This window comes from Molossus molossus, unplaced genomic scaffold, assembly GCF_014108415.1.
Source record: "Molossus molossus isolate mMolMol1 unplaced genomic scaffold, mMolMol1.p scaffold_m16_p_13, whole genome shotgun sequence".
Taxonomy (NCBI): domain Eukaryota; kingdom Metazoa; phylum Chordata; class Mammalia; order Chiroptera; family Molossidae; genus Molossus; species Molossus molossus.
In genome coordinates, this window is record NW_023425348.1 from 87,552,223 (window position 1) to 87,622,504 (window position 70,282).

General features: G+C 53.9%; 2 protein-coding genes across 3 annotated transcripts; one reads left to right on the forward strand and one right to left on the reverse strand.

Moving 5' to 3' along the window:
• Nucleotides 1–3,773: 3,773 nt before the first annotated feature.
• Nucleotides 3,774–33,002, forward strand: CD5 (CD5 molecule). The gene is made up of 11 exons (XM_036260098.1): nucleotides 3,774–3,890; nucleotides 13,479–13,517; nucleotides 25,816–26,118; nucleotides 26,528–26,578; nucleotides 26,800–27,132; nucleotides 28,696–28,983; nucleotides 29,642–29,767; nucleotides 30,464–30,517; nucleotides 31,415–31,537; nucleotides 32,047–32,138; nucleotides 32,520–33,002. Exons 1-10 carry the CDS (start codon nucleotides 3,839–3,841, stop codon nucleotides 32,133–32,135), a joined length of 1,458 nt encoding a protein of 485 aa, XP_036115991.1. The 5' UTR covers nucleotides 3,774–3,838; the 3' UTR covers nucleotides 32,136–32,138; nucleotides 32,520–33,002.
• Nucleotides 33,003–35,510: 2,508 nt separating this feature from the next.
• On the reverse strand, nucleotides 35,511–58,849 carry VPS37C (VPS37C subunit of ESCRT-I). Of its 2 annotated transcripts, none has more exons than XM_036260151.1 (5): nucleotides 58,769–58,849; nucleotides 42,079–42,177; nucleotides 39,272–39,443; nucleotides 38,509–38,591; nucleotides 35,511–37,681 (listed from the first exon to the last, which is right to left on the reverse strand). In XM_036260151.1, exons 2-5 carry the CDS (start codon nucleotides 42,169–42,171, stop codon nucleotides 36,959–36,961), a joined length of 1,071 nt encoding a protein of 356 aa, XP_036116044.1. In that variant the 5' UTR covers nucleotides 42,172–42,177; nucleotides 58,769–58,849; the 3' UTR covers nucleotides 35,511–36,958. The 2 variants fall into 2 exon arrangements, with proteins under 2 accessions (XP_036116044.1, XP_036116043.1); XM_036260150.1 differs by lacking the exon at nucleotides 58,769–58,849 and adding an exon at nucleotides 42,385–42,499.
• Between the last annotated feature and the right edge of the window lie 11,433 nt (nucleotides 58,850–70,282).

A 70,282-nucleotide genomic window follows, 5' to 3' on the forward strand; every position in this document is an offset into this window, starting at 1 on the left:
TATAGAAGAAAATAATCAGACTCAGAAAAGGGAAATGACTTGCCCAAGGTCATTCACCTAGTCAGAATGGAAAGCCAGCTTCTGGACCCCGAACCCTATCCTCCCCACCCTGAAATGACCATCATAACACAGTTATAGTTATGGCTATGGCTATGGTAATAGCTAAGGTGCCTGGAGCCCTTGCTATCAGCCAGGACTGTGCTGTGCTCTTTGCACCGGCTACTCTTGTCTGTGCATCTTCTAACCAACACAGATCACAGATGAGGAATCTAAGTATCTAGTGTGAGTCATTTACTCAAGATTTCACTGCAGGGGCGTGAGGCCAGTTGTCTGGGCTCCGGGGAGGGCTGGGACAGTGTGGGGAGGACAGGCCCTCCAGGGAGGCCCCACGCCGGCCCGGGACTCGGCAACAGTGCACACACAGCCTCTGTACAGAGCCAGCGCCCCGCCCAGCGCCTCCTCCAGTGCTCTGCCCTCTGCCCGGCCCCAAAGCCCTGGCACCTGATACTTTCTCATTCAAGACAAAGAATCAAACCCTCCAGAAGAGAGAAATCCCCCCACCCGCCTCCCATGCTTCAGTGTGGCTTGGAGGGCCAGGCGGGGGTCCTACAGGAGAACTGGCCTCAGGGTCATCCAACCCCCTATTTTACAGACAAGTCAGCTGAGGCCCTGAGAGGCCACACGGCCATTTGGGGCAAAGATGGGACTCCAATGCAGGTGCCCACCTGGGCCAGCACCCCTCCACTACACCCACTGGCCCCTCTGCTGCCCATCGAGGTCCAGAACCCCGTTCTTATGTCCCTCCTTCCCCCTCCCAGCCCCCCTCAGTGATCTGATCGAGCAGGAGCAAAGCTGGGGAGGGGATGCACTTTCTGAGCTGGAGTGGAGGTGGTGGTGCTGCAAAACCCGCCCCCTCAGTGGGCCCGTCCAGGCTGCCACGCACAGGTTTCCAGGGTGCAGGTCACTGTCACTCACACACACTTGCAGGCTCTTCCAGCCAACTCAGCAGAGGCACCACCTCTGGCCACCAGGCTGTGCCCGGGTCTACTGTGCACCAGTCACATTTCAGGGTGTCCTTCCTCTCCTCCCGCCACCGTCTCTCCCTCCCAACCCTCAGCTCCTCCCCCGTCCCCACTCAACCCTGTGGCCCCTTTGCCCATGCAGAGAGGGCAAATCCTGGGGGCTCTGGAAGAGTCAGGGAGCCCAGAGGAACTGGAGCAGCCCTGGGCTGTCCGACTGACAGACGCACACACACTCCGTGGTTACCTGGTGTGGCCAGGGCAGCAGGCAGGCGCCTCTCCAGCGGAGGCCCAGGAGGTACTGACTCCCGGCCCTGGGGGCTGCTAACCCCTGCCCTGACCCCACCTTCGGCCTCCCCCCGGGCCAGGCAGCCTGGAAAACCCAGCCCCGCTCAGCTGACTTCCTCTCGTGTCATGGAAAGTGAGGGTGATGAGAACAGGAAACTCCCACCAGGGGTCTGGGATCTGAGTGGGTCAGTGGGCCTGGAGGGGAAGAGAGGGGTGACTAGTGGAGGGGTGGGCTGCAGGGAGGGCGGGAGGGGCTCCAGGAGGCGGGAGTCTGGGGGCAGGGCTGCGTGTGAGGTGGTAAGGTTTGGGGAGTGCCAGGCCCCTTTCACTGGGATGAGGGCTAGAACCCAGAAAACAGCCTCCCCCAGGCCCTGAGCTGCTTTCCATTTTCCAAGAACAAACAAATAGCAAAGATTAGAAACCATAACCTTGCCTGCGACGGAGACTCTGAGATTAAATAAAAAGCAAAGTTCTTTGCTTGTGCTCTTTGCTGGGTGGGTGGAGGGTTGGGAGGTGGGGAGTTGGGGCTCAAATCTGAGTTCCGGCCTCCAGTGGCCACGTGTGGTCCTTTGTGTGGTCCCTCCTGAGCCTCAGGGTCCTCATCTGTGACCCGAGAAACTCCGCCCACTTCCATGATGGTTGGGCAGATGAAAGAGGCCACGCCCCTGCTCACTCAGGTGCTCAATAAAATCCGCTCTCCCTTTCCAAGGGCAGTTATGTAAACTGAGACAATAAAAACGGCCACGAAGGATCATACGCAGAGCTAGGGTGACCAATAACACCGAGTCTTAGGAGAAAAATGATACAGAGGGTCCTTGGCATGTAAGCTGGGCGGGACCATTCATCTGTGTCCCTGGTGCTTGGCAGGGACAAAGATGTGTTGAGCGAATGAAAGAACAGATGAATGGATTCTGGGATTTCCAGCGTCGCAGGACAGGAAGGATGTGAGCGCAGGGCACCTCTGAGGAGGGATGAGGCAACCCCGAAGCCTGCATGAGGTGGTGGGTGTCGCCCCCAATCACTCCATTGTGAGGTCCTTATTCCTCGATCCCAGGCCTCAATTCTTCCGTCTGAGGAACCGGTCCAAGCGCCCGAAACCCTCTAGGCCTCGTGTAGCAGAGACTGCCCAGTGTTGGATGCTGGGGGCTGCGCAGATGTCCTCAGGCAGCTGCTGAAACCACCTGACAGGCCTGAGAAAGGAGAGCCCCCGCCCCGAAGGACCTGGAGCTGCGGGGGGAGGGGAGGCAGGGGAGGGCCGGCTGGAAGACCGGCTCAGACCCTCACCCTCGCCACCTCCCACTGAGCTCTGGTGTACCCATGCCCCCGCCCGCCCAGATGGGAGAGGCCTGAGTCTGGGCCTCTGTCTCCCCGTCCAGGGTGTGCTCAGGTCCTGGAGACTGAAGGCCTTGCCCGTCCCAGGCCCCCATCTACCCTACAGAAATCCAGCCACCCTGCCCCTGCTCGGCAGGCCAGAGGTTGATTAGAGCTCCTCCGGGAGCAATATCAGCAGAGATCTCACAGCAACACACAGATCACACACACACTCACTCACACACACACTGACATGGGGATCACATACACTGACACGGGGATCACATACACTGACATGGGGATCACACACACTCACTCACACACACACACTCACACACACTGACACGGGGATCACACACACACTGACACAGGGATCTCTCACACACACACACACTGACACAGGGATCTCACACACACACACACACACTGACACGGGAATCACACACACACACACACACACACTGACACGGGATCTCACACACACACACTGACACGGGGATCACACAAACACACACTGACACAGGGATCTCACACACACACACACACTGACACAGGGATCTCACACACACACACTGACACGGGGATCACACAAACACACACTGACACAGGGATCTCACACACACACACTGACACGGGGATCACACAAACACACACACACACTGACGCAAGCCCAGTGTTCCTGAAGGAGCCCTCTCCTGTGCTTGCTGGTGAAATACCACCTGTGGGGCTATGCCTCACTCCTAGAGGGGAGATGGAGGGTGTCATTTGGGGTTTCATCACAGTCTGCAGCAAGAACTGGTGTCGTGCCCCCATTCCCGCCTCTCACCACCCAGTGCAGCTCGGCACCATCTGGGTGGGACCCCTGCCGAGGGGCTTGTCCCTGCCTCTTGGTCCCCTCGGCCTGCTCTCAGTGGGGCCAGGCCGCCTCCCTCCCAGGAGCCTGCCCCAGTGTGGCACAGTCGGGCTCTGCCCAGCCCTGGGCACCTCGGGCAGGAAGCTGGCAGAGGCCGGCACCGCCATTCGAACTGGGACAGGTGGTTTCACCAGGAGGAAGTTGACAGTTCAACTTCAAACACAGTGACGCGGGCCCTGCACTGCCGCTCGCAGTACCACCCCTGCGACGCCCGCCCGCCCCTCCGCCGTGAGAGGGAGACACGGGGGCCAGACAGCCTCACCCACGGGTGCTGAGCTTGCCAAGGCAGGAGGAGGAGGCTGTGCCCATGGAGTCTCAGCAACTGCCGCTGGCTGCCCTCTGCCTGCTGGGGGTGCTGGGTGAGTACCCCTCCTGGGGCATCTGCTGGGGTACCTGGGCTTGGGGGACAGTTCTTCCATTGGTCTGACTCTAAGGCTCCCATGTCACCTCCCTGAAGTATCATGCAGGACTGGGGCCACCAGGATCCCTGTCTGGGCCGCCAGCCCTTACTTTGCTCTTGGCCTAGCTGGTCCCACCCTCTGTGTCCCAACTCTGTTCTCTCGCCCTACGGGGGCCTCGCGTACCCTTCGGGTGGCATGGGATCCGTGCCAGATCACATGCTCAGCCTAGAAGTCACGTCGTTCAGCCCCGCCTGAGGTAGGCTTCCCTCTGCAGCTCCCCCTGCCCCCTGAGGGTCCAGCCTTTACTTGGGTGACTCTCAGGACAGGAGAACCTGGGCAGTTCTGATGATGCTCTGGGCAGAGTGGCTGAGGCAGGGTGGGGACCATCTCTGAGAACATAGCCAAGCAGATGCCAGAGACACATACCTTAGCTCCTGGTCCCTCTGGTTCTGTTCTCCGTGGGGCCCCAGCCAGGCTGGGAGCTCAACCCTGGGTCTCCCCCAGGCAGGAGCAGGGGCTTCAGAACCCACCCCTGTCCCCGTGGGCCACTGTGGAAACAACCTGGGCCCTTCTGTTTGCTGGGGGAGATGGTGGGAGCTGGGGGTCCTCCATCCCCGAGGACTTGGGACATTAGCTCCGGACCAGAGCCCTGTTGCTGGGGCAGAACCGACTCTGGCCAGCGGGGAGGATCCCGGGCAACGGGCGGCGGGAATGTTCGCGCTGCGGCCTGAGCCTGGGCTCTGAGCCTGGTCGTGTGTACCTAGGAGAGGTCCTCAGGCCTCCAGGCCGCCAGCTCCCCATTTACAAAATGCACGGGGGTGAACTAGGTGCGATCTGACTTCTCAAGGGCTTGGAAGGTGTGGTGGGCACAAAGGTGCTGGGCTCCACGGCGGGAACGGGAACAGAAAGGGGCCCGCAGCTGCCCGGTTTGGAAGGAAAGGTCTGAGGAGACGTTCCTGCTGAGCAGGGACCCTCAGGGCTCCCTGGAGAAGCTGGTGTGCAGGTGTGAACAGGCGTGTGAATGTGTGCACAAGCAGGTATGTGTGTTTGTGTGTATGTGCGTGTTTTCATGGGCCAGACATGCCTCCTGAGGTCGCCTTACCATCCCCTGAGCATGTGACGGTGGTACATGTGCACACACATTCTCGTGGCTGCGCTGACAGGGACCCGCAAGGGTACAAATGTCGTCTGTGCCCAGGGCCGAGGCCCAGCGATGGACTCCTGGCTGCCTCCCAGGAGCTGCTCCGGCTTCCTTGGCCCTGAGGGGTCCTAGGACCAGGCCCTTAAATTCCCACCTACCCTTCACCTGTGGCCTTTGACCTCAACGGAGCAGGGGCCTGCCAAGCTCCCAGCTGGGAATGGGGTTGGGGGTCCTGCCCCATGGGTCTCCCACCTGAATCCCATTGTGGGGTGAGGCTCCTGCAGGACCACACAGGTCCAGGGCCCAAAGGAGCCCACAGTTAGGAAGACTCGGAGGCAATGCCTTCACCCTGAGTACCATGGGAGCACGTGGTTCCCAGTGTGCGTGCACACGTGTGTGTGTGTGTATGTGTGTCTGTGTCTGTGTGTGTGTCTGTGTCTGTGTGTGTGTCTGTGTCTGTGTGTCTGTGTGTGTATGTGTATGTGTGTGTGTCTGTGTCTGTGTGTGTGTCTGTGTGTGTGTCTGTGTGTCTGTGTCTGTGTGTGTGTCTGTGTCTGTGTGTCTGTGTCTGTGTGTGTGTCTGTGTCTGTGTGTGTGTCTGTGTCTGTGTATGTGTGTGTGTCTGTGTGTGTCTGTGTGTGTGTCTGTGTCTGTGTGTGTGTCTGTGTGTGTGTCTGTGTCTGTGTGTGTCTGTGTATGTGTGTGTGTCTGTGTGTGTGTCTGTGTGTGTCTGTGTGTGTGTCTGTGTATGTGTGTGTCTGTGTGTGTGTCTGTGTGTGTCTGTGTGTGTGTCTGTGTATGTGTATGTGTGTGTCTGTGTGTGTGTCTGTGTGTGTGTCTGTGTCTGTGTGTCTGTGTGTCTGTGTGTGTATGTACTGGTGGATCATAACCATTCCTGTTGCTCAGTGGGTCATAGCTTAGATGCCTTCAAAACCATTTTCTTCTGTAAGCTCCACAATAGCCTATGAAGTAGGTGGGCCCATTGTCCCCATTTCACAGCGGAGAAAACTGAGGCCCAGAAAAGCCAAGTGCAAGCCCAGGGCGAAGCAGCTATGAGCAGCAGAGTCAACAACGACCCCAGCCCAGCACTGCTGCTCACGGAGGCCCTTCCGGACCCCTAGCTAAGCGCAAAGGCCCGCGGAGCCACCCCCATGCGGGGAAATGGCCGCAGGACACAGCCGCCACCAGCAGATTTTCAGGCGCCAAGGTCCAGGGCTGGAGCGGGGGGGAGGGGCAGACAGCACAGGCACCTGCCAGCCATTCCGGGGAGACGCTGCAGCCTCCTGGCTGGCCTTCTGGGCCACGCCCGTGACGTAGGGCCTTTGGGACATGAAGATGCGTGTAGCATGGCTGGGGTGACAGTGGCCGTGGCTTCCCACAGCAGCTCCCCTCCAGGGCTGCCCTTAGCCCCAACCTGGCTGGGCTCACCCGCTGGGGGTGGGATGGGGCGGCGGCCCTGACCGCTGCATGCCCGGCCGGCCCAGCCACCAGGACTCCAGAAGCCAGCACTAGGCTCTGGGGAGGCATAGACTCCGGCTCTAAGTCCTGTCTGCCACTTGCCAGCAGGGTGACCTTGGACCTGTCTGTAAGCTACAGTTTTCTCCTCTGCAAAATGGGAATAGAACAGTACCTGCCTTGTCAGGTTCATAAGGATTCAACGAATCAATACAACTAGAGTGTTGGTAAGAATGCCGGCATATGGTAGAGTAAGTGCTCAAGAAGCATTAATAATAATCATTACTATTGTGAATATTATTATTGCTGCTATCAGAGTCAGAAAGAAACAAGGTAAGGCAGGACTTGGTGGGGAGGGGTCTCTCCAGACGCTGGCCTAGCCATCAATCTCGCTGTTCCCCAACCCTCTTGCACAGGCTATTCACTCATTCACTCACCTACAAGTATTTATTGAGCATCTACTATGTGTCCGGCTCTGTGTGAAGCCCTGGGGATGCAGCAGTGAACAGCACAGGAAGCCCTCCCTCTGCACCAGGCTACCAGAGGAGACCATTCCAGAACGCAAGTAAACGAGCACCCGAAATGTTGACAAATATCGTGACAAGTGCAATCAAGGGAACAGCAACTGTTGAGACCAGGGACGAGTTCACTGAGGGGCAGTGCCCGGCCTAAGGTCTGGGCACGCACACTGAGGAGGGGAGCAGGGGCTGCGGCGCGAGCAGGCTGCCCAGCCTGGCTCGAGGTACAAAGGATCAGGCCCCAGCAGTCCCGGTGAGGAGCGAGGAGACCAGGGCTGGCACTGGCCCTTCGGGTCTCTCTGTCCAGCTCCGACCGTTCAGAGGGGTTTTCTCCATAGCGACCAGCGAGGGACTTCAACTCCCCCTGACAAAACTGATTGAATACCTACTGTGTGAGTGTGTGTGTGTGCACGCGCACGCGCGTGTGGGTGCATGTGAGAGCATGTGTGTATCTGTGATGTATGTGTTGTGTGTTCAGTGTGTTTTGTGTCCCTTTGTGAAGGCCTGTACAGCTCGGAGCAGCACACGTCTCGGTCTAATTTCTTCGTGGCCACTCACAAGAGACAAGAACACCTCCTAAGTCTCAGCCTTCTCATCTAGGAAATGGGGCCAACCACTGCCTGCCTCAAAGGGTCCTTGTCATTAAATCCGATTTGTTCGTTCTTTCATTCCGACAACAAGTATGTACTGAGCGCCCACTATGAGCCAGGCACGGCTCAGGCACTGGGACACTGCAGGGAACCAGGAAACCCTGCCCTGGTGCGTCCAGCACTGTAGTTGGGGTGCGAGGGGGAGACAGACACGAGCCGGGGTAGGCCGCGATTGCGTGGGTGCTGAGCCGTGCGTGTGGGTCGGGGGGTCGGGAGCTCTAGGGGCCGGGCTGGACCTGGAGGGTGCATGGGCCTCGTGAGAAGATAACGGCTGAGAAAATACTGGGGGGGGGGGGTGCCATGCCGGCCTGGAGGACTCTGGCAGAGGGGCCGCCAGCACCCGGCTGTGGGCCTCCCAGAGGACGGGGGCTTTTTCTCCACTGAACTGAGCAGAGGAGAATGTGTGTGCACGTCCTTAGGGGAACAGTAACCCACCGCTCCACGCCCGTATGTTGAACCCGGGGCCAGCTGCTTTGGGAATTCAGAATTTTCAGACTGCGGAGAGTAAGCCCTGCATGGGCTGTGTGCTCACCTCCCAGTGAGACCACTTCTGCACTGAAGCAGGAATTCACGCTCAGGGGCCCCTGAAGGCCACAGTTCCCTCCAGGCCAATGTATTAGGGAGATTTGGGTTTGGATTTTGAATTGCAGATGAGGGATTGTGGTCACTTCCTCTATACCTAATGCTGTCAGCAGTACCATCATCATGGTTATGTACCCTGGGCTCCCAGGGCTCCTACAGGCACCCCAATACTCCCTTCTCTTCTCAGCCTCGGTTTCCCTCTCTGTACCACGGGCAAGCAGGCTCTGGGGTCTCCCCTTGGTAGACTCCCATGGGGCCCTGTCAAGGGACGGAGATGGGTTTTCTGCCCTGACTCGACCACCAGTGAGCTGTGTGGCCTTGGGCAAGTCACTCAGCCTCTCTGAACCTCGGTTTCCTGATCTTAAAATGAGGGTGAGCCTGGTTCCTTCGACACAGGGATGTGGGTGGAAAGAACGAGTCCCCGAGTGTGACACTTCTGGGGTACGTGACGCTCTGAACAAAATGGAGGGCTTGTCACTGTGACAGTGGAGCATGTGTGAGGCATGAAACAGGCAGATTAAATTAGAGGCACAGCCTCCAGGCAGAGAGCGATACGCTGGGTGACGAAGGTCACTCTGCCCCCCGCCAGCTCGCCGTCCGCTCCTCAGCGCAGGCCCTGGGGGGCGCGATTCAGGGCCCGAGTCGGCTGAGCCCTCCATGGGCTCCCGTCCACGGGCTGTCCTGGCCGGAGCCCAGTGTGATTCTCACCCCAAACCCATCGCTCCATCTGGGGCTCGGCCAGGGAAACCGAACCTGGGCCCTTGTGGTCTTTGCTTCCCTAAAGCCCTGAAACATGCAGGTGAGACACGGCTCCCTGATCATGTCTGTCCAGGAAAAGGGGGCTTCTCACCTTTCGAGGTGGCCTCTCATGGGGGGGGAGACCCAGAATGCTCCAAAAAGCCATCAGACCTCGGGAGTTAGCTGTAAATCGATGAGAAGTTCCTGGACTAGTGGGGGAAAGCGTTGTTTATGGAAAAATGGACCATCTGACTTCAAACCACACCAAACCAGGCTGCTGGTTCCCTTGCATGGGCGACAGTGTGAGAGCCCTCTTATGCGGCTGGCGGGTCTTCCACGGTGAACTCTCGGCCGCCCGGGGTCTGCAAGGGGTCAGAGTTCAGTCAATGTTCATCACCACCCTTGTCATCGTCGGTAATGTCTCGGCCCTTCCCGGGACCCCGGCGCCCGCTGGACCCTCAGCAGGCCACGCCCTGCGCTCCGTGTCCGGTGTGTAGGGGCTGTGGGCGCAGGTGTCCGGGGTCCAGGCAGGGCAGTGAGCCAAAGGCGGGCCAGCCTGGGCTCTGTACATCCTGGCACTGCTGAGGCCTGCAAAGTGGAACCCACCCTGCAGGGCTGCAAATGGTCACCTGTAATTCCAAACCCAAACATCGGTACATTTCCGGCAAACACAATCCGTGCGAATCCCGGCCTGAGGGGATGGGAGGCTATTTGTAATCCTAACGCATCCCCCTTCGGAGAAGACGCGTCCATTTCGCCGCAAAGACCGTCCTGTGTTTGAAGCTGTGGCTCTCCAGGCGCAGGGTGGCAGGAGGCTGCCCCAGGGACCGTGGCAAACCAGAAGGCCAGGCCACTGCCCAGGGCTGGCGGTGACCCGGCCCCGTGTGGCCAGAACAACCTATTTTCCAAAAGCATCTGGATCTCGGGAATTTTTTTTTTATAAAACAAAACAAAAGAAAACATTTTTAAAGTTCCACCACCACCCCGCATTGTTTCACTGTGCAAGGCAAAGCAAACTCATCCCCGGCCTCACATGGCCTGCGGGTGCCCCAGGGAGAACCAGTGGGGGTGCCGGGGTCTGTGAGCCGCCCGCGTGTCTCCGAGCCGCTCTCGGGAATGGGTCTCCTCGCCGAGGCCTCGTGGGAGCGGGCAGGGGCAGATGGGCCGAAGCTCTGTGACTGTAGAACTCAGAGAGGGCCCGGGACGCTGGCTTTCTGACCTGGGCTTGGCCTGCACGCGGTCAGTCCGAGCCTTACAGTTCTGGCTTCAGGAAGGGCCGTTGGAGCATCCTCATCCCAGCTCCAGCGGCTGGGGCGTCGCTGTGGGTGGCGGGTTAGGAAAGGGCATGATGCTCCGTGCCTCGTGTCCCTCGTGGTCTCAAGGGTCTCTAGGCTCCTGTCCACAGATTCTGCCACCAAGAGCCTCGGACCTCGGGCTGCTGGCAGGGCCGGTGGGGTAAGTTGTGGCAGGGAGAGGCTCAGAGGACCCCTGAGCAGTCTACCAGGGAAGGAGGGTTTGGTCTGACCCCTGTGCAAAGTAGCTAAAGTCAGCTCTGGACAATCAAAACCTGACCGTCTCCCTGGACAGATGAAAGAATAAAGCACCCAGGACACCTCTGCGTCGGGCACGCGTCGCACCATCCACCTCTGCCCACCCCCTGCCAGCTGCGGAGACGCCTCAGGAACTAAGGATTCCAGACCCTAGAGGTTTGAACCGAGAGGAAGGTGAAGGACCGTCGAAGCTAACTTCCTCGTTTTAAAGATGAGGAAACCGAGCCCAGAGAGGTCGAGTGACTTGCCAAGATCACACAGCAAGTTCACAGGAAAGTCTTCCCATGGCGTGTTTCACAGGATGAACAGAATCAGAGGCTCGTTCCCTCTCTGCAGGTTTGCGCACCAGGAACACGCAGGAACTGGGGAGACGGGCCAGGGCGGCGGCCCCCCTCCGAAGGAGGGGGCGGGAGGCAGCTGGGCCCACCAAGCGCACGTTCGGTTCGGTTCCTGCCAGCCCGGCCCCAGTTCCAACCCAGCACTCGCCAGCTGCTTGGGCTGGTCGATCTCTCTGTTTCCTCATCTATAAAATGGGGTCAGGATAACAGTACCGACGGCACAGAGCTGTAGTGAAGCCTGAGAGGTTACAGCAGGAAATGCCTGGGAAAGGGGCCCACGACAGGGTGATGCTGCTGCTGGAGGAACCAGGCGGGAAGCGCTGCTCAGCTGCGGACAGACGGGCGGACAGACGGGCAGACAGACGGGCAGACAGACGGACACCCAGAGGGACGCGAACCCTAGACTGCACAGACGCCTCTTCTCATCAGAGCAGAGTTTTTTTAGAATTTTCCTTGGTGGTCTGGCTTGTCCAGTCTTTCCCAAGAGCACTCTGTGAGCAAGGCCTGGCTGATCGGTGAGATCTGCCAGCACGGTCAGGCCCAGGGGCTTCAGGGTCTGGGGGCTCAGGCACCTCAAGGTCAGGGAGGGTCTGGCTCGTGTCCATCTCTGATCCCCAAAGCCGGCACGCTGGAGGCACAACTGGGCAGCAGAGAGAAGAGAGCGTGGGTCCGGGAGGCAGGCCGATGGTCCCAGCGCGGCCCCCGTTGCCGGCAGCGTCACCGGGATGGGCACTGCCCTCTCCCGACCTCCACCCCACGAACATCCTCGACTCACATCGAGGCCGTGTGGGGCAGTAACAAGGACACGCACAAGGAACGACTCAGTGCCGGGTACGCAGGAGGTGCTCAGTAACGGCAGCTGCTGTCAATAATGCCTGTTGACCGAGAGGACTTTGGGAATGCAAGGGTCCCGAGTGGAAAGGGAGTGTGAGCCCTACCACCTGGCCCTCCGCGGGCCCTGACGGGGATTCCTCGCGCTGGGAAAGCTCCCGCAGTCCCCTCACCTGCCCCGGCCCGGGCTGTCCTCTACATAGATCACCTCCACCCACACTGCAGAGCTGGCCCGTCTTGTTCCCATGCTGTGGTGAGGACACCGAGACTCACGGGGCCTAAGAGACCCCCAGGGCCCGCGGGCAGAAAGTGGGGGAGCTGGTACTCAGACCCGGAGAAACCCGCACAGCACCAAACACTGGGTCTTTGTGTCCCCTTTCCCTGGAACTGCCATTTCAAGCTGCCTCAGCCCTCATGGCTTATCCAAAGAAATGACTCCCTGAAGGTGGACAGCCCCATTCACCACTGGGAGCTGGGGCCAGAGGAGTGTGGGAGTGAGCGATCGGGGCGAGGGCGAGGGCGAGGGCCTCCTGCCACCTCTCACCTCGTTAGCTTGGGCACCTCCACCAGGTCCTCCCGCAGCTGCCCTGCCCGCTGCGATAGATTGGATGATTGACAGCTGGTCCACCCCCGCCCCACCTGGGCCAGAGCTCTGGCCACTCCCCCTGCGTGAGACACACCGATGACTCCCAGGGCAGCCATGAAAGGCTGTCGTCAAGACGGAGGAAACATCACAGGGCCAGGACGACTTCCTTACAGGGACTCTTGGCCGAAGGCTGACCACAGACCCCAGTGGAGAAGTCAGCCCAGGAGTCACACAGACGGCAGTCAGTACCCCGTTCCACAGTGATAATGCTGGGTGGCGAACCTGGAGGGTGGGCTCTGAGGACACAGGGGCGTGCCACCCCATGCCCCCCATCCCATCCCACCGCCACCCTGATCAAACCTGCAGCCCAACCACAGGTCAGCTAGCCACGGGCTCTGCTGAGAGACCGCCCCCCCTCGGTAGGGCTGGGAAGAGGCGCATTCCTATTGGCTGGGCCCAGGCCGGAGCTGCACCCGGTTCCCACAGACCAGGTTCAGGGGGGCTGTGGTCTTGGCTCCCTTGCCTGCTGGCTGCACCACCTTTGGCAAGTCCCTTTCGGTTGAGGTCTGAGCCTCTGGAACCAGGAGCCGAGAAAGATAAACTGCTGTCATTCTCGCCGTGCCTTGGGAATAGCAGACAGCAGAACCTTGTCTAGAGGCATGAGCTGGCGCATCTCCTGGTTCTCAGAATCACGGAGTTCAAACATGTTTGATTGAAAGCAACATACGGGACATTTTCACTTTGCAATCTACGGCACAAAAAGTGATCCATGTCCTCACAAGGCCCGGTGCATTCTGATGCCCCCATTCCACTCCATTTCATCTTTTTCAGTCGATGTTTGCTTGTTACTACAAAGGGAAAGCAGGAGGAAGTTTGGGGGTGATGAGACCGTTGTAGGCAATGCGATTGTGATGGTGCTTCCACCAACGTACAGATGTGTTAACGCTCAGAACTGTGCACTAAGGACAAATCCATTTCCCTGCATGTCCATTTCAACAGCAAAGTTTTGGAACAAGAAGGAAGTGGTGGTTGTCACCCCTGTACTGATTTCGTGGCCCGCCTAGGGTACGACAGGTAGCACTAGGCCGCTGCTCGGCCTGTGGGTGCAGGGAGCGCGGGAGACCTCACTTCCTCACCTTGCTCTCTCCTTTCCACAGTCACTTCCTGCCTTGGATCGTCCAACTGGGAGGACACAGGTAAGGAAGAGCCTGGGGGGGGGGGAGGACTGTGATTCTATCAGGCTGTAGGGGGTCCTGCCAATTAAGAAATCAGCACTGCCCTGGCCAGTTTGGCTCAGCGGTTGGCGTGTTGGCCCACAGACCAAAGAGTCATGGGTTCGATTGCAGTCAAGGGCATGTACCTCAGTTGCAGTTCAGTCCCCAGCCCTGGTCGGGATCATGTGGGAGGCAACCAATCGATGTGTCTTTCTCACATCGATGTTTCTCTCTCCCTCTCTCTCTCCTCCACTCTATCTGAGGATAAATTGAAAAATATCCTCAGGTGAGGATTTTTTTAAAATTAGAAATCAGCACCTCTACCAGGATGAACCCCACCCCAGACAGAGAGAGCCCCACCACCCACCACACATACACACACACACACATACACACTTAACATGCCCACCTATACATGGATGTTCTCCATGGTCATAAAGCATCACACACATGCTAGTTCTGATGATAATTATCATTATTATGACTCGCCGTGCACACAAGACATACTGGCCCATAAATGCACCTTGCAAAGTCCTGTTTCCTACCCAGTCCTGCCAGATGCTCCCTGGTCAAAGACATCTGCAACGGAGACTGCAGAAAGAGGCTATACCAGACTATAAAGTGTGTTGACTATCCTGCCTTTAATCCTAGAGGCTAGTGTTTCCCAAACAGGGTTCCACAGAACACGTTGGACCACGGATAGGCAACACCTGCTGCAGACAGACGGTGTATGCTTGTCTAGTAAAGGCTCTGAGAAGTCCTGCAGCAAAGAAACCTGTTAAACATTATTTAACTCACCAGTTCCCAGACTCACGTTACCACAGACCCCTCTTTTTCACATTTCCTGAGATAACATCATGCTGAATGTATTTGGGAAGAAATGTGGCTGGAGGGTCTCATGAAGCCACCGTGGGAACAGAAGGGGTGCCACAGGGGCCTTGGTGGACCCTGGACTTGGCCCTGGAATCCTGCAATAGCATCCTAGCTCCAAGCTCTAGCAAGTTGCTGAGCCTCTCTGAGCCCCAACTTCCCCACCTATGAAATGGGGAGAAAATCTCTTCCCTGGTGCTGTGCCAATATCAGGTAAGGGGGCTTAGCTCCCTTTGCCTCTAACTGATCAAGTAACCTGGGTCAGCCCTGGCCCTGTGCTCTGGGGCCCAAGTGCCCTCATCTGTGGGCAGAAAAAGGCAGCCTGACCACAATTTCCACCAGGGAAAACCTCCCTCTCAGAACCACTTGGAAGACCTTTTCACGTTAAAAAAAAAAAAGTTTTCTTGCCCTGGCCAGTTTGGCTCAGCGGTTAGAGCGTCAGCCTGCAGTCCAGGGAGAGACCCGGGTTCGGTTCCCACTAAGGGCACATACCTCGGTTGCAGTTTGTCCCCAGCCCCGGTTGGGTTGTGCGAGTGGCAGCCACTCGATGTGTCCCTTTCACGTCGATGTTTTGCTCTCTTCCTCTCTCTCCCTCCCACTCTTTTTGAACAAAAAAATGAAAAATGTCCTCGGGTGAGGATAAAAAAAAAGTTTCCTTGAATAGGAAATACAGTTGCATGGCTCAAAACCTTCAACATATACAAGATCTACAGTGAAGAATCTCATTTCCAGCTTTGCCCCCAGCTGTCCAACTCTTCCCCATGCTAATGCCCCCATCTGCCCGGCTCTTCCCATGCTAATGCCCCACCTGCCCGGCTCTTCCCCATGCTAATGCCCCATCTGCCCGGCTCTTCCCCATGCTAATGCCCCCATCTGTCCAACTCTTCCCCATGCTAATGCCCCATCTGTCCAAAGACCCTCCCCATGCTAATGCCCATCTGTCCACCCTTCCCCATGCTAATGCCCCATCTGTCCACCTCTTCCTCCATGCTAATGCCCCATCCTGTCCCAAACCCTTCCCCTGCTAATTCCCCACGGCTAAGCCAATACTGCCCGGCTTCCCATGCTAATGACCCATCTGTCCAAAATCGTCCCATGCTAAGGCCAATCTGTCCAACTCTTCGCCAATGCTAATGCCCCATCTGTCCAATCTTCCCCATGCTAATGCCCAATGCCGCTCTTCCCATGCTAATGCCCCATCGTGCCCTCGTGAGCGTAGAAGGGCGGGGGGAGTGGCCCCCTGGAACTCCCCCTCCCCGGCCGGAGGAGCTGGGACAGCAGGGCGTGCGCTCCCGCCGCCGCTGCGTTCGATGAGGGAGCCAGCCGTATTTTTGCTATAGAATGCCCCATCTGTCCAACTCGTCCCTCATGGCTAATGCGACATCTGCCCGGCTTTCCCCATGCTAATGCCCATCTGTCCAAGCCTTCCCCATGCTAATGCCCCCATCTGTCAACCCTTCCCCATGATAATGCCCCAGTCGTCCAACTTTCCCTATGCTAATGCCCCATCTGGTCCAACTCTTACCCATGCTAAACGTGTCCCATACTGTACAACTCTCACCATGCTAATGTCCAGCTGTCCCACTATTCCCCATGCTAATGTCCATATGTCCAACTCTTTCCCCATCGTAATAACGAGACGTGTAGACGAGAGACAGGGAGTAGACGCAACAAACAAAGCACCCATTACTGTCAACTCTTTTACCCAATGTAATGCCCAGATATGCAGGCTCTTCCCCTGCTAATGCCATCTTGGGTCAACTAGTGCTTCCCCATGTAAATGCTAATGCCCATGCTGTCCAACTCTTCCCATGCTAATGACCCATCTGTCCCAACTCTTCCCCATGCTAATGGTGCCCCATCTGTCCAACTCTTTCCCCATGCTAGTCCATCTGTCCAACTCTGTCCCATGCAATGTCCAACTCTGCCCAACTCTTCCCCATGCTAATGTCCCATCTGTCCAACTCTTCCCCATGCTAATGCCCCATCTGTCCAACTCTTCCCCATGCTAATGCCCCATCTGTCCAACTCTTCCCCATGCTAATGCCCCATCTGTCCAACTCTTCCCCATGCTAATGCCCCATCTGTCCAACTCTTCCCCATGCTAATGTCCCATCTGGCCAACTCGTGCCCCAGGCTAATGCCCCATCTGTCCAACTCGTCCCCATGCTAATGCCCCATCTGTCCAACCCTTCCCCATGCTAATGCCCCCATCTGCCAACCGCGTCTCCCCATGCTAATGCCCCATCTGTCCAACCTTCCCCATGCTAATGTCCCCAGCTGTCCAACCCGTCCCCATGCTAATGCCCCCATCTGTCCAACCCTTCCCCATGCTAATGCCCCATCTGTCCAACTCTTCCCCATGCTAATGCCCCATCTGCCCGGCTCTTCCCCATGCTAATGCCCCATCTGTCCAACTCTTCCCCATGCTAATGCCCCATCTGTCCAACCCTTCCCCATGCTAATGCCCCATCTGTCCAACTCTTCCCCATGCAATGCCTAATCTGCAACTCTTCCCCATGCTAATGCCCCAGCTGCCCCGGCTTTCCCATGCTAATGTACCATATGTCCAACTCTTCCCCGATGCTTACCCCACCCCCCTGCCCCATCTGCCCGGCTTTTCCCATGCTACTGCCGCCCATTGTCCTAACTCTTATCCCATGCTTTTAATGCACCATCTGTCCACTCTCCCCATGCTAATGCAACACTTGCAACTTTCCCCCATGCTAATGCTGAGCAAAAGAGCATAGACTCTGTCGAGCACCTTCCCAATGCTAACGGGCCACAATTGGCCAATCTTCACCAGGCTAATGTCACTTTGGTGACCTGATCGGAACTCTTCGCAAACGGAAATGTAATGTCCAGCATGTCCAATCTTCACAGGCGAATGTCCCATCTGTCCAAACCTCGGTCCCCATGCTAATGTCCCCATCTGTCCAACTCGTCCCATGCTAATGTCAATCTGTCCAACTCTTCCCATGCTAATGTCCGATCTGTACAAATCTTCCCCACGTAATGCCCATCTGTCCAACTCTCCCCATGCTACATGCCCCATCTGTCCAACTCTTCCCCCAGCTAATGCCCCATATGTCCAACGATTCAACATGCTAAGCCACATCTGCCCGGCCTCTTCCCCATGCTAATGCACCATCTGTCCACACTCTTCCCCATGCATAAATGCCCCATCTGCCTCCAACTCGTCCCCACCCCATGATACCCAGCACCCATCTGTCCACCCTTCCCCCATGACGACATGCACCCCCACATACTGTCAAACTCTCCCACTTGCTAATACCCAACTGTCCAACTCTTCCCCATGCTAATGCCCATTGCCCGGATCTTCCCATGTGCTAATGCCCATCTGTCCAACCTTCCCCACTGCTAATGTAAGCTGTCCAACATATTCCCCGATGCTAATGCCCCCCACCTTGCTCAGGATATTCACCATGCCCTCACCCCCCCCACTGCCCCCCCATCCCTCGTCCAACTCTCCCCATGCTAATGTCACCCCACAGTCTGTCCACTTCCCATGCTAATGCCCCATCTGTCCACTCTTCCCCATGCTAATCGCTACCATCTGTCCAACCGTCCCCATGCTAAATGTCCCATCATGGTCAACTCTTCCCAATGCTACTGTCCCATCTGTCCAACTCTTCCCCAGGCTAATGCCCACTGCTGTCCAACGTCTTACCATGCTATGCCCAGTCTCTGCCCAAATTCCTCCCCATGCTATCGCCCATCTGCTCCGGGCTATTCCCATGCTATGCCCCATATGCCCGGCTCTTCCTTCCATGCTAATGGCCCCATCTGCCCGGCTCTCCCCATCGTAATGCCCCATCTGTCCAGACCTCTTCCCCTACAGGTCTATTGCCCACCCCCCCCCCCCCCCCCCCAGCTTTTTTGTGCACGGCTCTCCCCATGCTAATGCCCCCATCTGCCCGGCTCTTCCCCATTGCTAATGCCCCATCGTGCTCCGCGCTCTTACCCATGCTAATGCCCATCTGCCGGCTATCCCAATGCTAAGGGCCACATCTGTCCAACTCTACCCATGCTAATGCCCCCACCTGCCCGGCTCTTCCCCCATGCAAATGCCCCTCCTGTCCAACCTCTTCCCCATTGCTAATGCCCCATCTGCCCTGGGCTCTCCCCATGATATGCTCCCATCTGCCAAAGGCTATTATACCATGATAATGCCCATTGCCCAGCTCTTCCCATGCTAATGCCCGCCCACCGGCCCGTCTCCCCGCGACCCTGCTAATGCCCATTTCTGCCCCGGCTCTCCCCATGACTAAGGGGCCCCCATACTGCCGGATCTTTTTCCCCATGCGAATGCCCCATCTATCCAACCTTCCCATGCTAATGACCCATCTGTCAACAATCTTCCCCATATAAATGTCCCATCTGTCCAACTCTTCCGCCATTGTAATGTCCCATCTGCCAACTACTTCCCCATGCTAATGCCCCCATCTGCTACAACTCTTCCCATGCTAATGGCCCCACCTCCCGGCCTTACCTGCCTAATGACCCACTCGCCCGGCTCTTCCCCATCTAATGCCCCATCTATCCAACATTCCCTCTGATAATGTCCATCCGTCCACATCCTTCCCCATGCTAATGGCACCATCTGTACAACGCTTCCCCATGCTAATTGTCCCTATCTGTCAACTCTTTCCCATGCTAGAATGTACCATCGGTCAAACGCCTCCCCGCTAATGCCCCAACTGTCCAACTCTTCCCCATGCTAGGCCCCACACATGCCCGGCTCTTACATGCTAATGGCCCCATCTGCCCGGCTCTTTCACCTGCTAAATAATGCCCACTGCCCGGCTCTTCCCATTGCTAATGCCACATCTATCCAACTCTTACCCCTGCTAATGTCCCATCTGTCCAACTCTTCCCCATGCTATGCCCCATCTGTCCAAACTCTTCCCCATGAATGTCCCATCTGTCAACTCTTCCCATGCTATGCCCCATCTGTCCAACCCTTCCCATGATAATTGCCCATGGTCCAACTCTCTTTTGGCAGGCCCCGATGCTGAAGTCCCAATCTGTCCAATGATTCCCCATGCTAAGGTCCATCTGTCCAACTCTCCCCATGCTAATGTCATCTGTCCAACTCTTACCCAGCTAATGTCCATCTGTTACATACCCGTCCCCATGCAAGGCCCCATCTGTCCAACTCTCCCCCTGCTAATGCCCCATCTGTCCAAACTATGTCCCCATGCTAATGTCCCATCTGTCCAACCCTTCCCCATGCTAATGCCCCACTGTCCACATCGTCCCCATGCCTACTGCACCATCTGTCCAACTCTTCCACAGGCTAATGTCCCATCTGCCCGCCAAAACTCTTCCATGCTAAGTTCCCATCTGTCAAAACTCTGCCCATGCTAATGTCCCATCGTTCCAACTCTTCCCCATGTAATGCCCCCATTCTGTCCAACTCCCCCATGCTAATGCCCATCTGTCCAACTCGTCCCTGCTAATGTCCCATGTCTGTTCCAAACTCTCCCCATGCTAAGGTCCCATCTGTCCAACTCTTCCCCATGCTAATGCCCCATCATGTCCAAACTCTTCCCCATGCTTAAGGCCCATCTGTCCAACTCTTTGCCCCATGCTAATGCCCCTCTGTCCAACCCTTCCCCATGCTAATGCCCCAATCTGTCCAACCCTTCCCAATGCTAATGAACATCTGTCCAACTCTCCCCATGCTAAGGCCCCTCGTTCCAAACTCTTCCCCATGCTAATGTCCCATCTGTCCACTCTTCCCAAGGATAATGTCCATCTGTCAAACTCGTCCCCATGCTATGCCCCATCGTCCAAAACTTTCCCCAGCTAATGCCCCCATCTGCCCGCTTTCCCCATCAATGCCCCATCTGTCCAACTCTTCCCCATGCTAATGTCCCATCTGATCCAACTCGTCCCCTGCTAATGTCCCATCTGTCAACTTTTCCCCATGCTGAATGTCATCTGTCCAAATCTTTCCCCATGGCTATGCCCCATCTGTCAACTATTCCCATGCTAATGCCCCATATGTCCACTCTTCCCCATGCTATGTCCCAATAGGTCCAAGATTCCCCATGCTGAATGTCATCTGTCCAAAGCTCCCATGCTAATGTCCCACTGTCCAACTCTTCCCCTGCTAATGTCCCACTGTCCAACTCTTCCCCAGGTAATGCCCCATCTGTCAAACTCTTACCCATGCCACCCCATCTGTCAACCCTTCACCATGCTAAGGCCCATCTGTCCAAACCCTTCCCCCGTCTAATGCCCCTGTCCAACTCTTCCCCAGCTAATGCCCCATCTGTCCAACCTTCCCCATGCTAATTCCCCATCTGTCCAACTCTTCCCATGTAATGTCCCATCTGTCCACTCTTCCCCATGCTATGTCCCACTGTCCAACTCTCCCATGCTAATTGCCCCATTCTGTCCAACTCTTCCCCATGCTAATGCCCCATCTGCCCGGCTCTTCCCCATGCTAATGCCCCATCTGTCCAACTCTTCCCCATGCTAATGCCCCCATCTGCCCGGCTCTTCCCCATGCTAATGCCCCATCTGGCCAACTCTTCCCCATGCTAAGTCCCCCATCCTGCCCGGACTCTTCCCCATGCTATGTCCACATCTGTTCCAACCTTCCCCATGCTAATGTCCCATCTGTCCAACTCTTCCCCATGCTAATGCCCCATCTGTCCAACTCTTCCCCATGCTAATGCCCCCACCTGCCCGGCTCTTCCCATGCTAATGCCCCATCTGCCCGGCTCTTCCCCATGCTAATGCCCCATCTGTCCAACTCTTCCCCATGCTAATGCCCCATCTGTCCAACTCTTCCCCATGCTAATGCCCATCTGCCAACTTTCCCCATGCAATGCCCCATCTGTCCAAGCTCTCCCCATGCTAAATGCCCCATCTGTCCAACTCTTTCCCATGCTAATGCCCCATCTGTCCAACCCTTCCCCATGCTAATGCCCCATCTGTCCAACTCTTCTCCTGTCCACTCTTTCCCCATTCTAATGTCCCATCTGTCCAACTCTTCCCCATGCTAATGTCCCATCTGTCCAACTCTTCCCCATGCTAATGCCCATCTGTCCAACTCTTCCCCATGCTAATGCCCCATCTGTCCAACTCTTCCCCATGCTAATGTCCCATCTGTCCAACTCTTCCCCATGCTAATGTCCCATCTGTCCAACTCTTCCCCATGCTAATGCCCCATCTGTCCAACCCTTCCCCATGCTAATGCCCCCATCTGCCCGGCTCTTCCCCATGCTAATGTCCCATCTGTCCAACTCTTCCCCATGCTAATGTCCCATCTGTCCAACCCTTCCCCATGCTAATGCCCCATCTGTCCAACTCTTCCCCATGCTAATGCCCCATCTGCCCGGCTCTTCCCCATGCTAATGTCCCATCTGTCCAACTCTCCCCATTCTAATGTCCCATCTGTCCAACTCTTCCCCATGCTAATGCCCCATCTGTCCAACTCTTCCCCATGCTAATGCCCCATCTGTCCAACTCTTCCCCATGCTAATGCCCCATCTGTCCAACCCTTCCCCATGCTAATGCCCCCATCTGCCCGGCTCTTCCCCATGCTAATGCCCCATCTGTCCAACTCTTCCCCATGCTAATGCCCCATCTGCCCGGCTCTTCCCCATGCTAATGTCCCATCTGTCCAACTCTTCCCCATGCTAATGCCCCATCTGCCCGGCTCTTCCCCATGCTAATGTCCCATCTGTCCAACTCTTCCCCATGCTAATGCCCCATCTGTCCAACTCTTCCCCATGCTAATGCCCCATCTGTCCAACCCTTCCCCATGCTAATGCCCCATCTGTCCAACTCTTCCCCATGCTAATGTCCCATCTGTCCAACTCTTCCCCATGCTAATGCCCCATCTGTCCAACTCTTCCCCATGCTAATGCCCCATCTGTCCAACTCTTCCCCATGCTAATGTCCCATCTGTCCAACTCTTCCCCATGCTAATGTCCCATCTGTCCAACTCTTCCCCATGCTAATGCCCCCATCTGTCCAACTCTTCCCCATGCTAATGCCCCATCTGTCCAACTCTTCCCCATGCTAATGCCCCATCTGTCCAACCCTTCCCCATGCTAATGCCCCATCTGTCCAACTCTTCCCCATGCTAATGCCCCATCTGTCCAACTCTTCCCCATGCTAATGCCCCATCTGCCCGGCTCTTCCCCATGCTAATGTCCCATCTGTCCAACTCTTCCCCATGCTAATGCCCCATCTGCCCAACTCTTCCCCATGCTAATGCCCCATCTGTCCAACTCTTCCCCATGCTATGTCCCATTTCCCAACCCTTCCCCATGCTAATCCCCATCTGTCCAACTGTTCCCCATGCTAATGCCCCATCTGTGCAATCTGTTCCCCATGCTAATGCCCCATCTGTCCAACTCTTCCCATGCTAATGCCCCATCTGCCCAACCTGTCCCCATGCTAATGCCCCATTCTGTCCAACTCTTCCCCATGCTAATGCCCCATCTGTCCCACTCTTCCCCCTGCTAATGCCCCATCTGCCCAACCCTTCCCCATGCTAATGCCCCATCTGTCCAACTCTTCCCCATGCTAATGTCCCATCTGTCCAACTCTTCCCCATGCTATTGCCCCATCTGTCCAACCCTCCCCATGCTAATGCCCCATCTGTCCAACTCTTCCCCATGCTAATGCCCCATCTGTCCAACCCTTCCCCATGCTAATGCCCCATCTGTCCAACTCTTTCCCCATGCTAATTCCCCATCTTTCCACCTTTCCCCATGCTAATGCCCCTCTGCCCAACCCTTCCCATGCTAATGCCCCATCTGTCCAACTCTTCCCCATGCTAATGCCCCATCTGTCCAACTCTTCCCCATGCTAATGCCCCATCTGTCCAACCCTTCCCCATGCTAATGCCCCATCTGTCCAACTCTTCCCCATGCTATGCTACTTTGCTCGTTCTGTTAATGCCCCATCTGTCCAACCCTTCTTCCCATGCTATGCCCCATCTGTCCAACTCTTCCCCTGCTAATGCCCCATCTGTCCAACTCTTCCCCATGCTAATGCCCATCTGTCCACCCTTCCCCATGCTAATGCCCATGCTTGTCCAACCTTCCCCATGCTAATGTCCCCTCTTCCAACTCTTCCCATGCTAATGCCCCCATCTGTCCAAGCTCTTCCCCATGCTAATGCCCCATCTGCCCGGCTCTTCCCCATGCTAATTGCCCCATCTGTCCAACTCTTCCCCATGCTAATGCCCCATCTGTCCAACTCTTCCCCATGCTAATGCCCCCACCTGCCCGGCTCCTCCCATGCTAATGCCCCATCTGCCAACCTCCTTCCCACCATGCTAATGCCCCATCTGTCCAACTCTTCCCCAATGCCTAATGCCCATCTGTCCAACCCTCTCCCCATGCTAATTGCCATCTGTCCACCCCTTCCCCATGCTAATGCCCATCTGTCCAACTCTTCCCAATGCTAATGCCCCCATCTGTCGCAGCCTTTCCCCATGCTAATGCCCCATCTGTCCCAACTCCTCCCCATGCTAATGCCCCATCTGTCCCACTCTTTCCCCATGCTAATGGCCCCATCTGTCAACTCCTTCCCCCTGCTAATGCCGCATCTGTCCAACCTCTTCCCCATGCTAAGCCCCATCCTGTCCAACTCTTCCCATGCTAATGCCCATCTGCTCCATACCCCTCCCCATGCTAATGCCCCATCTGTCCCCACTCCTTAGCCCCATCTGTCCAACTCTTCCCCATGCTAGTCCCATCGTCCACTTCTTCCCCATGCTAATGCCCCATTGCCCGGCTCTTCCCATGCTAATGCCCATCTGTCCCAACTCTTTCCCCAATGCTACTGCCCCATCTGCCCGGCTCTTACCATGCTATGCCCCTCTGTCCAACTCTTCCCCATGCTAATGCCCCATCTGCCCGGGCTGCTTTCCCATGCTACTGCCCCCATCTGTCCAACCCTTCCCCATGCTAATGCCCCATCTGTCCACCGATTCCCCATGCTAATGCCCCATCTGCCCAACTCTTCCCCATGCTAATGCCCCATCTGTCCAACTCTTCCCCATGCTAATGCCCCATCTGTCCAACTCTTCCCCATGCTAATGCCCCATCTGTCCAACTCTTCCCCATGCTAATGTCCCATCTGTCCAACTCTTCCCCATGCTAATGCCCCATCTGCCCGACTCTTCCACATGCTAATGCCCCCATCTGTTCAGCTTTTTTTTTAATCCTCACCCGAGGATATTTTTCCATTTTTTGTTCAGATAGAGCGGGAGGGAGAGAGAGAGAGAGAGAATCATCGACGTGAAAGGGACACATCGAGTGGCTGCCACCCACACGACCAACCAGGGTCGGGGACAAACTGCAACCGAAGTACGTGCCCTTAGCGGGAACCAAACCCGGGTCTCTCCGGTCCTCACGCCGACGCTCTAACCGCTGAGCCAAACTGGCCAGGGCTCTGTTCAGCTTTTTATGCTCATGCAAAAATATATTTTTATTTCTTCCTTCACGGAGCTTCAGGAAATCACACAAGTCAAGTCCCTACCTATGACCCAGCAACTCCACTTCTAGCTATTCTTCCAGGAGAAACAGGGGCATAGCCCACAGGAAAGACAAGGGCTGGTAGACGAGTGTTCATAGCAGCCCATGGAAACCACCCCATGGCGAACAGATACACAACTGTGGCGCATTTGTGCGAGTAACTCACTCAGCGTCAACAACGATGAACCAACCACGTACGTGCAGCAACACCTCAAACGCTGGGTGCAAAGAAGCCAAACTAAAAAACCCACAAACAAACACAAATGCTAAATTTGTGTTCCACTTACATGACATTCTAGAACAGACGAATCTAACCCTTAGTGACAGAGTGCCGATCGGCGGTTGCCTGAGGCCGGATTGGGGGAGCTTTCTGGGGGATGGAAATATTCTACATCTGGAGTGTGGTGGAGATTGGACACGGACACATTTGTCAAATGCCATCAAACAAGTACTCTTAAAATGAGTGCATTTCACTGTTTGTAAATCTTTCCTCAATAAAGTGGATTTTAACTGTTAGAGAGAGAAACAGGCACCAGGCCGAGGTTGGATCTGTGCAGACAGAATTTCCAGGAGCCTGGCGGTTCTGCTGCGCAGTGGGTGCTGAGCCTCCCTTGCCCTCGGTTCCAAGGTCCCGGGGCTCAGAGGTCTGGGCCCCATCCTCCCGCACCTGCTTCAGGGGCCGCCTGGGTCAGGAGCAGCCCCAGCCTGAGCGGGGGAGTCCCTGTGGTGCCCCAAAGGATGAGCTCACAGGAGCGCGGCAAGCAGCCCGGTGCAGAAGGGTGCCTGGCTGGGTGTGGGGCTCGGACGGAGACCCAGGGCAAGGGCATAGTGCAGTGCCTTTCCCAGCCTGACCCCACCCCCACCTCTTTGACCCCTAGGGTTCCAGGTGGAACTACAAGGCTCCAACACGAAGTGCCAGGGCCAGGTGATGGTCTCGTTAGATGGGGCATGGCACACAGTGGACAGCCGGAGCTGGGGCCAGAACCCAGACCGCCATAGAGACCCCAAGCAAGCCTCCACACTCTGCCAGAAGCTGAACTGCGGGGACGCCTTGGCTCTCGCCCGCATCCCTTACTTCAACAGGCCCCAGAAACAGATCACCTGCCAGGGACAACTGGGATCCTTTTCCAGCTGCAACAACAGCTGGAACCAGGGGCATCCTCTAAGCCTGATCTGCTTAGGTGAGTTCCCCGAGGAGGCTGCCAGGGGCCTGTGATCTGGGGCCGGAGCAGGCAGGTGGAAGGGGGTCCCTGATTTACAACTGTCCCCCCAAACATTCACCGGTGGGGAACTTGAGGGGAAGGCTGAGGGATTCTGGCACCTGTCCAGTAGGGTGGAAAAGGTTGAGGATCTGCTGACTTCGCTGTCTCCTCTTGATCTCCATTTCCCCAACTGTAAAACGGGCTGGTGCCGCCCACTCACAGGAGGCTTAGTGACGACGTCTGGAGCACATGGTACTTACATCCTGAGCTCCAAGTCCCTCTCACTCTGCCAGTCACCCCCAGCCCTCTCACCCCCACTCCACCCTCCTCCCCGTCTTTCTCCCTCCCGTGCCCCTTGCCCCTTCCTCACCAGAGTGTCTCATTGCAGAGCCACTGAAGACCACCCCTCCTCCCACAAGGCCACCGCCCACCACTCCAGGTAAGAGGGGTCTCAGGCGCCCTGGGGAGAGGGTGTCGGATTTAGTGAACTTCGGGTAGATATGAAAAGTTTTAGTGAAACTGTGTCCCCTGCAGTATTTGGGACCTCACTCCTTCCTGGGGCCACAGCCAGGCATTCATTCATCCCCGTGTGGGGGCCAAAGATCTAGGAGCAAGGGGGCCCGTCAGCGCTCAGACTCACAGCCTCTCCCGTCTCCCCAGCTCCGCCCAGGCTGCAGCTGGTGCCGGAGCCCGGGGGCCTGCGGTGTGCGGGCGTGGTGGAGTTCTACCTCGGCAGCCGGGGCGGCACCGTCCGCTCCGAGGACCAGGACAGGACCGAGGACCTGGGGAACCGCATCTGTGAGGTCGTCCGGTGTGGCTCCTTCCTGAGGTACCTGCCAGAGGTCAAGGCAGCCAGGACACAAGCCCCAGGGGACAGCAGTCCCTTGCCAATCCAATGGGCGATCCAGAACTCGAGCTGCGCCTCCCTGGAGCAGTGCTTCAGAAAAGTCCAGTCCTGGGAGGACGACCACGCCCTCGCCCTGGTCTGCTCAGGTGAGTGAGACTGTGCCAGACCCACGGGCATGCCCAGATGGCCGGTCACCACGTGTCCCTGAAAACCCCTGCGTGGAGCGCAGGACACGGCGCCACGGAGAACACGAGGGGGGGAGGGGCTGGTGGTGGGGCCCTAAGCCATGGCGGGGGGATGGGAGGCTGCAGTCACACCGGGTGCCCTGGGAATCTCTGCCAAGCAACTCGAGCAAGCCCCCGGGCCCGGGTGGGGAGGTGGGGTCCACAGGACTTCCAGGAGCAGAGGGGCGGGGCCCGGGGAGAAGCTTCTGGGCGGCAGTCGTGGCCAGTGCAGGACCAGGGCAGGATGGGCGGATGGCAGGACAAGCCCGGCAGGAGGCAGCTTGTCAATCCCAGAGACAGCTGAGGGTGCTCTGACTGAGAGGGGAGGCCCCAGGGGACAACAGCAGAGCAGGTCCCCAGAGGGCGTCCAGGAGAGGCCTCCCAGCCACAGGCCGGCGACCTGAAGAGACTGCGATGCTGCTGTAGCTGAGTGGTTGAGGGGACCCCCAAACCAGGATCAGTGAAGAAACTGAGGGGACACTCTAGTTCAAAGTAAGGGGCTGGGGAGTGGGGGGCTTCTACCAGGGGGCAGGTCCTGGTGGAGGCTGACGGACGTGGAGCCAGGGACGGTGCCGGGCATTCTTCCCTCCTCACAGCAGCTTTCGGGGTGGCTGCTGCTATTCTCCCCACTTTCTGCATGAGGCTGGGGCTCAGAGAGATTACGTTTCCTGCCCAATCTGATAGCACACTGGCTTAGATCTCCACCCCAGCAGGGCCTCGGCTCCTCCAAGTGTGGCCGGGCCGAGGTGGGAGCCACCTGGGCAGGTTAGAAAGCAGGCTCGCAGGCCCCACCCGACCTACTGCCAGGGATTCGAGGGCACAAAGCTGGAAGCATTGCCCTGGACCACGGGCTCTCCTGCAGGTGGGGCGGCCCGCCCAGTAGACGCCTGGTGTGAATTAGTCACCACTGCGGCTCCGCTGGGACACAAGCAGCCCCCAGGGGTCTCTTGGCCTTCCTGCAGGCTGCAGCCTGTGACCACACCCAGGGGCCTGGCCTTGACATTTGTTCAAAATAGATTTACTAGGGCTTTGAAGGTGGATGTTGCCATGGAAACTGGCCAAAGCTGGTGAGATCACAGCTCCCTCCAAACTGAGCAGTGGGGGGCTCAGGGACGGACAGTCTGCCCCTCAGGCACCGGGCCTGGGCAGCAGCATTCCTGGCTTCTTGCCCACCTGTGAACTGACAGGACTTGGGGGCATTTCCCATCTCTGGGCCTCAGTTTCCCTCTGAAAAGCCCTCCCGCCTCCCAGGGAGCAGCGGGAGAACAAGAGGACGTTTGTTTCTGAGAGGAAAGCGGAACCCAGTTCCCACGCTCGTCCCTTAGCGCCGCCTGGGCAGGGGACGGCGGCTGGCTGCTGCCTGGACAGGGGCGAGAGCCAGAGAGGATGCCAGGGAGGAAGGCCGTCCCCCGGGGGCAGGCATGCAGGCTCGGGGCCCAGGGAGTTCCCTCCACGCCTGCACCCATCTCCATTGCTTCCCCCCAGATTTCCAGCCCAAGGTGCAGAGCCGCCTGGTGGGGAGCGGCAGCGTGTGCGCGGGCTCCGTGGAGGTGCGCCAACATGGGCAGTGGGCAGCCCTGTGCCACAGCCACTCGAGCACATCACGCTGGGAGGAGGTGTGCCAGGAGCAGCAGTGCGGCCACCTCAACTCCTACCGGGTGCTGGATGCCGGCGAGAAGACCTCCCGGGGGCTCCTGTGCCCCCAGGACAAGCTGTCGCAGTGCCACCAGCTCCAGGAGAAAAGATCCCACTGCAAGAGGGTGTTCATCTCGTGTGAGTCGGCCACGGCCCACGGCGGGCGGAGGGCAGTTCTGCGTTTTCCCCCAGGACCCAGTCAGTGAGCACGTTTCTGAAGAATAGGCCCCAGGAGCTGGACAGAGAGCCCCAGAGCCCCAGAAAAGGGGGGATGGCAAACGGGGGCGAAGGGGTACGCGTGCTCAGACAGCAGTGAGCGGAGCCATGAGGGGGGCTGCCACCGCAGTCAGGCAGCTAACGCATGGACCGGCGTCTGTCTTCTCCTGGTCCGGATGGGAGATAGTCAGACAAGAGGCAGAGGAACATCTCTGCTCCGTCAACAGTACTGAGTGACACACTGCAGAGGGACTGGGGGGTGGATGTCCAGCCGTGGGTATATGGCCATGCCTTGGTGCCCGTGTGATGGCAAGGCCACCACTATAACTGGCGAATGGTAGAGAGTGAAATATTGATTACAGAAGAGGCAAATGATAGCTGAGGGTCAACTGTTAGAGGGTAAATGGTGGAGGGAGGAATGTGTGGCAGAGACCCCCAAAGATGGTGCAGAGACAGCCAGATAGATCACTGCCTTCACACATGCCAGCGAGTTGCTGGGAGAGGCCGGCCAGCAGCCTCCCTCCAGAAGGAGAGATTCGATACCGACGGGCGGACCCACCTGACTCCTCTGCCTCCCCAGGCCAGGACCCAAACCCGGCGGGCCTGGGCACAGGCACCGTGCTGAGCATCATCCTGGCCCTCGTGCTCCTGGGCGTGCTGCTGGTCATGTGCGGCCCTCTCGTCTACAAGAAGCTGGTGAAGAAATGTAGGTGCAGGTGCCCAAACCACCTCCCTTGCCACCCCTGTGTGGGGAGACGAGGAGGGCCCGCTTCTGCTTTGCCACCCAGCCCCACCCCTCTCCTGCCCACTGGCCTTTTTCTGCCCAAAGTAACAGAAACAGAAAGTCAGGAACATTGTAGTTGCTGGTTCGCCCACACCCCGGGCCCAGCCGAGACACACTCCAGGCCTAAGGGAGGGTGTGGCCATTCTTTAGGTGGTGACGGACCCAGAGGGTCATCTGCATGGCCTCTGACCTCAGGAGACATGCGTCCCAGGCCCGGCGCCACCACCTACCAGCCGTACATGATGGTGATTCAGCCACTTCCTCTCTGAGCCTCAGTTTCCTCATCTGTCAAATGAGCAAGTCCTCACCTAGTGAATATAGCAGGTCGCTGTCCTTGTCTTGCAGAATTCAGGAGAAAACTATCCAAAGGCGAGGAAGTGAGACTAGAGGGGCCGGAGCGAGGCCCGGAGGTGGGCAGTACTGGCTGGGTCCCTAGAGCCCTCCCAGGTCTTACTTCTGGTTCTAAACAGTGTTTGGAGAGCCAACCACCTCTAGCGTGAGATGAGTGCAGCTTCCTCCCCAGCGCACTGGGGTACTGAGGCCCCAAAGATTTCAGGGGTGCAGTCCAGCAGCCCCCCTTCAGCTGCACCTGCGCCCCCCCCCGTGTCTTCCCTGCAGTCCGCCAGAAGAAGCAGCGCCAGTGGATCGGCCCCACGGGAATGAACCAGAACAGTAAGTGTCCCGGAGGCGGGTCCTCCCTCGCCCAGCCAGTGTCCACCGGGCTCAGGAAGGAAGCCATGGAGGCCAGGTTGAGGCTCACTGCTGACCACAGATGGAGCCAGTGGCTTGAGAGCTCTGGTCTCCACCTCGATACTGTGCCAACGGGTGTTAGCAGGTGGTGCCCAGAAAGGAGGGCTCCTTGAGCAGAGATTCGGACGTCCATGAGCTAAGCAAAGCCAGACACAGTTCTTTGGTTCAGGACTTACCAGAACCTTCATGGGCTCTTTCCCACTGTTCGTCTCCAAAGCGGGGCACAGGCAGAAGGGTTGTTCAGCTGGTTTTATCATACAATGTCATCTTCACGGAACAACTTCCGAAGGCCAGCTGTAAAACTTTTGCTGCAGCCAGCCCACCCCCACCCTTCATCTTCTCTCCTTGTAGCCACAGCCAGCGCCACCTTCTGGATGGCAAGCAACCCTCCTCCGCCCTCCCACTCCACACTCCTCCCCGCTTTGCCGAAAGCCAACTCCTTCAAGAAGGCTCGGTGTTCTCAACTCGTTTTTATCAATAGAGGCTCTGAGCTCTGGGAGGGCCGGGGTCTATCTGCCCTATCTCTGTGACCCTGCTTACAACACGCTTGGTGACAGACTAACAGAGCGACTGAAGGCCCAACCTGCCAATCAGCCTGCTGGCCAACCCGCAGCTGCTCTAAGTCTGACCCTGCTAACACCAACCTGTCCAAGCAGAAAGGAAACGAGGGACCTGTTCAAGGAGCTGTGGGTGCCCCTGCAGCCCCACCCTCCACTACACAATGGGAACAGGAAATTAAAGTTCTGGGCCCCTGCTGGGAAGGAGGAGGAGGAGTCAGAGCAAGCACAGTGACCCTGCCTCCTGCCTCTGTCTGCTCAGTGTCTTTCCATCGCGACCACGCCACGACGGTCCGCCGGTCCCAGGTTGAGAACCCCGCAGCCTCAAACGTGGAGAATGAGTACAGCCAGCCTCCCAGGAACTCCCGCGTCTCAGCCTATCCAGGTGAGCACAGCGGGTGCCTGTGCAGGGCTGGGCAGAGGTCATGGGACCACCCACAGAGGGCGCCTGGGGAGAGCGGGGCGGAGCTGCCGCTGCCAGGGCTCCCACGGGTGTGGAAGGGATACCACTTTAATGCCACTCCGCTGGAGAGAAGGCCCTGGGACGCCGTCAGCCGGTCACTGCTGTGACCCCAGCGACCTGTTTCCCTGCAGGGCCTCGGGGCGGGATGGTAAATGCGGGACGGAGCTGCCACGGGGACAGAGCCACCCCATGGCCAGCTCGCTGCACTGGCTGCTCCCTGACTGGCACTAACAGTGAAGCCCCAGGGAGCCTGGAGCTCAGCACCATTTGTGAACATTTGGCTGATTTGATCAAAACAGATGGGAGGCTGTCAAGCCGCCAGCCCAAAGAGCCTCTGCTCTCCATGGCCTGTGGGGTGCGGGGTTTCGAGGGGCTCCATGGATAGCCCGGGGGGCCCAGCCCACTGAAGGTAGCCTCCTTTCTTTCTGCAGCTCTGGAGGGGGCCCTGCATCGAGTCTCCACCCAGCCCGACAACTCCTCGGACAGTGACTACGACCTGCATGGAGCTCAGAGGCTGTGAAAGGTGAGCCTGGCCTGGGCTCGGGCACCCGCACAGCCCTGGGCGCCTGCCGCCTGCCCACCCACCAGTGGGGATCCTCGTAAAGGGACGAACAAGGAAGCATCGGGGATTCGGGTGATGGGAGCTGATCTGCCATTAGAGCAGGGGACTCGCTGACCTTAACACCAGCTCCCCGACTCCATCTCGGGAGACCACCCAAAGGAGCCCCTGGGAGGTCTGCTGATGGACTCGCACCCCTCCAGGCGGCCAGCAGGAAGGAGGAGCCCTGACCCAGAGGGGCGGCCTCTGACCCTGACACTGAGCGGACCTTGGGGCTGCACCCCACCTCCCGGAACCATCTCCAGGTGTGAGGCCTCCTCTGAAACGGTTCCTTCTCACCCACAGGCCCAGGAACCAGGAACAAACACCCAGAGCCAGACCTGGTGCCCTGAGAACACTGCGTTGGCCTGATTTCTGCCCGCAGAGCACGGACGGAGGGCAGGGGCATCTGGACATTACAGCTGCCGGCCAGCTCTGCCGCCCCCAGGAGCCGGGCCCAGGAAGACCCACAGAACCTTGGCTGGCCCTCAAGTGCGGCAGCTGTGCGAGGGCAGAGCCCACCGACAAGCAGCCCGGGCAGACATCTGGGGGCCAGGCTCTGGAAGCCCCTCCCGTCTGTGGGAAGCAGCACCCAAGCAGAATTGGCTCTCTCCTCAGACTCGGACCTGGGGAGGACTCACCGGAGCTCACACAGGGGGGAGAGGTGGGAGCTGAATTCTCCAGTGTACTTTTAATATGTTGTGTAAATAATGCCTTTTCTACTTTCTGAGAACTAGAGTGCCCAGCCTCCTCCGTCCAGGGTCACGCCCTGTCCCTCTGGAGATGCCCGTGGGCAGGGGCTGCACACCTAACACAAAGCCAGCTTAGCAGGGAGGGCGTGTGTGGGCTCCCAGACTCCACATGCCCTAGCACCCCAGTGCCCCAGCGCCACCCTCCACCTGGCTCCCCGACACCCGTGTCAGGACACTGGCTGTCGAGCCCAAAGGGCCCCACACCACCGCAGGGCTCTGCACACAGGGGGACCTGGTGAACCAGAGCTGCTCGGGGTTGTGCTTTGCACGGCAGTTGAAAGTCCAAAGCGAAAGGGTTTCCGCCGATCCCAGTGAAGGCCCCAGCTGGAGAGTCAGAGATGGGGTGCACATCCCTGAGAGTGAATGGCTCCCTCCACAGAGTCTGCTGCGGGCGGAGAGCGGAGGCCACAGCAGATCCTGCAGTGCCCGGGTTTCCTAAGTCCGAGCGAGAGCAGGAGCTGAAGGGCCTAGTGCAGGAAGAGGCCGTGCGGGGCCTCACTAAGCCCCTGGGCATCCAAGGGTCCTTGAGAACAGGAAGCAGCAGGAGAACCTTCTCCCCTCCCACTGGTCACTGTGCCCACCGGGACCAAGACATCGATGGTCCCAGCCACAGAAGCTACTGGGAGAACACCAGGGGTCACTAGGTCAGGAGAGCCTGTGAGCACTCTGCCCCCACCAGGCCCCCGCCCTCCCCCGCTCAGGCACAGATCTGCCCCTGACTGTGCTGGGAATCCGGAAACCGACAGCCAGGCACTGGCCCTACCTGGCTGGGGGAAAGTCCTCGAATGGGGAATGAGGGGCTCCTCTTAGGGAGGGCAGAGGGTGAAGGAGGTGTCCCCTACTCTGTAACTTCCGGCATGGCCGCCACACAGGGCCTCAACACAGCCACAGCCTGCTTTAAAAACCACCCCACCCCGCCCCCTAGAGAGCTGCATTGAGGCAAAAGTCTCTTTAGAAAATTGTTTCCGAGTGGTGGCAGGTGATGCATTCCAAAAAGATCTGCTTAAGCAACTGAATAGGACCTACCTCGGCCTGGGAGGCACCTTGGCCAAGTTCCCGCCTCGGCAGGTAGGCCCACCACAGGCAGCACCTCCTTCCACACTCTGCCTCACAGCCACCTGCCAGAGCAGAGCAGGGGCGGCCCCTCATCAAGAGAGGGCAGTGCTCACCTGTGTCCCCCAACCCAGCCCAGAGGCCCTCGAGTGTGCCACCTGATTCTAGTACATTCTCGTTACGTCAAGGAAACTGAGGACCCAAGAGGAAGGCTCACTGACTACCCGGGAGCAAGTCTGGCTCCGACGCGGTAAGGACCTGGGAGCACTGGACGGATGGAGCCAGGCAGCAGAGAGCACGTAAACGTGGCTTGTCCCAGCTCCCTCAGCCGGGAGTCCTTTCTCACTGAGCTGGGAGTCTCTCTGAGGCTCTGAACATGACACGCAGGGTCTGTCGCCGTGCAGCCCGCTGAGGTCCGGCGGAGGACGCCGTGGTCTCACGTGGTGGGAGGATCTAAGGCGTGGGCAGCCTGGGAGAGCGGAGAGCAAGGCCCAGCAGGGGTGCCGCACGCGGGGTGGCCAGCTGGAGCAGCTCTGAACCAAGTTCTTTCTTAGAAGGTGGCACTTCCTCTCCAGCTCCCCCGTGCAGCCTGCCACCAACCCAAAGCAAGTGACTTGATTGTCCCCCAAGTGAGATGTTCAGCCTCTTCCTACAAAGCTATTGTCTCCAGTCCGCCGTGGTGTCCTGTGTTCTCAGCCCTGGACACGAGGAAGGCCAGAGCTTGGGAGAGGGCAAAGGGCAGGGACGGTTGCTGGAGCCCAGGGCTCTCAGCTGTGGGCTCAGATTCCCCCAGGACTGTGGCTTTCAAAGCCTGATGACTTCTGGCACCACAGAGGCAATGCACGTGGCCGTTTTCAGTATCCGTGTCTCTGGGCATCGTCCACAGGCAGCCTGCCCTTGTCATCTTGCAGGGAAGAAAAAGCAGAAGGTCCATCGGACGCTGGTCTCCTGACTCCCCAGAAGCTGTCCTTCCTGCTGAAAGCAGAAGCCCCTCAGGCCTCGTGATAACCAGCTGAGCGCAGGGGGCGCTGGGAGGGAGGTAGGCGGGCCACCGGCAGGGCACCGCTGACTCCTCAGCCAGTTCAGCGGCCGCTGCCCCTCACCCGTGTAGAAATGGGTGGGAAGACTCGGACCCCAGCTGGGGTTCCTGGTCAGCTCAGCAGGTGGCAGGAAGGTGGCCTTGCAGTCTAAGCTCTCCACCCAGGACGAGCACCAGGCAGACGTGCGGGCTGAGGCCCGGAAATGCCCAAGACTGCCAGCCACACTAGGAGAGGCCAGGGAACCACCGCAGAGCTGGGGTGGGGGGGAGGGGAGCCGGGCAGGCAGCCGCACGGGAGCCGAGGTCCAGAGAGATGGGGCTCTGTACACACGGATCAAGGGGGCCTTTGAACAGAGCGTGATCCTGAAGGCAGCGGGAGAAATCCGTGCCCCTCCGCCCACCCGACAGCCCTCCCCACTCCTCAAACCCGCTGGGGCCACAGCACTGCACAGAAGTCCTGGGTTTATTGTGGCAACTACGCGTACAACATCGCGGCCATCGGCCAGTGCCGCAGCACTCGAGCCACGAGGGTCCACAGCAATCTCTATAAATAACGGGAGAAGCGAGCAGTATCCGCAGGGGCCCGACAGAGCGCATCGAGCGTCTCAGCCGCGTGCCCACCGATGGCACGCAGGCAGCAGAGGTCATTTCCTCGGGCCCCAGCGCCCCAGACCCGGGTCTCATGCAGTGGACATTTCAAGGCACATTCGACGTCCTGCCGATAGCAGCTCCAGGGTCTGCCCTCGAGACGCGGTTGACACCTGAACACCAAGTCCATGCTTCGCCCATCACACCCCGTGGTCTACTGTCTTTATTCCCGAACATGCTTAAACCCCCAGTGCTGGGGCCGCACGTGGCCGAGTCGCAATCCTTGCCCCTTACATTCTGGAGACGAGAGGTGCAAAGAAACGGACTCCGACTGTGCTGCTGTTCAGAAAGCACCATTTGGGAGGTTACTGTTAGGGCATCTTTTGATGTCTGTCTTCGGGGGGACATTGGGGTGGGGGAGAGTGACATGAGGGAGCCAGAGGAAGGCAACAAGGGAGGGGCTCCTGCAAATGAGATTCAAGGCACTAAAGGAGTGGACGGAAGGGGTGGGCCCTGAAAGAAGTCAGCCGGGATCGGGGCCCAGAGAAGAGGGTGGCGGGGGAGGTGACCTGGCCCTCCACTCCAGTGAGCCCCAGTGTGACCACGATCTGGGCCAGAGCTGCTCCCCCCTGTCCAGCCAGAGGGCCCAAGGTGACCCCTGGATTTTCCTGCCAGCGTCAGCAAGACCTGGGGTCCACCTTCACAATCCTGTCTTCTCACCGCGCTGGCTCTGCTGCTGTCACTCAAACCAGCACACAGGACAAGTGTGCCTGACACCAGCCCGTCAGAGTTCAGTTATGGCTTTATGTGGCTTAAAAACCACCAAGTGTTTTCCTAATTGTTCTCTCCCACCCTGGCCATGGTGCCTGGGGCAGGCCACCCTTGAAGGGGCCAGAGACACAGAGCTGCACCCCTTGGTGTGGGCACCACACTGAATATGTCAAATCAGGGGAGGAGGGTGAGCAGGGGCCAGAGACCAGCCGCCCACCACCGAGACAGGTCTGCCCGGGGTTCGGATGTCCGGGCGTGCAGACACAGCAGATGTCACCCAGATACCCGCGGAGAGGTGCTGAGCCCCAGCCTGGCTAGCACCAGACAGGCCAGTGCCAGTCATGAAGGAGGCGCTCCCTCCCTGGGAGGCCAGTAAATGCTACGACTGCCTGGTGCCTTTCTGGGGCCTGCAGGCTCCCAGCCAGGTCCCCCAAGTCCTGGAGATTGCCAATTCCACTTCCAATTTCACCTCGAATCTCAGCAGTGGGTGGGCCAAAGGTTGTGGTGCAGGTGGAAGGAGGGGAGGGCGAAGGGCCAGGGCCCTAATACCCAGGCCAGGCAGGACCCTGGGGCGGTGGGAACCCATAGGGAGGGGCAGGCCCAGTGGGGTAGGGAGGCTGAGGGGGGCCTGCGGGCTGGGGCTGGCCTGGGAAGCTGGGGAGCTGGGGCTGCGTTGGGTAGGGAGGCTTTCCTCGCGCCGGGAGGTAGGAAGGCTGCTGAGGATAACCAGGGCTGGGGGTCCGGCCCCCGGCCGGGGGGTACCCAGGACCCGAGGCACCAGAGTGGGGCACGGGGTAGCCAGGCCGGGGCGGCGTGCTCCTCTGTGGGGACCAGGAGTAGCCCCCCGCAGCCCTGGGTCCCAGCTGGGCTGACGGGTAGGGGGGCCCACTGTAGGAATAGGAGGGCTGGGACAGGGCTGGAAAGGGTGCCGGCTGGAGCGCGCCTTGGGCGGTGGGGCCCAGGGGCAGGCCTGGGGATGGGCTGTAAGGCAGAGGGTAGGGAGGCACTCCTGCGGGCGGCGGTGGCCGGGCTGGCTGCTCTTCGGCCACCGGGGGCGTCGCCTGGGGGACAGGGCGAGATGGGAGAGGCGGGCGGACAACAGGGGCATCGCCTGCCGGCTCCTGGGAAGCTCTGGGCTTCTTCACCACATCCTGGAGTTTCTCCACGCGGACCCGGCGCAGATGCGACAGCGTCCTCATGGCGGCAAAGTTCTCCAGAAACGTTTCCAAGGGCACCTCGCCCTCCAGGAACTTCTCTGCCATGGCCTGGAAGACAAGGTCAAGTGACAACTAGGCCTCTTGAGAACAAGGTCCCCCAGGTCCCCCAGGTCAAAGATCAGCAGGTCGAAGATAGGCCGCAGGACCCCCAGCTCAAGGATCAGCCACGGTCCCCCAGGACCCCCAGGACAAGGATCAGCCACGGTCCCCCAGGACCCCCAGCTCAAGGATCAGCTGCGGCCCTCCCACCTCAGCCGCCTCAGGCCCCTGCCTTCTCTGGCCCCCATCACTGCTGACACACTCATTTGTTTGTTCTCTGTCTCCCTCACCAGAATGTCAGCTGCTGGAGGGCAGGGACTCTGTCATGGTCACCCCGGCACTGTGCCAGGCCCCCAGTGGCCACTGCACGTATGTGCTGAGTAAGCAATGAACACCAGCTACTCAGTCGCAGTGCAGGCCGGCCCAGGGGTTGGGAGGACCGGCAGCCCCTTCCACCAGGGCGCGGAGCTGTGGAGAGGGCTGGCCTGCCCAGAGACTGGACAGATGCTCTGAGGGGAGCAGAAAAGAGGAACCAGGCAGGGCCCGGTGAGAGGAGGGGCTGCCTCAGTCCTCGGGGGCTCCTGCTGCCTGCCCTCTGCCCAGGTCTGCCAGCTGCCTGGGACCGTGCCATCGGCCACCCATTTCATCCCTAGCCTGTGAGACTGGGCTCCTGTTCTCTGTGTCCAAAAAGGCCTCCCTGGGACAAAGGTGTCACTCATCTTTGCCACCTCCTACTGCGCCCTTTCCCACCCTTTGCAGGCCTCTGGTGCCCTTCCCGAGGGCTCCTGCTCCAGGGCTGACCCATTCAAGGAAGGGGGTGTCGACGGCCGTCTCACCTCAGACTCTTCCTCAATTTTCATGCCTTCGACCTGCAGAAGGTCCAGCAAGGCCCCTGGCTGCAGTGCTGAAGAGAATTTCTCTGGAACAGAGGGCAGAACAGTCGACGTTTCAGAAGTGCCTCTCGATTCAGTGCTGGAGGCCAAGGCTTCCGTAAAGGCCCTCCGTGTCCTGTGCGTGCGGAGGCCGAGCCACCACCCGGGGCTGCTGCAGGTCCCTCCGGTCACCTTCCTGAGCAGAGAGCTCCACCGAGCGGACCCAGACCTTGGCTAACCAGCTTCCCAGCCACAACGCTGTTTGGCCTCACAGGGGTCACTTCACTGTCTGAGCACCGAGCTCTTCACTGTCAAGATCAGGACAGCCCCTCCCGCTTCGCAGGTGGCAGGTCCCCAGACACAGAACACAGGGACCAGCACAGAAGCTGAGCTGGCCACGTCCACGGCAGCGTGCAGGGCGCGGGCTCTCTGGATTCAAATCCCAACTCCACCTCCAGCTGGCTGTGGAACCCCAGCCCAGGCTGGACTCTCTGAGCCTTCTCTCTCTCTTCTGTGAAATGAGTTACAGTAGGACCTACCCTTCTATGGCCACGCAGAGCACTTAGCACTGGGCTGGGGCGCGGGACCTCAGCGACGGCGGGCCCTTTCCTGTGTGGGGAGGGGAGGGCATCTATTCCTCCATGCTATTCCTAGTCCACCGCTGACCTGGACCCCGACCTAACAGAGGATCCCCCAGGGCACACTCCTGGATTCCGGCCGCCCCTACCCAGCTTCGCCTTCTGCTCCTGGCACCGCTCTACCAGCTTCCGGAGCTCCTGGTACTTGTCTGAGAGGTTTGAGCGGCTGATCTCCAGGGGACCTTGGAACTCCAGGTTCCGCTCAGCCAGGCTGCGGTTGGTGGCCAGTGCCATCTCCCGTTCCAGCTGCAGGTCCTGGACCTAAAAGAACAGGACACCTGACCTTAAGGATCACCACCACCACTCACCACAGGGCAGGCTGGTCCAGGGCCTCCTGGGACTCATCGCCCACCGTGGGGGAACCTCCAGACTCAGACCTGGGCTACAGTCAGAGGGACCTGGGTGTCAACCCTGAGCAGCACTCTGACCAGGCACCTCCCAAATCCTAATCCAACAGCCAGTGTGGTGGAGACACGTGGGCACAGACACTAAAGTAACAGCCGAGGCCACTGGCGGGCAGTGCAGAGCTCCAGGGAGGCAGGTGGACCAATTTCTAGAAGTCGCCGGCTTTCTAGGAGGGAAAGGACCAAAGTCCCAACCACGTTTCCACAAGATACAGAGTCGAGACCTACTCTGAAGTACACTGAGGTGGCCCAGGCCAGACCACAGGTCAGAAGCGCAATGAGGCCCAGAACAAGTTGCTCTGAGAGTGAGAAGCCAGGGACAGACTAATCCCCATTCGGGAGACCTGTCCCTCCTCCTAGGCCATGCCTGTGACTTGCAGAGAAGCTGCGCAGGTGAGCCGATAGGGGGTCTCCAAAGGACTAGGGGGAGTCCCCACAACCAGAGGGTTCCCACCAACAGACCCGTGGCCACCTGAGGCCCCAGTGCCAATCTCTGCACCTGGACGTGCCCTGAATGCACTTCCCCATGCTGAGCGGTGCTGTGCCCTTCGGCCAGGTCCTTGCCCCCAGCCAGTAAGGACCCTTCCCAGACCTGCTAGGACCTGAAGCCCTGACCATCTGTAGGGAGTCGTCATTACAGAGAGGAGGGCGAAGAGTCAGACGCACCACCCTGAGACGGAACAATACCCCCACAGCACCTCTGCACCAGGGCACAGGACTCGGCACCCAGTGAGGGCTCAGGGCACAGCTGGTGTCCCCACCAGACACAGGAGGCTGAGGGCATCCTGGAAGATCCCCACGCAGGGCCTCGAGCCCCTCACTCTGAGGCAGGCCCAGAGTCTGCCCTCCTGCTCCAGACTGGACAGAGGGGCATCACAGCGGCCCTCCCTCCAAGGACCCACTGCCCAGCAAGGGTGGGCCAGCCACCGTCTCTTGGGCACGTGCCCCACATCTGGGCAGTCTGGTTTGCTGCCGCAAACACCACCTTGAGCCCCTCGGCAAGCACACTGACTCGGGGAGCTGACACGGGGGAATTTCCATCTCGTCTTTATGGCCTACGAAACCTTTCCTTACTTATGTGACTGACGGGGAGGGCGGCCGAAGCCCTCCGCTCAGTGGCCCCTGGGCCCACAGGTTGAGGGCCCTCACTTACATCCAGTGACTTTTCCCTGGGTCTTAACCTGTCCATCTTTGCTGCATCATTTCCCCCTAAACCTTGTGCTACCCATTTCTGTCCCCTCTCCCACAGCCTCCCCCAATGAAGAGGTCAGTAAGAGGGTTGCAGCACCCGGCCCCGAACAGCTGGCCCACCTGCTGGACGCCACCATTCACCATGCACGGCATAGGGCCCCTACCAGCTCCCTTCCCCCATGCCCACGCCCTAAGCTAAACAAGTTCCTCTCTCCTCAGTCCCACGGGGACTCAATCACTGTCCTCTGGCCCACGGTAGAAAACCTAGTCTGAGGGGCTCTGAAAGTCTAAGCAGCCACCCCTCTTCGTTGCCTTGACCCGGAAGCATTTCCCCCTTAGAGAATGCACAGCGATCAGTCAGGCCTCGCTGCGCACCTCACAATTCGGGGTGCCGCTCGCCTGAGTCTGGTGCTGCTCACATCTTCCGTGATTCTGTGCTTCGCCCAGCTGGATGTCAACTCGCCACAGGCAGGTGAAGGTGTGCTTCTACAGAGCGCACATGCTGCAGCAGGCCGTGGAATTCCCACAACATGCTGCCCGTGGCGGGTTCAAGAAACACCTGGTGCTTACTACGTGACCGGCAAAGAACGGAAGACCGAGGAGCAAAGACCTGTGCTGTGCCCGGCATGGTGCCGGCCCAGAGCCAGACCCTGGCAGAGCTCACGGCCTAATCAACCATCCGAATCAGCCCTGGAGTTTAACCAGGACAAGCCTTGCTCATGTCCTCGCTGCCCGAGCTCAGGGTGGCAGGACGTGCCACATCGAGTCCCCATCCCTCCCCTCACAGCTGCCCGATGCTCATCCCCCCCGCCACAGCAAAGACTGCTTGTTTGGGGGCAGTGGGGGGCACAGCAAGGCCGGAGTGAGGACACCCCTGACAGAGAGGGAAGTGCTCTGGGGGAGCAGGAGCAGGGAGCAGTGGGCTGGGGGCCTCTCTTTCCGGTGGACCTACTGTGAATTCCCAGAGGAGTCCCAGCACACCTGTACATGAGCAACACCTTTCAAATGCCAATCGGATGAGCCCGGCAGCCTCATGTTTGCATCTCCCTGGCATTAGGGTGGCAGGCGGCAGCTTCTAGAGCAGTGGTTAGTTGCAGCCACTCCAGGGGCGACTGTGCACATCCCCAGCTCTGTGGCCACGTCTGGTCGCCTGTCCTCTCCTACCTCACAGGGTCCCAACCAGGGGGGTGCCACAGAAAAACGAGATGAAATTGACCCCCAACTCCCCACCAGCCAGTATTCTTAAGCGCCTCAGCCCCATTCGCTGGCCTTGCGTGGGCTCCGTGCCCGCCTCCCTCTACCTCAGGGGACTCCTGGGCCAGCCGGTCAATGGCCTCCGGGTCGTTCTGCATCTCCTCCAGCTCCTCCAGGGTCTTGTCTCGGAGGGTCTCCATCTTTCCCTGTGAACACAGAATGACACGGACGTGAGGAAAAGCAGCTCTCGGGAAGAGACCCCTGAGCCTACGTGCATTCTCTGGGAGAGACAAACCCATTCTCTGAGGACGCATCCCCGGCACAGGGTGCTCAAGGAGGGGCAAGGGTCCCATTCAGTGTGTCCCCGCCGCCCTGCACGCCCCTCCCCAGGGAGCCGTTCCTTCCACCCAAACCATGATCAGCAGGACATGAGAGGGCCCTGGGCAGCCAGAGGGAAACCCGCAGAGAGCTCCCCAAGGGGCCGACGGAAAGGGCAGGGGCGCCAGGCAGCAGGGGCAGAGACGACACTGGCCCGGGGTGGCCCGCGAGCCCTGAGGCCAGCGCCCACTCTGGTAGGTGTCTATTTCCGTCTGAACCAGAAATACACCCAGCACGGGGCGCTGCCATGCCCTGCTGGCTATATTTAGGGCACCGGCAACCTTGGGTCCCCTCGGTGTTCTCTGCAGCTGCCGTCCCCCCTACATGCCGCCAGATGGCCTGTCACAGCCACGTCCTTGTCACGACAGGGAAAAGAATTCACCAAACTGGCTTCCAAGGCCATCGGGAGGAAAAGAGACGGCGTGACCTGAACAGGAGGGCTGCTCTGACCACAGCGGGCTTCGCAGTCCTCTCCCGCCATGCTGCCCAGGGGGCCCGACAGACGCCTGTGTGCCGGGTCACAGCCAGACCCCAGGGCCGAGACGAGAAAGCAGACACACAGAAACACACGCAGGCCTCGCTGCCTTTCTGCTGAGGGGGACCCTCTGGGTTTGTGTCCACCATTTCTAGATAGGCGCTGTACAGCCTGGATGCCGGGGCCGCGCTTTAAATGCTGCAGGGACTTCGGGTGTGAAACACGCCCCTGTCTCAGCCGGTCCCCCACTACAAAGGCCTCTCGCGGTCTACCTGCGCGTCCCTTGATGTGGCTGGAACCTGGCCTCTGTCCGGCAGCACATTTCCGGCGAGTTGCCCCAAAGGTGCCCCGGCCGCGGCGGGACACAGGGGGCAGTGCTTCCTTCTAACCCCACCTTCTCTGCTCCCTCACCTGCCAGCCCCTCAAGCCTCCCACGTATCGACTTACGGCAGAGTGGCAGGTAACCTGCTGTGGTGACAAAGGAGGAGACCCCGGCCTCGGAGCCTGGCCCTTGGCTGCTCCTTCCGCAGGCGTCCCAGCCGCCTCCTCTCACACGGCCTCTCGAGGGACTGCTGGCATGAGGGAGCCCAGGGCCCCTCCCCCACAGAGGCCCACATTCTCCTTTCTAGGGGCTCATTTTCCTCCCCTATAAAGTGGGTGCACAACCTGATGATGGTCACAGGCTCCTTTCTTCTGAATTCAGAGCCCTTTACAAACTCTCCCGTTAACTTACATCTGCAATTTCCAACCTCTCTCATTTCGTGGCACACAAACTAATTACTAAATTTCTGTGGCACACCAAAAAATATCTTGTTTGCCAATCTGACAAAAAAAAAAGGGTATAATTTTGATTCATTCACACCCTACAGCTATTGTTGCATTGGCCATTGGCCTTTTTTATTTGACAGTTTAAGGGAAGGAGGTTCAGCACCGCTGACTCAACACTCAGGTATTGCATGTTTTAAAATTCTTGCAACACTGGCTGAAAATCACTGACTTGCATCAGTACTCTAGTAAGTAAAGCGAACACAAGGCTTAATGACCCCTATTTCAGGGATGAAAGGAAAAAGTGAAAGTATTGCCAAAGGCAGGACAGCCACTTGGCATTTAAATTTCACGAGCGCCTCGACTGCCTGCTCCACCACCCCTCATGGGGAGTCAGGAGGACAGGTCCAGATGCCGAGATTGCAGGTCTGAAAGCCCCAGGGCCTGGGCCCGGCCACCTCCCCACCCTGGCCCTTTGACATCTCAAACCCCGGCAGGCAAATGCCTGTCTCGTGAGCAACAGTGGCCTGGGAAGCTACTGGGTCTTTCTTCCAAAGCCAGAGCCACCAGTGAGGCCAAGCAGCGAACACTTCTCTAGGTCCTCAATTTGGAAAAGGAGAAAGGAACAGGACAATATTCTGCTCAAGGCCCATAAATCAGGGACCCCTGAGGCCTAGGCACCTGCTGCTGGCAGTGTTCTGCCTCCCGTTACCCAACGTGGCAGAAAAACCCAAACCAGCACTACAGAAGTAACCACAACCACCACGGATGTCACAATGCAGAGAACTGGGGGTGGGAAGGGTACTGAGCAATTATCTGGGGAACCAGAATCCATGGGCTTTTGTGTCTGGTGTCTGGAGGGCCCGACAAGCCAAATGACCTCGCCCCTTGGCACCCAGCCTGGCCAGGACCCTCCTCCACTTACCAAGGTGCCCGGGAGGATGCCGGGTACTTGTGGCGGGAGGGTGTCTGGAGTCTGCTATTTGGAAGGAGGGGACAGGAAAGAGGAGTGAGGTGAGAAGAGACAGAGGTGAGGGAAGCGTGTTGCTCACCCCTGTATCCCAGCGGCACACAGAGAGCCCCTAACACTCTGCAGAAAAATGGACAGAGGCAGGGAGGACAGCAGCCAGCAGCTGAAGGACAAGTCATCCAAGACAAGGGGATGTGAGAACGCAGCCTCTCCACTTTTCATGCCTTCACTCCTTCCTTCATGCTTTCACTGAACAAACACTTAATGTCTATTCATTTCTACATGCCAAGTACTGTATAAGAACCCAAAGAAAGGAAGGAAAAATGTGCCAGACACGGCTTTAAAATACAAAATCCGATGCTAATTCTCCAGGAACTCAGTTTGGTTTTTAAAAGCAAAGCAGTCACAAGGAATCGTGGTGAGAGGAGCCGTAACAGAGGCGGGGACAGTGGTGTGGGTGTGGGGAAGCGGACAACTCTGAGGGTGGGTGTGCGAGGAGCCCCCAAGGCCTCACTGAAAGGGGCACTGGTGCCAGGACAGGAGTCCGGAACCCGGGGGAGATGACAGCAGGCCCTGGGGGAGCCCAGGAGGTGGGTCCGCGTGGCCGGGAGATGGGAGGAGGCTATGAGGAAGGCAGGTGGCATCGCATGTACAGGTGCAGCGAGACAACACCTCTTTGGGGGGCGACACCATCAACTCAAAGGAGATCAGATGGGGAACAAGGTGGAAAGGCAAGGAAGGTGAGAGCTACGTGTTCCCTCCACCAAGAGGAGAAAATGTCACTGATTCCTCAACAACAGGCCCTGAGAAGAGGAAAAAGCTTTCTTCTCTTTTCCTTTTTTCCTTTTTCTTGGGGGGTGGGGGGCAAGGGGCTGTTCCGTCTCCTCTGCGGCTTTCAGCTCCACCAGCGGTCACAGAAGCCACAAACCTGCGCCTACAAGGACGAGCCGGTGCCCCCGAGGCCAAGCCTCTGGGCGGGGAGTGTCCCTCTGGAGAGCCCCGGCTCCAGCCCAGCTCGGGCACCTCCTGAAGGTTTGGGGCGGGCACGCTTTGCCAGACCCGCCAGGTCTCCAGGGGAAGCTAAAAATCTAGATCCCCCCTCCCTTGTGCCACCCCCCCATTTTTTATTTTTTTAATAATAAGCATCCCTTTATTTGCTGACGCCATTACAAAAACTGATTACATTAGCAACAAAAAGTGTTTTCTTGAGTTGAAATCAGAGGCAGTTACTCCCCAAAATGTTAAGTAAAACAGTACACAGTATCAGTATTAAAATGTTAAATTTTACATTGTCTTTACCACTTTTGATCTTCTGAACAATTTTATTGAGCAAAATATAATAAAAGATTACATGTTTATTTTATCTTCAGGAATGTAAAGTTGTAATTATTCAAACAATTTTTTCAGTAGCCTATTCAAAGTTGTCAAAAACACAGGATGGACTGTGGTTTTAACCCAAAATCAACGTACCCTCCAAGAGAGCTGCCAGGAGAGAGTCCACAGAAAAGGGGGGAGGGCAGGGGCCAGGTAACACATTTCACAGAGTCCCGGAGGCCACAGGTGCTGCCCCTGGGCCTCTGCAATCCACACACTACCAGAGGGGAACGCAAAGCCCTGGGCCGCTTGCATCTCTGGGTCTCAACTCCTTGCCATTACTTTCTATCTTGACTGAATCAACCTCACATGCCTTGAACACGGGGAACATGATCTAGCAGGAGATATGAGGCCCAAGGGAGACTACACAGCACCCTGGTGGATTTAGGCCAGAGGTAGTATCCTTTCTTGCCCCTGGTCAGGGGTGGGGATGAGGAAGGGAGGTTGCAGAATGTCCAGGTAGAGATAATGCTGGGAAGGGCTCAGACTCAGGGCCGCCTTCCCAATCAGTCCTTAATTGGGGGGGGGGGGGGAGCAACATATTGCTAGCTATTGCTCAATGGGGATCTTCTCAATGGGGATCTTCTCAATGGGGATCTTCGCCAGGGAGAGCAGCAGCTCTTTGCCAGAACTGTTCAGCTCGAAAACAAATGGTTTCAAGTGATATAAGATCCTTTAAAGCACAAACTCGGGGGGGGGAAGGGTAAAAATAAAGCAAAATGCAGCACTTTCTAAGCACAGGGTGCTCAGGTCCGAATAAGGCATGTCAGTCCTAGAGATGGCATGTGTGCCCCTTGCCTCAAATCAGAGCCCGCTGTCCCCGCGAGGATGCAGAGGAAAGCACAGAACCCGCGAACAGATGCCTTGGCTTTGCACTCTGGCTCCACGGCTATTTAGTTAGTGACCCTGATCAAGTCCCTTGGCCTCAGCCTCTTCCCCTAGACGACGGGCAGTGGTGGTAGCGCCACGTTGGGGGCTGTGTGCCTCAGGTGCGCAGAGCTTTGCAGGCTTCCGAGCACCGAACACATGTTAACTTTCCTGCCTCTTGGGGATAATCTGATCATTAGAGGGGAGTCCTGACACTCCTGGGGCTCAATACTGAGTCAAGCACAAGGACTACTCTTCCCCTGGCCGCTGCTCTCCCTGGCTCCAATCCCCTCCACACCACTACCAGACAGCGCTTCTTTGCCAGCTGTTTCCAAGCCTGAAATCACACCGCCAGAGTTGTAAGGGCCTTGGATTTCCTGTAAATTTCCCACATCCACCTGAGGTAGCAGAGGGTGTTGTTACCATAGCAACCTGCACAGTTCAATTACAAAACTGGCCCCATCCCACCCCTCACGTCAACACCTGTGGCTGCTGGCGAACACTCCTAATCCTGCTTCTTAATGAGAAAATATTTGTTGACCTGATCTATTTTTCTTTTTCCAGAACGATTCCAGCCCTGAGGTCAAGATTCAGACTGTTGAGTCATCTGTCTTCACACAGGAGGTGATAACAAGTCAAACCATCATGCCAGCCTCACCTGGCCCAAAACTCCATCAAATTCACCGCCCTGCAAAGTTGGCACGTAAGTGCTGAAGGGAGACCTTTTTAGTGTTCGGTCTTTCTAAGGAATGTCTGGTGTTGGGGTTGGGGACTCCTCCCCCCCACCCACCCCCCCATGCTAAAGAGATAAGACAGTGGGAAAGGTAGGACCTGGATTTAAATCCCAATGTGACCTTTTACCAGCTACTTGACCTTGAGCAAATTATTCAGCCTTTCTTCTGATTCTCATTGGTAAGGTGGGGCTACTCCCACCAACATCATGGGTTGCTGTAAGAATTTAATGAGAACTAAACAAGAGAACCTCCAGGGGTGCCAGAAAAAGCACCAGGCAAGCACTAGGCAGCTTTAATTCACACACTCTCACAACTTATGGTGTGAAATGTCACCTGACAACCCTGCCAGGCACCCACTGGGAGGGCTCTGAACAGCAGGCCCCGGAGGGAAGCAGAGGATGTGACTTGCTGAAACGGGCTCAGAAGGAATCTGAACAAAGGTCCGCAACCACCAGCGTGCCCACACGTCTGTCCACACGTCTGCCCACACGTCTGCCCACACGTCTGCCCACACGTCTGTGGGGACGAGCCATCTCAGGCCAGGCTTTTGGAGGAAACCAGCATGTGCACATGAATATTCATAGAACAACCGACAGGACACGACAGAACGCTCCTGCAGTCCAGTGATACCCCCACGTGACCGCTCTTTTCCCAGAGGCAGGCCGCAAGTGAGCAGGCCCAGGGATGATGAGCCCAGTTACCATGCCAAATGGGGGTGGGGGGCATTCTCATCACCTCTTTTTTCTCTCCAAACTACCCCTCCCAGCCGAACTCCACCCCCGTTTCCATCAGCACCCTCATTGCAGGCCACCTGGGAGGCACAGGCCTCCCCAACCTCTGAGGCCCAGGTTTTCTCTAGTCACTGGGTGCCTCATCCCCGTCCTTCCACAAACTCCAAACGTGCCTTCCTGCCTCCCGTGTGTCTTCCTTACAGCCATCTGGATTTACTCTTTAAAACACTTTTCCCTGCTCCCTCTGCCTTCCCTAAAGCTAGTCACCTCTTCCCTCCCTCCTGCCGGTCACCCACCTGTCCCTCTGGGAGCGGCCAGGACATACTGCCAGGACACGCCACCCCCATCTTCTTTTCCCACTGGGTGTAACCATTCTTGTGGTTTTTCTAAACCTTTTCAACTTTTTAAAAAATATGTTTTTATTGAGTTTTGAGAGAGGAAGGGAGAGAGAGATAGAAACATCAATGAGAGAGCTACATCGATCGGCTGCCTCCTGCATGCCCCCTATAGGGGATCGAGCCCACAACCCGGGCACGTGCCCTGACCCGGAATCAAACCAGGATTCAATCCATGGAACAACTGTCCATCCACTGAGCCACACCAGCCAGGCTGAACTCTTTTTTTTAAGGAGAATATTTTTGGTTTTTTCAAACATTACCCATTACACCAAAGCCCTCGGTGCACAGAACACATCAGAGGACTCTCTCGAGGCAAAGGGGTAGAAGGAGAGCTCTAGGAGCCTTCCCAGAACAAGGTTTTCAATCCACTATGTAGCATCTCCTCTCACCTCTGCTGATCCCAACCCTCCCTGCCTGGCCCTGCCCAAGCCCCTCCTCCACCCCCTTTCAGCTGCGCTGTCTCACCCAAAGGGTGGAGGGAGGGCCCTGCATAGGAAATGCCACCTGGTGCCTACAGAGCACATGGGAGGGCATGATGAAGTCTTGGGAGAAGGAGCAAGGAAAGCGTCACAGAGGAGCTGCCACTTAGAGGATGAGTAGGCCTCTCAGGATGGACAAGGTGTGGGCAAGAGGTCCCAGGCACAGGGAAGGCAGGGCAGAGGCAGGGCAGCAGAGCTGGGGACTCTCTGCAGGCAGGCTGGCACCGGGCTTTCCCACCTACCGCTGTTCCCCTCTCAAAGCCTCGAGGTCCCACCAGTAAAGCAGCCAAGATGGCAGTGACCAGGGCCTGCATGCAGAGGCTCACTATGCAGAGAACACCCTAGGCACTCCACCTAGCAACACGCGTGGTCCTCTCATCGGGCCTTCGCCACCGTCAATACCTTGGCGTTCCTCATCTGACAGAGAAGCTGTAGAGCCTGAATCCCACCCAAGGCGGTCTGGCTTCGGGGTCCCACTCTTCACCGCTGCACTGTGCCAGTCTTAGTCAAGTCCATGAACACAGTGCCCAGCTCTGGGCACAAACTTATTGATGGTCATTCTTACTCATCTCTTTCAACTAGTCTCCTCAAGTACAGGGCCTCTTGATGTTCAGAACCTAGAATAATTCTGTCCTCAACAAACAATAGCGTGGTACTCTCCTTTACCAACCTTCAGGGTACGGCCAAACTCCTTGGCTAGGCGCACAGGGCCCTGGCGCCCCAGATCCCCCGGGGGCACCGGGAGCCGTGCCTCCCTCCCACCTTGGCCCTGTGGGGGAAGCCCAAGGATGGAGGCTCAGAGTCTAGAAAGCAGACAGCCCTGTGCTCTCAAGCATTTCACTGCTGGCTGGGAGCTGGGGCAGCTTACTTCATCTCCCCACACCTTGGTTTCTTCTGTAAGGCAGGGCTTTTATAAGGATGCAATGAGCTAGTGCCTGGAAACTCAATAAATGGTCGTGATTTTCATCACCATGGCCTAGCTCGTGCACTCAGCTCACTCCTACTTCTGCAACTCAAGCATTTCCCACGTGGATGCTGAAGAGAGAGAACTTAAGATTCCTCCAGAGACAGCATCAGTCAACAGAGCAACAGAACGCCGGTGGCTGGATGTAACACAGATCAATAGCATTCAATATGATGGCCAAGAAACAGATTATTTAATAAGTAGCCCGCCCCTGAAACTTCCTGACAGTAAAGCATCCCAGCCACTTGGCAAAGCCTCTTCCCTCTCTGGCCTATGGCTCTGACTTGAAAAGAAAACCATCCGAAGCTGCTTCACACCAAACTTCCATGTGTTTCTCCTTTGTCCCAACTGTTCCAATGACTCGGCAGGACCTCGGTCCTGCACCCCATGCTTTCTAGCCTGCACAGAGCAAGCTGAACTGGCAGGTCCAACCATCCCTTTAGGAAGGATCGGGATTAAAGTCAAGGCAAAGGCACACTCAGGACAAATATCTAGGAGTCTGCACTCCAGGTGTATCCATTCCAAGTCCAAGGTGGTGAGACGCACTGTTCGCACTGTTCATACTGATCTGGGCCATCCTAGGCCAGTATAAGGTGGGGTTGCTACAGAACCCTATCCCTGCCAGTGATGTCTGAGCCTATGAACTTCGGGGTCCACCAGAAGCAGGCAACTGTGTTCAGGGCAAGAGTGTAGCCACGAAAATGGGACACCGGGCCAGAGGCTCCTCATATCTGCTCTTAACTCACTAGGACTCCAGGAAGGCCATTTTCTAACAGGCAAAAGGTAGCGATGTCAGACGCTGCTCTGAGCCCCAGACTCTTCATCTCGCGAAGACTGTGTGCTCTGAGCCAGCCTCTCCAGAGCTGCCCTACAGGTTCTTACAGACCCAGCCCTCTCCCAAATACTCCAGTAATTGCCAGGGAATACTCAGAGCTCTCACATCCCTGCTTAAAACCTCCCATAGCTCCCCCGTGCTCTGGCACTACATTCAAAATCGTGTGCTCTTGGCTTGGCATGTAAGGCCCTATGTCAGCTAACCCCAAGCTTCCCTTTTCAGTTGATCTCTCTCCACTCCCCCATGGGCTGCTCAGCCACCCCAACTCTTTCTCTTCTACTACTATTCCTGGAACAAACAACAGGCTAGTCACTTGACAAATATTCCACATCTATACCATGATTAATATGATAGGGACTTTCCCTTGAGGAGTCCCGAGCTCTGCCACCGTCCCTTTGCTCTCGCCGTTCCCTCCTCCTGGAATTTCCTTCCTATGCCTTCACCAGCCTAACAGTGCCTGCCCATCCTTCAAATGCTAGGTCCTCTGGGAAGCGCTCCTTGCAACTTCCCCCAAAGAATTCATCCTGCCTCCGTGGCGCAGTGTAAGCACCGCATAGCACTTACTATGCCGGAACGGCATGCTTATGCAGCGAGACTGCGAGCTCCCCAAGGGCACAGGCCGCCTCTCACTCATGTCTGCATTCCAGCACCCAGGTCAATGCCTAGCACACACAAGATACTCAGTGACAGCTGACCAGACAGGGACTTTCACTTTTGGCAAACATAGAGGAACAGAGACCAGATTTACTGTCCTGCCTCAAACAACCAAGAACCGGACAAATAAATGAAACATCAATTGATGTTCAAATGAAGCAGTGCCGGAGGGATTCCCGAGAGGGGGGACAAACAAGATAAGCCCCGTAATTGTCCCAGCTTACTGCCTAGAGAGAGTTTTCAGGCTATGGCACATGGAGGGGGTACCCAGGTAGAACCCAACCGTCTCAAGTTGGGGAGAGAAAGCTGGGAGTCCAGGGAAGCCAAAAGCAGAGTTCACAGGGCCGAATACCAAAAGGAGAGCTACACAAAGAGAACTCTGGAAATCTACAGAGGGCCCCCCTCTAGTTTTCAGCTGAGTACAGACAATGCTTTTCAGAATTAGAGGTAACAATCCTTAGACCTAAAATTGAGCCAAAAATAAGCTGTGTCTCCACCAGCCAGAGTGGGAAAAACCTCATAATTTACAGGACACCAGTAAAGCACTGAAGAGGGTAGCAGAGAAGCAATAACAATGATCCATAATGAGGGGGGGAAATTATAGAAACAGACTCAGAAATATAGATAATAGAACTAATAGGCAAGGACATTAACATGATTACTACAACCATATATTCAAGAAGCTAAAGGGAAGACTGAGTATGCTAAGTAGAGACATGGAAAACATAAAAAAGATCAAAATCAAACTTCTAGATATGGAAACTAAAATGTCTAGGTTTAAAAAAGTTACCAAGCCCTGGCCAGTTTGGCTCAGCGGTTGGAGCATCGGCCTGCGGTCCAGAGAGACCTGGGTTCGGTTCCCACTAAGGGCGTGTACCTCGGTTGCAGTTTGTCCCCGGCCCTGGTTGGTCGTGTGCGTGGCAGCCACTCAATGTGTCCCTTTCACGTCGATGTTTCTCTCTCTCTCTCTTTCCCTCCCACTCTATCTGAACAAAAAAATGGAAAAATGTCCTTGGGTGAGGATAAAAAAAAAAAAAGTTACCAAATGGAAATAACAGCAGATTAAACACAGCAAAAGAAAAGATCGGTAAATTTGAAGAAACAGCAACAGAAACAATTCAAAGCAAACCACAAAGAGAAAGAAATACTGAGGGAATACATAAGGAGCATCAGAGAGCTGTGGAACAACTTTAAGCATCCTAATATACATATAACTGGAGTCACCAAGGAAAAAGAGAGAAAGGAGAATAGAGAAAATACCTGAAGAATTACTGGCTGAAAAATTTCCCAATTTCGTGAAAGCTAAAAACGCACAGATCCAAACCTCAATTAACCCAAGCACAAGAAACATGACTAAAACTACACCAAGGCATAACATAATTAAATTGTTTAAATCCAGTAATTAAAAAAAAAAAAGAAAAGGCAGCCAGAAAAAAATAATAAGAATGACAGCAAATTACTCATATGAAATTATGCAAGCCAGAATACACTGGAACCATATCTTAAAATGTTGAAAGAAAAATAATCAATCTAGAATTCTATACCCAGAGAAAACACCTTCCAAAAACAAAGGCAAAATAAAGACTTTCTCAGACATCCAAAGGGTGAAAGAATGTCTGGCCGGTATGGCTCAGTGGATGAGCGTCAACCCGTGCACCAAGACGTCAATGGTTCAATTCCCAGCCAAGACACATGCCCAAGTTGTGGGCCGGATCCCCAGTGGGGGACATGCAGGAGGCAGCCAATCAATGTTCTTTCTCATCGCTGTTTCTATCTCTCTCTCCCTGCCTCTCTCTCTAAAATCAATAAAGGGGAAAAAAAGGGTGAAATAATGCATCACCAACAGGTCAGCACTACAGACAATATTAAATAAAGTCCTCAAGTCAGAAGGATCATGAAACAGAAGAGAAATCTGGATCTATAGAAAAATGAAGAGCGTCAGAAATAATAAACATGTACGTAAGTAAATAGAAACGATATTATCCTTTTATCTATTTACAAAATAATTGACTGTTTAAAGCAAAAAATAATAATTTATAACAAATATAGACATGAAATGTGACAATAACAGTTTAAAGGACAAGAGAGAGGAAATTAAAGAATACTACTGTAAGATTCTTGTACTATATGTGAAATGTATAGTATCACTTGATGATAGACTGTCACAAGTTAAGGATGCACACTATGAATCTTAAAACAACCACTAAAAACAGAGTTATAGCTAACAAACAAAGGAAATAAAATGGAATCATAAAAATTACTCAGTCCCAAAGAGGTCAGGAAAAAAAAGGGGAAATGGGAAGAAAAAACATAGAACAGACTGAAAAAACAGCAAGAAGAAAGAGTTAAACCCAACTATACTAATAATATTACATCTAAATGGTCTAAACATCCCAATTAAAAGGAACAGATTGTAAAATTGGACTTGACAAAATCAAAACCCATGTATATGCTGCCTACAAACGACCCACTTCAAATACAAAGACATAAATAGTTTAAAAGTAAAAGGAGGTAAAGAGTTACATCATGCTAACACTAATTTTTAAAATTCCTATTCGGCCCTGTCCGGTTTGGCTCAGTGGTTAGAGTGTTGGCCTGTATACCAAAGAGTTGCGGTTTCATTCCAGTCAAGGGCACATACCTCGGTTGTAGTTCTGTCCCTGACCCAGGGCCATGTGGGAGGCAGCCAATTGATGTCTTCCCCCCCCCCCCCCCGACACACACACACACTCTATCTGAAGATAAATGGAAAAATGTCTTCAGGTGAGGATTTAAAAAAATAAAAAATAAATAAAATTCCTATTCATTGTTTTAATTATGGCAAAAGATATATAAAATTTACCATTTTAACCATTTATAAGTGTACAGCTTAGTGACATCATGTACATTCACACTTTTGTATAACCGTCACCACCAATCTACCTCCAGAACCTTTCCATCATCTCAAATTGAAACTCTGTCCCCATTAAACATTAACTCCCCATTCCTCCCTCTCCCAAGTCCCTCAAAATCAACCACTCTTCTTTCTGTCTCTAGGAACCTTATATAGAGGAACCATGCAATATTTCTCCTTTTGTGGCTGGCTTGTTTAACTTAGCATTATTTCTCCAAGTTTCATCCATGTCGTAGCATGCGTCAAAATGTCCTTCCTTTTGAAACTGAATATTACTCTATCGTATGTATGTACACCACATTCTGTTTACCCATTCATCTGTTAATAGAGACGTGAGTTGCTTCCATCTTTTGGCTATTGTGAATTATGCTGCCATGAACACTGGTGTACAAATATGTTTGAGTCTCTGCTTCTACCTCTTTGGGGCATACACACAGAAATGGAACTGCTGGGTCACATGGGAAGTTTATGTTTCAGTTTTCTGAGGAACTGCCATACTGTTTTCCATCGCAGCTGCGTGTTTTACATTCCCACCAGCACTAAGTATTCCCATTTCCCCACATCCTTGTCAACGCTTCTATTTTTTTTTATAATAGCCATCCTAAGTGGTGTAAAGTAGTATCACTGTCACTTTGATTTACATTTCCCTAATGACTAGTAATGGCGCATATCTTCGTGTGCTTATTGGTCATTTGTATGTCTTCTTTGGAGAAATGTCTAATCAAGTCCTTCGCCCATTTTAATCAAGTTGCTTTTTTGTCGTTGAGTTGTAGTTCTTTATATATTCTGGATATCAATCCACTAACACTAATTTTTAAAAACCTGGATTGACTATATTAATATGAGACAAAGTAGATTTCAGAAAAAAGAAAAAAAAACATTACCAGGGATTAAAAGGGTTATTTCATGATAAAGGAGGTCAATTCATCAAAGGAACATAACATTCCAAAATATGTATGTACTTAATAATAGAAATTCAACACACATGAAGCAAAAACTGAAAAAACCACATGGAGAAATGGACAAAATCCACTATTATAGTTATGTTTCAATGCCCCTCTTTGAATAACTGATAGAACAAGTAGACAGAAAAGCAGTAAGGACATAGACTTGTAATAGTACTACCAGCCAACTTGACTTAACATTTATATAACATTATAGAGCACTCCACGCAGCAGCAAATGAATCCTTCTCAAGTGCTCACAGAACATTTACCAAAGTAGACCATATCCTGGGCCATAAAATAAGTCTCAACAAGTCAAAACAATTCAAATCATATAAAGTACATCCTCTGTTTACAAAGAAACTAAACTAGAAATCAGTATTTACTGGACAGAACGAGAATAAAGTAACACTATAATGTTGACTTTGACTCTCTTACTACTTGTAATCATGCTGAGGAGGGAGCAGATAAATTAGCAGTAGGACTAAACATACTTCCTGTCTTCAATGCTCCGCATACCTGACCTATCTGTTTACCATATCCGGGTGAGTCTCCTGCTCTCCTCACCAGCCCATCCTAAGCCCCAGGGGGCCCACTCCATCAGCTCCAGACAAACCTGTTTGGTATTTGCTCAAGATCTTCACATAAACGTATGAAAGGAAAAGATCTGAGTGGTGAGAGAAATGCCATGGAGAGCACCTGCTAAGCAAACATGCCTGTACAGCTCCCAAACCTCAGAGATACTGCTACTACAGAGATCTCTCTGGTATGAGGCAACTGCCCGGGAACAAACCAGAGTCTTCTGAAAACTCCAGACCCTGAGCAGAAACTAAGAGAATCTCCAAACAACAGAGAGTTCATCGGATTTAAACAAAGTCTTCAATGATCTGATTATGTCAGTCTGGAAAAACCCTACTAGTACTGGCCAGCAGTGTCTGAAGATGATTCACATGGCTAGTTACCCCAACGCCCTTTTAATTAATGGCAGATTTAGGTCAGATCAGCCAACTTCACAGCAATAAGAAAAAGGAAACAGGATGCCCTGGAGAAAAAAACCGCACTTCCAAGCTCAGCAAATCTACAGAGTCCTTTAGGTAGTGTTTCCCAGAGTTGCCTTAACATAAGAGTCACGTGTTAAAAATACAGATTCCTGGGACCTGACCAGACAGTCTAAGCAAGAATCCCAGAGGCATGGCTCTGGATTTTGAATAAATATCACAGATGACTCTTAAGGTCCAGCAAGTACACATTAGCTTTGAAATAAGACTAACAGGTTAAAAATCCCAACTCGGCCATTTACTAGCCATGTGACCCTAGCTAGCCAAATTATCTACCATCTCTATTACTCCCTTTTCATCTGTCAAATGGGATCACTACCTACCCTGAAGCCCCTGGAACAGGGCCAAGAACACATGCAGCCATGCAAGAAATCAGTTCTCACTACCTAAAACACCACCACCAGGAGCTGCCCAGGTGAAGAAACCCACAATGAAAACTTTCTACCTAATGGAAATTACAAAGGCATCAAACCAGATTTCCAAGATAATATAGGAAAAAAAGCTTTTTTGGGCACTATGACCACCAAGAACAAAGACTCTCACTTCAGTGTCCAGTACTTCACCCCAAGTCCTCACTCCCATCAGAACCAGAATGCAGGCCTGTACAGGGCTGCAGCTTTGGACAAGTCAAAAAAGGCTTTCCTTCCCAAATCCCTCTATCACCAGCACCCCCAGCTCTAGGGTGGGCAGTCACAGACCTGAGAGTCAGGTGACAGCATTCTGAGTGAACCAGTAGGATATGGGACTCCTGGATAAGAAGCAGAGAGCCAATATAGGGGAGGTGGAAAAGGCCTAAGTCAGCAACTGGATTACTGGGATACTGCTGAAGCAAAGGGAAGTGACTCTGTGACGTTCCCAGAGCTAAAGGCGGCCATTACTCAGGTGAGTGAGCCCAGAGCGGTGTGGCTGAGAAAGCACTAACTTGTCTTAGGGGCTGAGACCCTGAAGTGAACTCTGCCAGGAACTCACAACATAGCCCCAGGTCACTTCTGCCCCCATCCATTAAGTGGGAAATAAGCACCTCACTGGCTGTGGGAGGAGGAATGAGGCACCTGCAGGAGATATAAAGAGGGTCCTGACTTACCTGACATGATTTTTCAACTTATGATGGTGCAAAAGTGATATGCATAATTACATGAGATAGCCCAGCTGGTGTGGCTCAGTGGTTCAACATCGACCCATGTACCAAGAGGTCACTGGGTTCGATTCCCGGTCAGGGCAGATGCCCAGGTTGTGGGCCAGATCCCCAGTCAGGGGCATGCAGGAGGCAGCCAATCGATGAGAGTTCTCTCTCATCGATGTTTCTCTCTCTCAAATCAATAGAGAAAACAAATTTTTTTTAAAGAGATAGTCAACAGTATATTATAAAATAGACTTTGTGTTAGATGATTGTGTCCAACTACAGGCTAATGTAAGTGTTCTGAGTTCATTTAAGGTAGGCTAGGCTAAGCTATAATGTTCAGATTAGGTATATTAAGTGCATTTTGAATTATTTTCGATTTATGATAGGTTTATCAGGATGTAATCCTGGTATAAGTCAAGGAGCATCTATATATCAATCTATCTATAATATACTATAATATACCTACCTATACACACACACACACTGCCCTTTGTACCCAGAAGAACCAAGCACATACTGGAGTTACACACACACACCAAGGCCCTTCTATCCAGCAGGCCCAGGGATAAGAATTGGTCAGTGACGCTGGGCGGTCCTAGTCTTGGTCCAAGAAAAAAATTGTAAGAACAGAGTCAAGGCTTAAAACCCATCCTGTCACTGCCCTGAAGAAGGGGCACAAGTCAGGGGAGTCAAAGACCAGAGTGAGCCTCCGACCCCACTCTGCCTCCCGCGTGCCCTCTGCAAGTGAGACTCCACTCCTGCCCTGGCCGGTGCGCAGCGGTTAGAGCGTCGGCCTGCGGTCCAGAGACCCCGCTCCGGGGCCTGTCTCCCCATCTGTACAATGGGCAAACCGTCTCTAACGTCAGCACAACTGCGGCCAGCAAAATGCTCAAACACGGGGTGCAGGGAGAAGGGTGGCGGTGAGGGGGCGCGGCTGAGGCCCGACCTGCGGGGGTAGCCCCGGCAGCGCCCGGCTGTCCCCTCGCTCCCGCCCTCCCACCGCGAGGGGCAGGGGAACCAGACCCGCCGCGGTCACGCGCCCCTCGCGCCCAATCACCGGCCTCTACCAGAATGAGGCGGGAAGGAGGGGGCGCGCCGGCGGCCATGGCAGCACCACCCCCATCCCCGTCCTCGCCACTCCCCAAGCCCCGCTCACCTGCCGGGGCCGCAGCCCCGCTGCCACAGCCGCCGCGGGTTAAACCACAGCCCACGCCCACACTTCCGGGATCTGCGAGGCCCGCCCCCTCCTGCCGGATGTGGCCCCCTCCAACGTCCGGGTCTGGGAATGGGACCCACGCCGCTCGTCCCGCCACCACGTTGGGCGCCCCGCGTGCATCTGAGTCACGGCACCGACCCCCCCACCACCACCACACACACTCGCGGCCGCGCAGGGCCACATGCACGGGAAGGCCCACGAGACCCCGCCCGCGCGGCGGAGGCCCAGCCCCGCCCCCGCAGGCCTCTGGCCCCGCCCCCAGGAGGGACACAGCCCAAGAGGCGGGACCAGGCCGCCCCGGGCGAGTGCGCCTGCGCGGGTCTCTCGCCTCTTTTGGGCAGGCGAGTCGGGGGCTGCTGTTTCACAGGGCTCAGCTTGAGGGGCTCCTCGAAGCAGCCAAAGAGGGACCCAAGAAAAAACGAATGGGATTCCAGAATGCAGGGGATGCCCTGGATGGGCCGAGCTCAGATTGCGGACGCCCTACCCTCTGCGCGCTAACCATATGCCCAGACTGTGACACTAGCCCCAGGACTATAGTAACCACAGAGCTAAGTGTCCCCTGGCAAACATGAGTGCCTGTCAGTTACCCCGTTGATCAATGGCCCTTGGGTCTGGTGATCACCCTTCTCCAATCAGTGATTACCTCTTAAAGCCCAGAAGGAATCTGTGAGGAAGGCAATTCCAACTACTGATCCTTCTGGGACACCAGTGACTCATTTGAGGGATGCCACGGTTGGTTTTGCAAACATTTCACTTTGAACATAATGTCCCCCACTGACAGCAGCTGCCAGAAAGCTGGGTTGAAAATGTTTCTGAAGGGTGAGGAGGACCAAGGCAGATGACATTGATTTTTTGTCCTAAATGTGGTTGTGCTATATAATTTTAAATCTTGCACATGTATTACTTGGTGAGGGTGGTAGAAAACACTACTAATGGATTAGCTAGCCTTTATATTCAGCAGTCCCTTCACGTACTGGTACTGTGCTGGAATGTGGAATGTGGGTGTGATGGCTGGAACTAGAGTAGGCATATTGAACCATGAGGCGACCGTGGGAATGGAGGCCATACCTGGCAGCACCACAAAATAGACAGAGCCTGAGTCCTGATACCATGGAGCGTCAGGACACTGCTGGATGCCCACTTGTGGGCTTTTACACAAGAGGGAAATGAACCACTCTGTTGTTTTGTGTTTTCTGGCACTCCCACGCTTTAGGGCTTAGACGTCACTTCTGGAATGCCCCTCTTGTACCCCCAAGACAGGTAAGTGCCCAATCAGTGATTACCTCTGTATGTTCTTCAAACACCCCACATATTTTCCTCCCTTAGCATTTACTACAACCATTCACTCCCCCTGGACAGTGACTTCTATAAGGACAGAGACTGTTTTATACATTTTACACAGATGCTAGAAACACTGGCAATAGTAATTTGTAAATGTGACAGACACAATGTTTCCACCGAGGCTGTTGAGGCAAACGGCTCATACCCTCTGCATAAGGGGATCATCTTTGGTTAGTAGTGAGGAGGTGGCAGCTGGCCTTTCTGAATAACCAAACATAGCAAATAAGGGCAAAGGAAGGAGGACAAAAACGTGACAGAAAATTTGAGTCATCTGAGGCAGGTGGCATTGGGAAAGTGTGCTCTTCCTGCCCTGTTTCCTGCTGTTTGCCACTTGACTTTTCAGCTCCTCCCTCATCCGGCTCTAGTCCCACCCACTTTGTCCTGGTCTCCTATCATTTGCACCAGCCGGCGCCAATCACCTAGCCTGGATTACACCCAATTTTATTCATATTCAGAGTGGTTATGATACATAGAGAGACAGACAGACAGAGGGACATTCATGCATTCCACGTATTCACTAAACCTGTATTGCTAAGACCTGTGCATGCAAAAATGAACAGATACCATCTCCAACCTCAGGAAAGTCATATGCTTAGTTAGAATTTGAAAGGAAACTGGAGGCCTTATCCCAAGTTATCCCACGATATCTCAGTCCTTCAGATGAACTTGATCAGGAGCATTGCGCCTCCTCTCTACCCCTTTCTACAAAGTTTCCTTTGTGTGTTTAGCTCATCAGCACTGGATCTCACAATTCTGGGTGACTAGATGGAGAGCTCATGTAAACAGAAGTGAGGAGGGCTGGACAGGCAGGTCAGAGTGTGAGGTAACAGACAAGATAGTCGAGAAGCTGAGATAGTGAGGAAGATTTGGGAACTGGGTTGAAAAAGCAGGGTTTTAAAAATCTTGTTTGTTTGTTTGTTTTATTTTATTTTATTTTTGTTACAGATGTTTCTCCTTTTTTACCCCCATTGACACCCTCCTCCCCATCCCCCCCAACCCGTCCCTGGTTTTGTTGTCCATGTCCATTGGTTATACGTACATGCATATAAGTTCTATGGTTTATCTCTTCCCTCCCCCCACTACCCCCTTTTCTGAGGGTTGTCAGTCTGTACCCTATTTCCATGTCTCTGGATCTACCCTACTCCTCACACTGTTATGTAAATTATATTCCACAAATAAGTGAGATCATGTGGTATTTGTCTTTTCTGCTTGGCTTGTTTCGCTTAGGACAATACTTTCCAGGTCCCTCCATGTCGTCTCAAAGGATAAGAGATCTTTCTTTCTTACAGCTGTATAGTACTCCATTATGTATATGTACCACAGCTTTTTTATCCATTTGTCTACTGATGGACACTTAGCCTGTTTCCAGATCTTAGCTATTGTAAATAGTGGTGCTGTGAACATGGGGGTACATATATTCTTTCTGATTGGTGTTTCAGGCTTCTTAGGGTATATTCCTAGAAGTGGGATCACTAGGTGAAATGGCAGTTCAATTTTTAATTTTTTGAGGTAACACCATATTGTTTTCCATAGTAGCTGCACCAGTCTGCATTCTCACCAGCAATGTACTAGAGTCCCCTTTTCTCCACACCCTCGCCAACATTTGTTTGATGATTTGTTGATGGCGGCCATTCTGACAGATGTGAGGTTATACCTCATTGTTGTTTTAATTTGTATCTCTGATGATTAGTGATGTTGAGCATTTCTTCATATGTCTCTTGGCCATTTATATGTCCTGTTTGGAAAGGTGTCTATTCAGCTCCTCTGCCCATTTTTTAATTGGGTTCTTTGTCTTCCTTTTGTTGAGTTGTATGAGTACTCTATATATTTGGAAATTAATCCCTTATCTGATGTATCATTGGCAATGATGTTCTTCCATATAGTGGGTTGCCTTTCCATTTTTATGGTTGTTTCTTTTGGTGTGCAGAAGCTTTTTCGTTTGATGTAGTTCCCTGTGTTCATTTTTTTCTTTGTTTCTGTTGCCTTAGGTGATGTATCAGTGAAAATTCTGCTGGGTATGATGTCCGAAATTGTGTTGCCTACATTTTCTTCTAGGATTTTTATGGATTCACGGGTCACATTTAAGACTTTTATCCATTTTGAGTATATTTTTGTGTATGGTGTAAGTTGATGGTCTAGTTTCTTTCTTTCTTTTTTTTTTTTTTTTTTTTTTTGCATGTAGCTGTCCAATTTTCCCAACACCGTTTATTAAAGAGGCTGTCTTTACTCCATTGTATGCTCTTGCTCCTTTCTCAAATATTAATTGAGCATAATGTCTTGGGTCCATTTCTGGGTTCTCTGTTCTGTTCCACTGGTCTATATGCCTGTTCTTGTGCCAGTACCAGGCTGTTTTGATTACAGTAGCTTTGTAGTATAACCTGATATCTGGTATTGTGATCCCACCTACTTGGTCCTTCTTTTTCAAGATTGCTGTGGCTACTCGGGGTCTTTTTTGGTTCCAAATGAACTTTTGAAGTATTTGTTCTAGTTCTGTGAAATATGTCGTTGGTATTTTGATGGGGATTGCATTGAATCTATAGATTGCTTTGGGTAGTATGGACATTTTAATGATGTTAATTCTTCCAATTCATGAACAGGGTATGTGCTTCCACTTTTTTATATCTTCCTTTATTTCTTTTTTCAATGACCTATAGTTTTCTGCAAATAAGTCCTTTACTTCTTTGGTTAAGTTTATTCCTAGGTATCTTAAATTTTTTGCCGCGATGGTAAATGGGATTTTTTTTCAGGTTCTCTTTCTGTGAGTTCATCATTGATGTATAAGAATGCTGTTGATTTCTTGACGTTAATTTTGTATCCTGCAACTTTGCCAAATTCATTTAAGTCTAGTAGATTTTTGATGAAATATTTAGGGTTTTCTATGTATAATATCATGTCATCTGCAAATAATGACAGTTTCACTCCTCCTTTCCAATTTGGATCCCTTTTATTTTTTCTTCCTGTCTGATTGCTGTGGCTAAGACTTCCAGTTCTATGTTAAATAAGAGTGGCCAAAGGGGGCATCCCTGTCTTGTTCCTGTTCTTAAGGGAAATGCTTTTATTTTCTGCCCATTGAGTATGATGTTGGCTGTAGGTCTTTCATATATGGCCTTTATTATGTGGAGATATGATCCCTCTATTCCCACATTGCTGAGCGTTTTTATCAGAAATGGATGCTGGATTTTGTCGAATGTTTTTCAGCCTCTATTGATATGATCATGTGGTTTTTATTCTTCATTTTGTTTATGTGGTGTATCACATTTATTGATTTGTGAATATTGTACCAGCCTTGCATCCCTGGGATGAATCCCACTTCGTTATAGTGAATAATTGTTTTTGATATATTGCTGAATTTGATTTGCTTGTATTTTGTTAAGGATTTTGGCGTCTATGTTCATCAGGGATATTGGCCTGTAGTTTTCTTTCTTTGTAGTGTCTTTTTCTGGTTTAGGAATTAGAGTTATGCTGGCCTCATAAAATGAGTTTGGAAGTCTTCCTTCTCCTTGAATTTTTTGAAATAGTTTGAGGAGAATGGGTATTGGTTCTTTTTTGAATGTTCAGTAAAACTCCCCTGTAAAGCCATCTGGGCCTGGGCTTTTGTTTGCTGGGAGAGTCTTGATTACATCTTCAATTTCTTCTGTTGTTATTGGTCTGTTCAAGTTTTCTATTTCTTCTCGGTCCAGTTTTGGGAGACTATGTGTTTCTAGAAATTTGTCCATTTCGCTTAGATTGTCAAATTTGTTGCCATATAATTGTTCATAGTAGTTGTTAATGATCTTTTGTATTTCTGTGGTGTCAGTTGTTACTTCTCTTTCATTTCTGATTTTGTGTATTTGGTTCTCTCTCTTTGTTTCTTGGTGAGTCTAGCTAAGGGTCCATCAATCTTGTTTATCTTTTCAAAGAACCAGCTCATTGTTTCATTGATCCTTTGAATTGTGTTTTTGGTCTCTATGTCATTTATTTCTGCTCTGATATTTACTATTTCCTTCCTTCTACTTGCTCTGGGTTTTTTTGTTTGTTTATTTGCATGCTTTCTAGTTCTTTAAGTTGTGAGGTTAGATAGTCTATAAGAAATTTTTCTTGCTTCTTGAGGTAGGCCTATAGTGCTATGAACTTCCCTCTCAGAACTGCATTCGCTGCATCCCATAGATTTTGTGTTGTTGTGTGTTCATTTTCATTGGTTTCCAGGAAATTTTTAATTTCTTCCCTGATCTCCTCGGTAACCCATTCATTGTTTAATAACATGCTATTTGGCCTCCATGTGTTCAAATGTCTTTGCATGTTCTTGTTGCAATTGATTTCTAGTTTCATGCCATTGTGATCTGAGAAGATGCTTGATATGATTTCAATCTTCTTGAACTTGTAGAGACTTACTAACATGTGGTCTATCTTTGAGAATGTCCCATGTGCACTTGAGAAGAATGTGAATTCTCTAGTTTTGGGGTGTAATTCTCTGTAAATATCTATAAATCCATTTGGTCTAGTGCTTCATTTAGAGTCTCTGTTTCCTTGCTAATTTTTTGTCTAGAGGATCTATCCAGTGATGTCAATGGGGTGTTGAAGCCCTCTGCTATGATTGTATTGCTGTCGATTTCTCCTTTGAAGTCCTCCAGAATATTTTTAATATATTTCGGTGCTCCTATAGTGGGTGCATATATGTTTATCGAGGTTATATCTTCCTGTTGGATAGATCCTTTCAATATTATGTAGTGGCCTTCTTTGTCTTTAGTTATGGCCTTCATTTTGAAATCTATTTTATCAGTTATGAGTATTGCTACCCCAGCTTTTTTTTCCTTTTCGTTTACTTGGAAGATTTTTTTCCATCCCTTCACTTTCAACCTATGTGAGTCTTTTGTTGTGAGGTGGATCTCTTGTAAACAACATATAGATGAGTCATGCTTTCTTATCCAATCAGCTACTCTGTGTTTTTTTATCAGAGCATTCAATCCATTTACATTTAAGGTGATTATTGATATGTACTTATTTATTGCCATTTTTGTTTAGTGTGGTTATATTTTTCTTCCCATTTCTCCTGCTAATTACAGCAGTACTTTTAACATTTCTTGCAGTGCTGGTTTGGTGCTAATGTATTCCCTTAGCCTTTTCTTGTCTGGGAAGCTCTTTATTTGACCTTCTATTTTGAATGATACCCTTGCTGGGTAGAGTAGTCTTGGATTCAGATCCTTGTTTTTCATGACCTTGATTACTTTGTGCCATTCCCTTCTGGCCTGTAGTATTTCTGTTGAGAAGTAAGCTGAGAGCCTTATGGGGGTTCCTTTATAGGTAACCTGTTGCTTATCTCTTGCTGCTTTTAGGATTCTCTCTTTGTCTTTAATTTTTGGCACGTTGATTACTATGTGTCTTGGTGTGGGCCTGTTTGGGTTCTTCTTACTTGGGGCTCTCTGTGCTTCTTGAACTTGAATGCCTTCTTCCTTCCCCAAATTAGGGAAGTTTTCTTCAAATATATTTCTTCAAATATATTTCTTCAATATACATATATTCATATATTCTTCAATATAGAAAAATATATTCTCTAACCCTTGCTCATTTTCTTCTTCTTTGGGGACTCCTATGATGTGAATATTATTATGTTTCCAGTTGTCCCACAGTTCTCTTAAGCTGTCTTCCTGTTTTTTATTGTTTTTTTCCTTTTGTTTTTCTGATTGGTTGATTTTTTCTACCCTGTCTTCTAATTTACTGATCAGGTCCTCAACTTTCTCTACTCTGCTGTTTAGACCTTCCAATATGTTCTTTATTTCTGATATGTCATTCTTGATTTCTTCTTGGTGGTTTTTAATTTCCAATTGGTTAAATTTCAACATTTCTATGTCTTTACTCATTGTGTTGTCCTTACTCTTGCTGTTGAGCTTCCTCAAGATCATGGCTCTGAATTCTAGCTTTGTTAACTTGCTTAACTGCTCTTCATTTATCTCATCTTTGGTAGAGGTCTCTTGTTCTTTCATTTGGCATTTGTTTCGTTGTTTCACCATTTTGTCTATCACAGTGGGCTTTGGGGTCTGCCAAATTTTCCCTGTGGGTGTTGGAATTCTGCTATTTGTGGCTCCCTCTCCTGAGTTTGGATGGGTCTTACTTTCCTGGGCAGAGTTGTCAGCCCAAGAATGGTTCAGTTATCCTCTAGCTTTTTGCCTGGAGGCTAGCAGTCAAGGTTACTTGAAGAGCCTTGGGTTCTCAGTTGAATGAAAAACTCTCTCAGGGGCTCAGCCTAAGGAGATTTTCTGAGGGTGGGGCAGATGCTGGTTGTTAATGAGCCTCATTAACATTTCATTTGCATTTCGATGGCCCACCTGGGTGGGGTTGAATCTCTGAGGAAGGGGCTGCCATGTCTCCCCAGGGCCCTGGGAAGGAGTAAGATGGCCACCGTCCTGCATGGCTGCAACTCAGCAAAAGCTCTGAGCGCCCTCCAAATCCTGAGTGTCTCCACACAGTTCCAGTCCAGTCTGCCCTCCCTCTGCCAGAGCCCAAGGTGAGTGGCTGTGGCTATTTTTGCATCTGTCCCGGCTCTGCACTGTGGAGCCACTTGGGAGTGTAACCCCAAGGGCGCTGCTCACAGCTAAGGCCGCTGCAGATTGTGGGCTCCCAGCCCCCCTCTCGTACCTCTGCAATCCTACCAGGATGGATTCAGTGTCCCTGGTTATATGGTCCTCACAAGCTACTTTTCTGTTGCTTTTTCCTGACAATTTGTCTTTATTGTAGTTGTAATTCCAGTTCGGTCCTGGGAGACGGTCTGTGTAGCTTCCATTCACTCCACCACCATTTTGGAATCTCAGGTTTGTTTGTTTGTTTTTTCTTTATTGATTTTCAGAGAGAGAGGAAGGGAGAAAGAGAAGCATCAATTGGCCACCTTCTGCATGCCCCCCACTGGGGACTGGGCCCACAACCTGGGCATGTGTCCTGACTGGGAATTGAACCAGTGACCTCTTGGTGCATGGGTCGACACTCAACCACTGAGCCACACTGGCCAGGCAGGAAAAGCAGTTTTTAAAAAAGAAGTATAGCCATGTGGTATATATAATCCCCAATTTGGTCTTCAGATCTTCAGTGAAGACTTTGTCTTTTTTTTTTCTGGAGTTGGAAGTCAGATCTGTCTGGCTGATTTCTCTCTCCGACTCCTTGCTTCTGGATCCCACACCGTGTGCATCAGTTCAGCCAGAAAGGTATTGTGCCTCCGATACAGGGACTGGTAGCTACCTACAAAATGATCCATTCTCTGGGTTTCCTTAAAAACAGAGTGTATTTTATTATATAGCAATGTGCCCAGTAGCTAAAGGCCTGCATTTCCAAACCTCCCTTGCTGTTAGTTTTAACTGGGTGATCCTGTGATGCAAACAGAGTATTGAGAGGGATTTCTTGAGGGTGCTTTAAAGAAGCTGATCCAGGTAGGAGGTGAGTCTTTTTGCCTCCCTACTTTAACTGATGTCTAGATCTCACATGTCATGGTTGTATTGAACCATGAGGTGACCTTGGAGATGAAAACCATTCAAGCTTTGGATGGCCTACCTCCAGATTTGTTTTAAGTGGGAGAAAAAAATCAAGTTTTATACTGTTTAAGTTATGGTTCTTTTAGGCTTTTTGTAACGTGCACCCAAACTTGAACCTGATCCTATTATGTGGTTAATATGGTACAGATTCTTTATTATTATTTTGTTGGGTTTGGGAAATTATATTTTATGAATTTCTTTTTTCTTTTCTTTTTTTTTTTTTTTGTTCAGATAGAGTGGGAGGGGGAGAGAGAGAGAGGAACATCGACGTGAAAGGGACACATTGAGTGGCTGCCACTCGCACGACCCAACCAGGGCCGGGGACAAACTGCAACCGAGGTACATGTCCTTAGCAGGAACCGAACCCGGGTCTCTCTGGACAGCAGGCCAATGCTCTAACCACTGAGCCAAACTGGCCAGGGCTGAATTTCTTTGCTTTATTATTTAATTAAATATGTGCATAACCTATACATACATGTACTCTTGAATACACACAAAATTGTGATATTATGATTATAATAAACATACTTTCTTAAAGTATAGTTTTTTGAGGGGGGGGGTTGGGCTTGGTTTCCCCACTTATTAACAGCCTGGTGTATGTCTTCTAATATAATCTTATCCAAATCTGTATCTATTGGCCAAGACAGGCTGAGGGCAGGGTGGGAAGGACCAACGTAGAAGAAGGCATAGGCACGTGAATGAAGGGTGGTGGTCACTGCTGCTTGTCATAAATATTCTGTAGTGGGGTCACACCCCCTCCCTGCTCCTGGCTCCTCCCTGGTTTGCCACAAGTGTGGGATTTACTCTGGCACATGTCATGTGAGCAGAGGTGATGTGTGTCACTTCCAGATGGGAGTCTTTTTTTTTAATCCTCACCCGAGGATGTTTTTATTGGGGTTTTCTTTGTGTGTGGTGTGTCTGTTTGTTTCTTTGTTTTAGAGTGAGAGAGAAAGGGAGAGAGAGAGAGAAACATCCACATGAGAGAGAAACATCGATCAGTTGTCTCCGTAAGTGCCCTGACCAGGGATCACCTACCAGAAATCAAACCTACAACCTAGGCATGTGCCCTGACCAGAATCAAACCCACAACCTTTTGGTGCATGGGACGACTCTCCAACCAACGGAGCCACCGGGCCAGGGCCAGGTGGAAGTCTTTAAGAACCAGAGTCCAATTTGCCACACATCCCCTTCTCCTGCATCGAGAGGGAGCATTCATCAGCTTTTCTCCCTCAGTGACTGTGAGGGGCAGGGCTCATGCTAACCCGTGTTGAATGTGAATGAGAAATAAGTTTAGTTGTGTTGAAACACTGAAATGTGGGGGTTGTATGTCTTCCTAATGTATGTGACAACATATGTTCACTGAAACAGGAGGGTACGCCAGAGTCTGCCCATTTTCTCCTTCCTTGAAGTAGTCAAACCTGCAGTCTAGGACCATCCAGCTAAAGAGTAGATCTCCGAGCCCCTCTTTCACCTAAAAGTGCCCTTGTGACTTCTTTAAAGCTAATGAGATGTGAGTGGAAGAATTATTTACAACTTCTGTTGATGCTCTTTAAGGAAAGGAGCATGTCCTGCTTTCCCTTCTCTAGCTCCTGCCAGCTGGAATGCAGATGTAATGACAGGCGCTGGAGCAGCCACATTAAACCACGAGATGAACACCCCATGTTGGAGATGGCAGCACAAGGAGAAAGAATTTGGCTCCCCATCACTGTGGAGCCACCTGGACTGTTACCTGAGAGAGAAATGAAATTGTAATTTATTTAAGCCTCTGTTATTTAGGCTTTGGTTAGAGCAGTCAAGCCTATAACCTAATAATACCTAGCCTGTGTGTTCACCTTGTCTTAACAATTACACGGTGGTGGATAGAGACCGTGTCTCCTTCCAAGGGCTTTTGAACGAGTCAGGTGAGATCCCTGCCCTCCGAACATGTGGCTGGCAGGGCTTTCAGAACATCAAGCCAAGGCAACGCCACATGGCAGGGAAATGTCAGGTGCTCTAGGAACACCTGGGAGGGGAACCCAGACTAGTCATTTGCCTGAAGAAGGCGACTGTCTTAGGTCAGGCTTCCCAGAAGTAGCCCGTGAAGTGAGGTTTCGTGTACCAATGATTTATTTCAAAGTTGCTCCTGGAAAAAGTAGTGAGGGGGCAGAGAAAGCAGGACCGAGAAGGGATGAAGTCCAGCAGGGGAGCGATTTCATTCAAGCCCTGCAGCGGGTGGGGGGTTCCTGCCCCTCCCACAGAGAACTCTGGAATGCTATAATTTTTTTTTTTTTAAATCCTCACCCGAGGACATTTTTCCATTTTTTACTCAGATAGAGCGGGAAGGAGAGAGAGGAAGACAGAGAAACATCGATGTGAAAGGGACACATCGAGTGGCCGCCACCCACACGACCCAACCAGGGCCGGGGACAAACTGCAACCGAGGTACATGCCCTTAGCGGGAACTGAACCCGGGTCTCTGTGGACCGCAGGCTGATGCTCTAACCGCTGAGCCAAACCGGCCAGGGCAGAACTCTGGAATGCTATAAATCAAATGTCAAAAGTGCCGAACCCCAGGCAAGGGAGCTGGGCTCTCACACTCCCGCAGGCGACTCCCAGCCATTGGCCAGGGGCCACCGGT

Bases quoted from the DNA above. Each gene is read 5' to 3' on its own strand.
- CD5 (XM_036260098.1), top strand. From the start codon at position 3,839: ATGGAGTCTCAGCAACTGCCGCTGGCTGCCCTCTGCCTGCTGGGGGTG. The intron at 13,518-25,815 runs GTAAGGAAGAGC...TTTGACCCCTAG, and splicing joins GTCCAACTGGGAGGACACAG to GGTTCCAGGTGGAACTACAA. The intron at 30,518-31,414 runs GTAAGTGTCCCG...CTGTCTGCTCAG, and splicing joins CACGGGAATGAACCAGAACA to TGTCTTTCCATCGCGACCAC.
- VPS37C (XM_036260150.1), bottom strand. The intron at 38,592-39,271 runs GTAGGGGCGGCC...CCTCTGTTCCAG, and splicing joins GGAGCAGAAGGCGAAGCTGG to AGAAATTCTCTTCAGCACTG. The intron at 37,682-38,508 runs GTGAGACGGCCG...CTTGTCTTCCAG, and splicing joins AAATTGAGGAAGAGTCTGAG to GCCATGGCAGAGAAGTTCCT.